Genomic DNA, 68011 nt, shown 5'->3' with positions numbered 1-68011 from the left:
CTTGATGTTTTTTAGTTTTAATTCTTATTTCACGAAAAATAAAGGTTCTTTTGTTAGTTGTGAGTTGTATCTGCGCTTTTGCTACTGGATAACTCACCGTTTTACATATATTCTCCAAAATTTGATTGTGTATGTCCTACTGGTCCGTGAAAGTAATGAAAAATAATAATATGTTTATTAGGTTATAACAATTACGCCAAGATTTATTATATTTATTAGATTCACAATGAGGTTTTGAATGAATGATTTGATTTACTATTAAGTTTTAGTTTTATCTAGAAATAGATCGTTAAGCCTATATTCGAAATAGGGAATATAATTAAATGTTAATGTCGTTGTAAACAAAACAATTGCAAAACTCAAAATTGAAGGTGATTTTAAAAGAAATAATACTCTTGGTATAAAGAAACAGGATCTTATAAACTAAGCACTCCGGTATTCAGTTTTAAATCCACGCAGTTTTAAATCCGATGCACGTTTCGTCACGGAAAATTTTCATTAGCGTTTTTATCCCACACGTCATTGTAAGCCAGTTAGAGTAATATTCCATCGTGAATATACATGAAGCTTTACGTACTTTCTGCAATTAACTTACAAAAAATTATGATTAACTTTATTACACCAATACTTTTAAAAGTTGTAATGTAATTGTAACTCATCACTTATTACAGTGAGATTCTTTGAAACAGTTTACTTTAGATTTTTATTTTTCATATCAAAAGCTCTTTTTGAAATACACATGCTGTAATATATATACACAGTAGATAGCAATATACACAGACAGAGCTAAATGATAAAAAATATAACAGTGTCCTAGGGACGAAGTCGTAAAATAAGGAATAACATAAAGTAAAGTAAAGTTGTATCTACAAAATGTGTTAAATGATACTGTTCGCAATATGTGAATTATATTGCCTTAAATAGTTTAAAAAAAGATGTTCTGTCTTTATAGCCTTCGTGAATCCTTGTTGATAACTCCAACAAAGACAAAAAGAAACGAGACTTTACCTAAATCCCGTAAAACATCAATCCTGTGATTTTATATTAATCGGGTCTAATGAATAATAAAAAGCCTTAATATCAAATTAATATTTACTAAAAGATAAGCTATGTTTGGGATTCCTCTACGAATCTGAATCAGGAATGAGGTGATTCGTCGACGAACGTAAGAAACCTAAATTGACGATAGACGAACGAAAAAAAACAGTGGGCAGGTCACACGCAGAACTGTTGACCGCTGAGGGCTTATGGTTGTGGTCGAAAGAGCACGGACCGGAAAGCACAGCGCAACCTTCTAAAGATTTTTGGAAGACGCTGGATGTAGCCCGTTTCCAACTGGTCATATTGGAAATCCACGGAGGAGGCCTATGTTTATGTGGAGGTCTGAAGGCTGAAATAATGATGATAAACTGAAACGAATCATAAAACAAATTTGCTTAGTATAAAAGTAATGTTTTATTCAATCTCGCTGATAAATATATTGAAATTGAATATCATCTCAATTTACATCTGCGTCTGTGTGCACTGAAACTATAGCGAAAACAGTGTATTGTCTGTGTATTTACATATGTAATGGGTGTACCATTACGTACGTATACTTTATCAAGATAAAAGAAACAAAAAATTTATTAAACAGGTAAACCCGTTTTAGGACATTTCAATTGTAATTTCATATTGTGCGTCTATTTCATTAAAGCGAATATTTGTTCCAAAAGATATTTTAAAAACAATCCTAATATTAAAAAAAGTAAATAGATTACTGTTTAAAAACAAATCATGACTGATGATCATTCAAGCAGTAGAAGTCCTTTATTGGACATAGGTCAGTCACAAAGATGGTTCGAAACGCCCTGCTTCCATAGTCTACCCACAAAATTCCGATTCAACTTCGTCTGTCCACCTTGTTGGTGGACGTAATACGCAGCGCTTGCCGCTCCGTGACGTCCACTCTATCTTCACACAGAAATTCAAATCAGACTTAACATTCAAGGAAATAGACAATCGCGTCGCCATTTTGTCATCCTAGAATGATATTAATGCAACTAATCTAATACTATTACATTCACGCTATTACATTCATGATTATGAACATATATTATTGATGAACATATATATATGGGAATCTACGGAACCATGTCTAGTCGATTCGTCGTTTTAGCCCATAGACGCTCACTGCATAGGTCCTATGTCCCCAAAGATAGCGAAATATATCATAAACGCCACTCTTGGCAGGTAGGTTGGCCATCGCCGGTTTATATTATGGTATACAGAGAATTTTTGATAAGAGACCCATTCTCTGGAAACTTTTTTTATGAGCAGTGATAATTCTCTACAATTAATTCACGTAGTGTTAATTATTAACTTATGTAAAGTTTCGTTTATAGGTTTAAATATAATTCAAGTATTATTAAAATTAGTAAATAAAGTAATACAACATTTAAACTGTAATTATAATTTTTTTAAAAGCCTCTTCCAACCGATGGACGGCTCTTTCCGGTGGCTTACTAAAACAAAATTTAATACAGTAAAGGTTTAAAAAAACGAGAAAATCTGAGATTTCAGAAGTAAAGAATAATGACTATGTCGTGTTACATTGTAGAATGTACAGCATGAATTGATAAAAATAGTCATGACTTTATTTAAGATGCATCAAAATTAACATACTCGCCTCATCATCTAACCGCCCTTGTGTCTAATATTTACTTGTTTGTTCAAATTATGAGCACGCTTTACCTTACTTTATATGATTCATTATACAACAACCAACCTTACATAATTCTTTATTTACAAGGGCACTGGCAATTATAAAAACCAAGTATACAGTTAAAGCAATATTTAAAAGCCTAAAATTTTGCTATTTAAAATCTTTAAAATATGAAAAATGTTATGTGAATCGTTTTTTACTACGTCGTGGTAGGAGTAAATACGTCCATGTCTTCTAGTCGTACCGTATCGTATTTAAAGGTTTCAATTATAGAGCTGTCGAAATCGTATCGCTCCTTCGGAAAGAGTGGATAGGCGGGGCCCGAAAAAAGTTCACTAGCGTAGACGCTATGGAACATGGTTAGGATGAATTTAAAAATCAAAATAAAAAAAAAACCTATCTCAGTCAACAGGTAGAATATCTAAACAGTGTTAGTTCAAAAATAAATTATAATATCGCAATATTTCATTGTAAATCTGATAAAAAGTATGATCAGACGGACGACGGCAGTTTTACTCGTGAGGAAAGGAAATATTTAACACTGTTTGCATCATACATTGCCAATACAAATAATATAAAAATTTCTTATATAATATAATATAACAAAATTATGTTTAATTTTAAAAATGAAATGAAAAAATATTATCTTAAAAAACAAATTTTTTGAAATAATTTAATAAATATGTATTAAACATGTAGATCCATTTTCATGTTAATTTACAGCTTTTATGCGTTCCTCTAAACATGTCCACGGGCCACAAGTATTTAATTAATAGTTGCTTTACCGATACCTACAGTAACAAATACTATAGGAATCGACAATACGTATTAAAGTAATATTACACAAGCACAAAGTAAGAGTAAAATAAACTCATTTTTATGTTCAGTATAAAATTATAAGGATATATTTTCCTGACTTATTTTATTACTCCTGAACCTTATCCGTCTCTACTTATCCACTTCTTCCGCTGAAAACGACCCTGCGCTGTCACGGCTTCTAAGGAAATTCGTTTAGACCGTCCGACCAATTGACGATTGGTCTTTTTTAAAAGAATTTGAAGTTTTAAAATTTGAAAACGTATGTGGCTTTGCAATTTCTATGAAAACGAAATCGTTTTCGTCGGGCTCGGTAGAAATTAATTTGTGTGGCATTTCTGCGGCGTTTTTTAACAAAGCAATGGCTTTCTTTTTGACATATGTGTCATAACAATAGCAACGCAGAATCAAAATTCCAAAATCTCTACTATGAATATCTATTGATACTTTTACCCAGCTGTCCTGCTGAGTCCGTAGAAGCTGGAAAAGCCAGAAAGGCTGACGGCGTTCAGCACCAATCCATTAAAGCCACTTCTGTCCACACCAGCTGAGTCATCTAATGAAATCTTCATCATTTATACTAACGTGATAATTTAATTGGTCCCAGAGCAAATAAAAAATACATGCGTTACATTATTTATACGATAGTCAACCCTCCTGTCAAGTATGGCTATTATGGTATATCCCCCCGAAGATATTTTGGAGGAAGCTCACGCTTCGCAGAGGGCGTCTATGGGTTGAAACAATGACGACGTCGATGCTTTAATATACTATCTGTGCAGAATTATTATTTCGAATCCCCTTTGCGTCCCTTGATGCGTATCCGTCACTTCTGAGGATCGTTATATTTTTTTTTATGTTTGAGGCGCACTGTTACGCCATATATTGCGAAATATTAAAATAAATAAACTGTTTTAGATTTAAGCGTTAAAATAAATAGTTTGAGATAAATGATTATGACCTGATCTATATTATGTTTTATATAAACGTATTCTTTACATACGAGATATTTTAACCAATTAATAATTTAGTTATTGCGGCGTACAAATTTAAGGTCCATGTAAAGAAGGCTGTAAATTTACAATTTACCAATTGGAGAGTGAAATGGTCCAGAGGTACTGGAGAACTGTTGAAGTACTGAAGTTTGTAAAAATGTGTAAGAATAGAAGGATCATAGCAATACCTATTCTTTTTCTTACAATTCCATTTTCTTACGAAGGTCGGTGACCATAAGGGCAGTTTTAATTTTTCACATCGCGGCTCTGAAGATAGAATGGGTATTCTTTCTCAACCACTGGCGTTAGTTTTTTTAACCAGGACATTCGTCTTTTACCAACTTGTTGCTTTTTGTTAATCTTTCTGTGTACGACAGTAAGATTCACGAATTTCTACAGTAGCTCGTATATTGAGTTTCTCATCATGTGGCCCAAATATGTTAGCTTTCTTGTTTTTTCTGTTTCTGCGGTTTCTACATACTCTTTAGCACTGCAATACCTGTGTCTTAATAAAATTAATTTTATTTTCGTTTACCTCTTCTGCAAAGTTGTTTTTACAGGAAAAAAGAGTTTGCCTTTTACACTTCCGTATTATACAACACCATTGTCTGACCGTTTATCCTTTGATCATAAGAACATGCAATGATTACGCGTCAATGAGCAATGCGAAAACTACTGATAGAATGCAGTATAAATGTCCCATAGCCGAGGCATTGTCGTCACAGCCCTTTCGAAGACTGGAGAGGTATCACGAAAAGAGGAAAGCGCATGTAAGTATTTATTTACGAAGTATACAATATTAATTTCTTGTTTCTGTATTATTAATTATAATTTCAAATATTTAATAAAACAAAAATACTTTTTCACTTAGCGGAGAATATTTTTTTTCTGTTATATATTAGCTATACATCTAGCAAAGTTACGTTAGAAAAATTTAAATAATTTATATTAATAAATCGGAGTTAAAGGCATAATAGTTTATGAGTAAAGGGACGATTTCGTTATCAAGTAATAAATCCTTACCGTCCAGACTCCAATCAAGATTTCTTTTATTATGTTACAATGTACAAAATACTTTTTTAAGATACTACTGCGGTGCACTGCCCTTTTTATGGCAGATATCTATAGGAATTGTAGTTACTAAATTAAAGTGCAGGGAGGTATCATTTTGAAGATATTAGGAGTAAGTTTTTAGAGGCGGCATAACATAAATAGTTGTATAGGATTTTCTATTATAAAACTTTTGGAGCGATTTGTTATAAGTAATACTATGTAAATATCGCTACGATATAAAGAAATCTTTAAAATAATTTATAATTTACACGTTCATAGGAAGACTGGCATTAAATTTTATTTAGTGGGGAATATAATGTATACACTCATATTAAATAGTTTCATCGCTATGGTAACGTCAGTACTAAACGGTCAGTATAACACATAATAAGTGATAGAAATAATATATTGTATGTAACAATATGTAAATGCAGGAGCCATGGTAAAATATATGATAGACGGTAATTTAGAAATAACTTTTAAGTGTTCATTTATTCCAAAGATTGAATTGAATTGAAAATTTGAAATTCCTTTTAATTATGGATTATTCAAATCATGTAAACATTTATGATACCTTTGTATACGAATACATTGTTAATTTAGTTTTTAAACGTCATCAGATTTCAATAATATTTTTATGGCAAAAGTTCCTTCTCAGTTTTTGTAGTTTAAGATAGTAAGTTCAAGGGCTATCACGAGAACTTCTACTTGGATCGATAGAAAAATATCTACCTGGATTAGGAGGCCGTGGAACTCTTAGGTAGGTTGCACTCAATGCCCTGGAGTGTCCAAAGTGAAACCCTCAAGTTATGAATTCTGCTTAGGCTATCACTCAAAACGCATTTAGCTATCTAATTCGCGGGCACCAAAAGGACTGTAGTTTAGTTCGATCTGGTTTATATTACTACAACATCGAAAAATGTTAGCAAAAGTGCACAAATTCTTCCTCAATCCTCGATGCAAGTCGCTTTCAACCCGTCCTTTTGAATCCGAAATTTATGAGGTAGGCCTAGCCTAGCCTAGTCTTACCGTAGGAGGTCCATTTTTTTGAATTGATTGATGATCATGAAGTGGCGTTATTTTAATCTTTACCTGGATTATTAAAAAAGCAACGCTCGAATTGTCAGCAATTAATACATATAATTAAAATAAAGCCATCCTATTTTAATATATAAGGGGATAACTTAAAAAACTATTACTAATTATTGAATTATTTTAATTTCGTTTGCGAATCCTTAATTACAGACTATTTAAAGTAATAAAGACGTTGATTGACTTGTCAAGATAAATTGTATCACTTCGTGAATGTCTGTAATTCACTAACATTCTAAGTATATTATTCTAAATGCTTATTTCTAGAAAATAACACAACTATTATTCACTAAAACTCACGATTATTATTATAAAAGGTAATTTAATTCAATATTGCTACAAATGGAATATTTTGTGGAGTATTTTACCTTTTTATTGTAGCTAGATTTAAATAAATTAATCTGTACAGCGTTATTACTTATTCTAAGAAATTTGCATAAGAATATACGTACGGTCCACATTTTTTTTTATTTTAATTTCCAGATATCATGATCTTTGTCTACCGGTTCCATAGTTTTGATCCTGTTCCTTTATTATATATTAGACAATGTTAGTGAAATTCATGATTTTTTTTATAATTATTAACCTTAAAAATGTTTAAAATAAGACTTGTATTAAAACTAATCTTGTTTTTAGTAACTACTGTTAAGATATTGTAATCGTTATCCTAGATTTTTCATTTCAATTATATTGTTTTTAAAACATGAACAGAATGCATGTCCCGTAAAATAGAAAATGATTTATTTAGCTGCACTTTTGTTCATTCTGAACATTGATATCAGAGGTCAGCAAAATAATTAATGTAATTTAATATTTTTGCAATACTCTGTTATAATCAAATTATTATAAACAAATAGATATTTGTTGTAATAACATTAAGTGAGGCACAGAACAATGCTACTGAGAATAAGTTTCTGTTATTTTTAAACTAAAAATTTTAAAACTATAGTAATGTGCTTTATCTATGAAAAGTAGAATTTACATTTAAGCTATTAACATGGATAATTGTATTCAATTTTATATTACTCAGATAATTTTTACGTTTGATTTACGAGCGAGCGCCTGTTTATACCACGAAGCAATGTTTTGTTCGCGATGTTGATGCGACTACTATAAGGAACTTATGACCAAATTATTATGGAAATAGACTCAGAAATCGTAATAGTGTCACGGTGACCTGACTTTAGTCGAAAGTCGCATTTCACATCTCTCGAAGGGCTCACAATCTCCAAATGAAGCATCGGGAAAACCAGTTGATTTTTAAGAGTAAAAAATTTATATGTGATCCATCTATTCGCATTGAGGCATAGCGGTAAAGTCTTTGACGTGACGTATGTATGAATATTAAAATGAGCTAGCATCTTGCTTGCATGTTGCATGCATTACATCCATGTAAATACGGTAATTTGTAGATTATGTATTTCCAAAACAGGCCAGAAGGGCAACACATCGTTTTAGACAGTGTGCTGTAATATGTGTATTACCAACACGTAAATATTATAAATTATTCGTAATCAATAAATACGACTGATAATATAAATAAAACTCGATTCAAGTTTCCATTGTGTCACTAACGTATCTGTGTGTTCTGGTATTTTTATAAAACACGAGGAATCGTGATGGCTTGCCTACAAGGAAGTCGACATTAGATTACACTCTAAAAATTTCTACAGAGGCTTCCCAGCGAATTTTTTTTTTATATCTTACAGAACAGGGACGAGAAGTTCCCTGCAAAACATTACCAGCCGTAAAACACAATGCTATCATTATTTCCGGTAGAACAATAAAACAATAGGCAATTACTAATTAACAAACCAAAGTGTAAAAAACAATGTCTGGCATATGGTGTAATAACCATTGTTTATCAATTTAATAAGTCTTTTAATTATTTATTTTTATAACATTATGAAAATCAACAAAGTCATGCTGATAAATGAGATTATCTTGTAAACAAATTCTTAATTTAATATCACAATACTCTAGGTATAAAAGACCTCAGGAGTACAAAGGTACTTTATCCTTATTGTAATATAATACTATTGTGTGTTCCATAAGGAATTACAGAATAGTCATGCGGTTTATCGCGCTATTACGGAATTCTTTTATTAGTCAAAGTTTCATTGCTATTTGCCTACTTGCGGGAATATTTCATAAAGGGTTCCATAGTCGCGCGGCTCCTTAGTATCCTGTTATGTTTTGGGGGTTGCTCGAAGTCCATCCTCTGTACAAAAAAAACTATTATTTTATCGTCGTACGGGACTTGCGAGTTAGCAAGCGGCCGATAAATTATTAATGTTCATATGACAGCTTCAATACAAAATAGTAGTGACGTTATATCGCAGTACAACCAATTTCATGGAAGGATTAATATAAATATTATGCATAATTTTTATACAGATTTTAATATACTTAAATAGTTGATTAATTTAATGATATTATTTGTTTTTTCATAAAAAGATTTTCGAACTAAGTATTGTTTACTTACTACTTCAATATGTGTATCAGCTACAAACCTAAAAGCATTACTAAGTCTAAATATGTTATAAAAAAACTATGAAACAGCACATTTTTAATAATGCTGTTAGCAAAGAGTTCTCAATAACGTCAGGTTTGGATCAACTTTAAATAATTCAATATTTGGTTTAAATATTAATAAAAACTTTATGCGATTGCAGATTCGAAAATGAAGTTATACGTCGTTATTGCATTTTTATGCATGGTAGCGGCGACGTGGGGCAAGCCGGCCGCCACTTACACAGACAAGTGGGACAACTTGAACGTAGAAGAGATCCTAGAGTCTCAACGTCTTCTTAAAGGTTACGTCGATTGTCTTATGGACAGAGGGCGGTGCACGCCAGATGCGAAGACTTTGAAGGAAACAATGCCGGATGCTTTGGAACACGATTGTTCTAAATGCACAGAGAAGCAAAAAGAAAAATCTGATAAGGTTATTAGGCATTTAGTCAACAAGAACCCTGATTACTGGAAAGAGCTCGCCACTAAATACGATCCTAACAACATCTACCAGCAGAAATACAAGGACAAAATTGAATCCGCGAAAAAGAACCCGTGAAGTCCTTATTTTGGGACACGTGTAGGGAGATGGTAAACCATAATAATTTTTTGTGTATTTCAATTGTAAATTTATATGTAATTATGGATTTTTACAATAAATAAATTTTATTTTAAAATTACTTATATTATTAACTGACAGCTCCCGGTGTATTTATTTTTTAAAATGTTACTTTTATTTTTATTTACGAATATTACGTGAAAATAGTTTTCACAAGGAATTATAAACATTATATATTTTAATATTCTTTTTATGATCTAGTTTTTGTTAAAGACAATCGACAAAATATACTAATATTAAAAAATACTTCAAACACAAACATATCACATTGGTTTTAAAGAATGCAAAAATGATAAATTAAATTTGGAAAATTATACAGTTACTGTTTTAAAAGTTATTTAAAGAGTTTTTATGGGTTTCGTCTCATTACTTAAAAAATATTTATTTCACAAAATTTTTAGGTAACGTCTATATTAAGCTTGCAACAGTTATTTTCCCAACTGCATCCTAGAATGCATCAAACATCATCTCAGGCGAATAAAACCGTATTTTCTTGCGATGATATTTAATATCAAGTGACATTAAGAAGTAAAGATTGTTTAAATACCCATGTACATTTTTTCTTAGCTATTATGCAACTATTTATATATTTTCTAAGCATACAATAAAGAATGTTGGGTAATCCGATATTTTTACAAATGTGTGTGTGTGAGTGTGTGTGGGGTGCTCAAGGAAGTACCACATTTTTATTGCGGATTGCGCGTTGATGTTGTGAAGACACCTAGCGTGAAAACATTTATGTTATTTTTTTGTTTTGTCTATTAGACATCCCAATGTAATTAACGGATTATACTGAATCATAATCTTCACTTGTAGTTTGCTTTATTTCGCAACAGGTTTCAAATTAGACTAGATGTCGCATAATCTTCATCGGCTGACGGAGCCGATAGACGCCCACTGCAAGGCAAGGGCCACTCTCAAAGACCGCCACAATGACCGGTCTTGCGATCCCCGCATCCAGCGACTACTCACGACCTCTATTTTGTCCTCAGTCCATCTTTACATAATAAATATAAAAGTATAATAAAACTTGAAGAAGGGAAAATGGGGGAAAGTTGAGAAAATCCATTTTTAATTTTAAAGAATAGAATTTTTAAAGTATATTTTGTAGCTAGCCAGAGTTCTTTATATACACTTTTTTGGCTTTTATTTTTTCTGCGGAGGCATTTTATATATAAGATTTTAATAATGTATGATGCTGTAATGGAATGAGGTGGCATGATAACCGGTTCGTATAATAAAATATTTGAATTAATTTGTCATTGTCTGAATAACTAGGACAAGAATCGTCACAGAGACGATATTTGCAATCCACCATGCGGAACCGGTTTTAATTGCAGATATCTCACAAATATTTATGATTTTTATTGGGTTTTGTGTAAAAAATATACCTCAATTTTAACCGCTGGTGTACAATTGCCCTCTATTACACAAGATCTTGTTTATACTCATTTAGAGAGCATGGAACACAAATATTATTCACACACCGTATTAAATTATTTATAATCATAACTTTAATTTCTTTTATTTCGACAGTACCATAAGCAAAAATTTTATAAAAAGCTTCGCTTAAATGGGTGGTGAAATATATAAATTATACTTCAGTCAATTATTAATATTACTTTTTAATTACTAATATCCATGTACTAAAGGCAATTATTTTCCTCAATAAATTCATTGAAAGCGTCACTCTCTATACATAAGAATTGATAAATAGGTGATAAAAATGTAAAATTATATAATATTATTTTTTAATTGGTAATATCTATTACATAATCATTATTCGTTTTCCTCGATAAATTTATTGAAAGCGTCTCTATACAAAAGAATTGTAAAATAGGTGATAAAAATGTAAAATTATTTAATATTATTTTTAAATTGATAATATCTATTACATAATCATTATTCGTTTTCCTCGATAAATTTGTTGAAAGCGTCTCTATACTTTTTGTTTTTATCATATTTTTCGACTAGCGCTGTCCAAGATTCCGGATGTTTGTTTATCACCGCTTTAATTACCTTTCTTATTAACTGTTTCTGTTTCGGCGTACATTTTCCACACGATGTTTCTAAGGCCTCCGGTATAATTTCTGGAAAATTTTAATTCTTTGAAAACATGGTATAAGTGATTACTGGTCCCAGACTTCCACGTCTCTGTTGTTAAACGCCATTTTCAATATAATTTCACCTTACCAAATACCCACAAAATTTTTGTTAATAACACTGGTATTATTGTGAGAAATCGGATCGCTATCATATAAATACATATCATAATAAAAACAAGTCCAAAATTACGATAGTTCCGTATCATCTGCCAATATATGAATGTTTCATATGTGTAATTATTGTCTATTAGATGAACACGGGAATTAAACACAAAAAATTAAAGGACAATGCCGATGATTTGGACAAACGTGATTAGGATGTTGGTTAACAAAAAATACATTAGGGTATGTGCAGAGGCCGCTTTTTCACTTAACACGCACGGATCTAATAAGCATGTCTGCGTCTATTTAATATATTAGTAATAATAGTTTGTTCAAAAATTTTAAATCTAGTGACAATCGCTAACACATTCGGGAGACACTTTCACATTCGGGCGACATTGTTAAGCAAAATTTTCAAATGCACAAATTTGATATTTTGGTTGAGATAATTTATAAGGCATTTAATTTCCTATCAAAACAACGCATAGTTAGCCTTTTAAAACTCATATACACATTAGTAAAATAAAAAGAAAATTACACATAGCAATGACAGTGAAAAGAAATAAATATAATTATATCTATAAAAAAAAAACCTCACTCTTAAAATCTTTGGCATCAGGCGTGCAAGGTCCTTGATCTAAGAAGCATTTTGTGTAGCTCAAAAGAATTCTGTCGTTTTCTAGTAAGGGTTCAACATCAAAGTCATCGTATCGTGAACTATAGAAATCAGCACGTACTAATATTAAAATTGTTGCAAAGATTGGAAGGTAAGACATAATTCTGTAATTAATATTAAAACCATTCCATCCACACCGCTGTGAAGATAATGATACATTTATTAGCTATGGCAACTGACAGACATATGATTTATTGATTTAATTAATAAAATTTATTATATATTACCTTGTTTTATTGGTAAAGGAAAGGATGAGATTTATGAAGTATTAGAGTTTTTCTTTGTATAATGGCATTCATGCCTAATTGAACATTTTAACCTCAAAATATCCGTCTTTATATTACACCGTCTTAATAACAGTCTTTTGCTTTCTTGTTGCAAATAGCCTGTAAAGAATTATAAAATCGTACACTGCTTATTTATAACAAATTTGGAATTATGTACAAACGTAATGGGTTGAGGAAAGATATTTTCAATTAATTCATGTTTCTTACCTGTTAAATTTACAATGATTCCAACAATCGAGTATATTTCCCGCCTTCTAAAAGCGAGAAAACTGATTTATTCTCTTATATACAGTGCATCGTCATAGCCATTAGATGAGTGCACAACAAACAACCAGTAATTGCAATGCTTGCATTTCGTGTCGCGTAAATCATGCTGTTACTTGATTCCCGCTATTATTAGGACAATGGTTAGATATATTTTACTCGGATGTTTCATTAAATATTAACTGATATAAAACATGTACTATAAAACTGACAAACAAATATGTTCAAATTATTAATCGTTTTTCAATTAAAAACTAACTCGCTACTTTCTACTTTGTCTTATTTTTAATTTACATTTTTTTATCTTATTATTTACAACAGGATTTTGATAATAGTTTTTAGTTACGGAAAGTTTTTTGTCACTATAGTCTGTGTTTTTCGTTTACAATCTAAATTTTAGACAATTTGACATTAATTTGTCATTTAACCGTATACATTTGTATTTTATATTATTTACTAAATAAAAATCAATAAATAAGATGCCGGTAGATTGTCAAAGATCGACATCGGGTGGGAAAGGAAATTTGGGTATGTTTTATGAAAGATCACCAAACATATGCGCTGCGGGTTTGCCTACTGCACAGCCGGATAACAAAGTATCCGAAGCCTTACAACATTATCTGCTGAAAGATGAGGTAGATGCACTTATTAGTGATGCCATCATGCCTCCTAAGGCTTCTAAACCCCTCCCACCTCTACGACATCCCATACCACCAGATATGCGTAATGCAGGAATTTTTGGATATGTCGCAAAAATCCTAAATCCGCCAATAAAAACCAAATTCCAAACTCTGGTCGACGATTTTAAGGAGACTACGTATTCCTCTTACTGGAAAAAACCACTCGGTAGAGTACAAGATCCGATACCAATGCTACCTGAAGGGCTTGATGTGTACAATACAACATTTGGAAGAAAGTTGCCCAAAGCGGAAAGGCTTTACGACGTAGTAATGCCCAAAGAACCAATAGTCGACAAGACTCCTCATTCTAAAAAAGCCGGAGTGCAATTAGATAGGAATTATTGTAAACCTGCGTACAATCCTGACTTAACTTACGGTTATAGAAGCCATGTGGATAAACGAGGGATCTATGCTAGATGCTGCTTAACCGATGATAAAATCGTAGATGGAAGTGGAAACCGTGCGGTTTTTAATACAATACAGTCCAGTTTCCAAGACTTTCATAAACCAAGAATTGGTAAAGTTTTAGCGCCTAATGATAACATAAGCAACGTTCCAGAAGGATACTCTTTCGGCAAGCTGAATAAACCTGATAACGTGGCAGAGTGTCTAAGCTTTTGTGAAATGAATCCTGAACGTGATTTTTTCCGAAAATGCTTATCGCATCTTAACAGTCTTCGAAAATGTTTGTCATCTCGATTTTTGCCTAATTTTTTTCATAATTTTTATTTGAATCTCAAGTATTTTGATACTGAAAAAACCGGATGGCTTCCAAAAGAAATCGTGTATAATTCTTGTAATACCAAACTGATTAGATTTGATCAAACTTTAATTGAGGCGTTATTGTCAAGGTGGAATGCCTTTGACGGATCAAATATTGAATATAAATTTTTCGTGCAAATCATTAATTACAGGGAGCCAATAACATATATACCATTTATACCAGATTTACCTGAAGAATGTATTGATTTTCGAACAACTTACAGTGAAATGGTAAAGTCTAGTCAGCAAAGCGAAGATTCACCAATGGCCGGCGTTCCGTCCAGAAGATATTTTGATTTGGACTTTCCTATCACGCCAGAGAATTATTGTAGAGCTGACAGAACTTGCCTTCCACAAGAATCGGATATAATGTCGTGTATTTCTCCAAGCATTTTTACATTACTGCACGTCAATCACCGTGACATGTATGCTAAGCGAGAACCGAACGTAGTCAAAAAAGTATTTCGAGCTGCAGGAGAGAGTTTTAGTGATGAAAAATTCGAAGAAATTTGGGAAGAAGCTAAAAAATCTCATTCTCAAGGTTGGGTTTGCTACGAGACATTTCGGCAAGCTTTGCAGAAAATTTCAAACAACGATAATAATACAACCGAAAAACCGAATGCTTAGTAGTGTAGAACTCTATTTTAATAATGTTAGACAGTTATTATGTATTTTGATCTATAACTTTATTAAATATGAAAAATTCTTTCGACTTACTAAGTATACTTATTCATGTTAAAAAGTAATACATGGCTATTTACATATTTTGTGGATGTAAAATTGGGATATAGAAAAAAAAAACATAACACAGATATTATGCGAATATTTATTTTATTTGTTATGGAAAAAGAAAAAAAAATCTTGCAAATAATCTAGAAACTCTTATTGATGTTTGCCTTGTGGATTGTATAAAGCTTTAAGTCCGTCCCACGTTTCTAGGTACGTATTCATCATTTTACTTATAACCTCTTTAGCGTACTCTTTTTCTTCGTCAGTTGGCACTGTTCTTTCCCCTGAAATCTGGTATTGTTTCTGAAATTAAAAAAAATTGTAAATAGGTATTGCTATTATAAGGCGGGAAGTAATTCAAAGAATATTTTGAACTTAATCACTATATTCATATGAGGATTCTTTTGCGAGATATTCAATTATTTGGTTACAATATTGGCCCAAGTATCGCATTAAAAAGTTCCTTTAAGGTAAATATACTAACCAATAATTGATCTTAAGTTAATATAGACGAGTTGTTAAAACGATTTTTTTTTCTGCCTTCACTTATAAATTATACTTTGTTCTTTACATTTCTTCATACTTTAGAATATATAAAGATAATACTTATGTTTTATTAAAACAAAATATTAATTTAAAATACTAAAGTTGTTTATTAAATTAAACATTTTTACGGAAGCCTATTTGTTTCAATATTATTTATTTTCAGTATTAGATATATTTTCCATTAATTACTCTCAGCAAAATTAGGCTTATGTAATAAATGAACAAACTTTTGTAGTCATGAAGCTACTTTTTATTTTAGAACACGCCAAATTACTGATCGAGCCAGTTTTAATTTTGAAAAGTCATTGTTTTTGTAGGATAATTAATTACAATAAATAAATTATGCATTTCTTCGTATCGTAAAAAGTTAACATTTGGAAACATCACTATTATTAACGTATTATTACAGTAGCTTTTTAACCATTAAGTAATGAGGATCAGAGATAAAGATATCCACAGCTGAACGAAAGCAACAGACAACCCAGTGGATTGGTAAGTTATAGAGACTGGGCAGGCCACGTAGACCGCACAAAAGATGGCCCTACATTTCTGGAGAGGAAACGACCGACCACGTTCGCCCACTATTTGGACAGACGATATTCTTAAGTTTGACGTAGGGCTCTGGCAGCAGACCGCTTCGTACTAGTCCTGTAGGAAATGGGTAACGCCTATGTTCAGTAGTGGACGTCTTATAGCTGAAATGATTATGATGATCACGAATGAGTGAAATATTTATCTACATATGTTTCTATACCTCCACGTTATTTTGAAAACTGTTACTATACAATTGATATTTTGCAGTAGGTACTTTTATAAGTATATATTGAATAAAAACATGAAATTACAATAGTTCAGATAACCTTCACCGCTCTGTTCGAAGTTGCAGGGTCCTATGTTCAGCAAGCACCTCATATAAATAATAGCTAAATGTTCGTTCAGGAGAATCTGGGTGATTTGCGAATTTGCTTCTCCTGCCACGTATTCATCTGCTTTTATTGCTGAAATAAACACACACAACAACAAAACAAACAACTTCATTTTGCCACGTTGAACAACATTATGATTACATATTAAATAGTTCGTGTCTTTATAAAGTTTAAACAGTGTACAGTCGCGTGAATCAGTATCAAAATAAATTAAAATATTTTTAACCGCAATACTTTTATCACATCATCGTATGGGTAATTATGTTTAGTGCTTTTAAATTTATTATTTTGTACAATTAAAAGCACATATATTAATACAGTGTCCTAAGAATAACCTTTCTTAGAATAATCACAAGGTATTAATTATATACAGTATGACTCCAACGGAGAGTCCACTTAAATCATAATGTTTAATTGTGCCTTTTAATGGATTCCAAGGGATATAGTTTGTGGAGTCCATCATGACTATATGATAAAACAAAAACAGAATTATGAATTAATTTAAAATAATGCCTATTCACTTCTTCCTTAAGATTCAAGATTGGACACCACAAACCAGCAAGTGCTGTGTAAGATATTCATCCAAAAGGTGTTGAACTCCTTAAAGTCGCCGAAAACCAATGGATAAAGGCCGCTTGCTACCGGTCTTTTTGCAAATCTATCCTTATAGTCCAGGAGAAGAGATCTTACGACTTAAATAATAACGATAATGATGTAATTTAAATAAATCAATTAATACTTTAATAAGTGTTAACGATTTATATGTCAGTTTATAACCTAACACATATACAAAAAATATACTTAAGGAAAGTCAATACATCATCAAGAAATCAAACTCCATCGTTGACTGCAAAATCAAGGGCTTCCATATCAACTAACTTACTACGTGGTTTATTTTACGATGCTGACTAGATATAATTCAGCTCGTATAAACAAAATTGCGCAATTGAAGTTCAGATGAAAAATTCTTGCAAGTCCTTAATACTATTCCTACCGACACTTAACGTATACCTATTCCTACCGCGGCTGGTCAAATGACCGGTCTTTCACAACTTATATTTTTCAATGTTGAATGCAGACCAATAGCCAGCTTACCAGTGTAAAAAATATATTTTCTTTTATTCAAGAGTACATAATCTACATTCTATTCTTTTTCGTCGCTTTTTTTACAAATGGGCTTCTCAACTGTACATTTTCCGCATACGTACTTTTTACATTTTAGACAGATTTTGTTCGTCTTATTATCTTTACAATACTTTATCTGACATGTTTTCCGTTCACGAGAACCTGTACTTGTACTTGCGATGGGTATTGGTTGATTATCTTTTCCGAACTCTTGTTGGTATTCGATGGCAAGTTCTTCTGCCAATTGAAATAGAAATTTAGTTAGTACTTAGTTTCTTCATATAACACCCATGCATTTATCCCGGCTAAATCCAAGATATTAAAAAATATTAGCAAAGGCCATCTCGGAGATTTAGGTTTAACGAATAATTTCTGGCCATTTGGTCGGTCACATCTACGCCAAACTTGGTGCTATTATATAATTGAATTGACTTCAGTGTTCGGGTGTCATTTTTTTCATTTGTACGGAGATGTGCATTGAACTTAGAATTAGAACTTTCTTTCTTGGTTTGGCTTTGTAAACTGTCAACATACAATTATTTGAGCGAGAGAATTTGGTTGATATTTAAGTTGATATAAAAATGTATCGAATTTACCAAATCATTATCATCGTCATTTCAGCCATAAGTCATCTACTGTTCGATATAGGATTCCAAATAAAATCGGTTTTAACCAAATCATATTTAGACTAAAAGAGAGTATAGTCGTAAACCCAATCAAAAGCATCTTTAATATTTATAATAATGTTTTAAGGTAATACGAGATACGAAATTTAATTCGGTCGAATTATATTTCATAACGAGTACTACCATTAACGACTCGTATAAATACGAATACTAGATTACGTTCTATGACATGTTAGATACTCGTAGTAAAATAAATAATATACAAAAATCCCTTCGTTAAATATCATTCTAATACACTACCACTTCCAATATTTTGTGTTTGTTTTTCATTCATTGTGTGATTATTGTTCCATAGACGAACGAAAATAACCAACATCGCTCAGGGAATCGGCAAGTTAAATTTGTCATGGGCAAGCTACATATCCCTTAGAACGGAAGACTGCTGAAGCCTTGAGGTTTTGGAGTGAAAACCACGGATCAGCAAGTGAAGCTTAGGACGTCCATCTACAAGGCGGAGAGACAACCACGTGAGAAGACGCTGGAGCAGAGGGCATATGACCGATCTTATTGGAAACCTATGGAAGAGGTCTATGTGTAACAATGGATATCCTATTGCTAAAATGATGATGATGATGATAGGATTTCAAAGGCATCAATCGATACGAGTACTTTCGAGAAACTGACGAAAAAAAATTTGCTAATACAATTTTTTAATCACGATATGACCACATCCTTAACGTTTTCATATACAATGACTATAAATGGGGAAACGTTTATGCATCATGCGTAGTATTACATAAACTGTAACATTTTATTTCCGAAGAACTTATGTATATACAGCAATAAAGTTTATTCACAACCTATAAAATGGTACAAATTTATGAAAAATTAGCGTACACTTACAACTGTTTCAATATAGTATAATCACTCTGCAATCACTTCCTCTATAATACTTGTTTAGCATGTCATGCAAGTCATCATCTATTAAATACATAAATAAATCGTCAAAACTAACAACATAGGGAAATCATTCATTTATGTATTTACTATTTCATATGAAATAGGGAATAGTTAAATTCTCGTCGCGGAATAATTTAGTTATTATAGTAGTCGTCGCAGAGCTATTAGTTATAGTTATTGCTGACAACTATTGCTATGCCTTGGTTAATAAGAAAAAATACAGCCGGAGGTCATCGAGCGATACAAGGGTCAACCCCTTAGATGGACAAACGTATAACAGATTATTTGTAATGCAAAGTACTTAAATACATATGTTGTAAAAATAATTATGATACATTTAAAATACGATATAACAGATGTATGTATATATCTCTTATATAGTAGTATATGTAACACCAGAGTGATAAATAGTAATTAGTTAGCCTTTTGATACTTTGCAAAGAATTAGCCTTTTTACCGACAAAGATAATTCGCCCCACAAGCGTAAAGCATGAGCAGTAAATTATTTATCACGGAGCCTACTTGCTTACTCGGGAATTTCTTATTCTAGATTTTCTGGCGATCATAAACACCGAGCGCAAGTAGCACTTGGAAAGTGAAAATGCGTTTTAAGAAAGAATGGGTAAAAAATGTAATAGAAATTACACTTTATAATACACATAAAATCTGAGTAATCCAGCGAAAAGTCACTAAAGTTTAACCCGAAACCCCTATCCGGTGAAATAGTCCCCTTCTGCTACCTCGAACTTAAGTAATTTTTAAATGCTACGTAGGAATCAATCTAATTGCGGTCCTACAAATCATGTTATGGATTTACTTTCTTGGATCCTAGATACACAGTAAATGATTGATTATGGAAATTATAATTTCTGCACTAAACAAATTTGAACAGTTGTCTTATCTATAGAAGTGTTATTGTTTATAAGTCGATATCGACAGTTTATTATTTATGGTGATTAAAAAGACGGTACAAGACCTGTTCGCAGAAGAAACGTCATTACTCTCTAATAACGAATCATGCAAATGTATGTATACATATATCAATGTATTTTACATATAAATTATATCCACCTACTTAAGTATGTGTTTATAAGTAATTATATGTAATTATAGCAAATATATGTGTTTTTTTATAAATAGTGTATAATCTATAACTTTTATATATCATTAGAACTGTTAGAGAATGTTAAAAGGTGTTTAGTCCGTCATTAGAATGACTATAAAGAGGGTAAATAAATAAATTAAAGAACACAAATGAAAGGGATAAGCCGACATTTCTTATTCCGATAACTATACTCAGATAACACTTAATCGAGTAAGGTACAAAAACTCGCTTTGTTATGCGTTAATAATCCTTATTTTTCGTGTGCCTTCTGAGGATACCGTTAAGTTGTTTTTTTTATTTTTAACGTTCAATATAATGTCCGGTTACAACAATCCAACAATAATATCACAAAGTTAAAATCTAAATGTACCTGGTCGAACCGCTTTGAGATTATTGATATAGTAATTGATAAACATTTAGTATGGACATTTCCTGGATTTTTAATTTTAGATAAAAAGTCTAAAACACCTAACAACAAAATGGCTACAAGTTTTCAAAGAAATCTGCAAAGATATATAACACTCAAACTTTAATTTACGGAATAAACTGATAAAGAATTATAAAAATTATCTTGAATAAATATACTAATGGGATTCTTCAGAATGATACCAATAATAGGAGTATTACAGTAAAAATTTTTTCATTCGTTTCAAGATTATAAGATTATATATGTTAGATTCACTTTTTCATTGCACCGGGAACTTTCTTCTTGGTGTTTCGTCTTGCCCACATTTCGACCCCCAAACATTTATATGGTAAATAAATGTGTATTTTAAGATATCCTACCAGTTAACCTTCAGAAAATTAGTTTTAAGCGAGAATGCCATGCTATTTTATATTATTGCTTAAAAAAAACACCTATGTGTCTGTTGAATACCAGTACTCATCTGAAGCGGCAGTGGCAGCCGACAACCGTTGTGGCCGAAAGGCAAGCGAATAGCAACAACGGACCTTATACCTCATTAGGTTGGCCGACGACATAAAGAAGATCGCAGGAAATCGCTGGATACGGACTGCACAAGACCTACCATTATGGCTATCTATTGGAGGAAGCCTATGTCTTGCATTAGTCGTCTGGCGGATGACATGAATGAATGAAATTATTAGTTAATTACAGACATTTAGTTTAAGAGTGTCTATCCCGATTTCTATTGAACAACTAGTCTACTTTTATTTAGAAAACTATATCTCCAGTAACTGTATTAACAGCACGATATATACCATAAACAAGAAACTGTGCCTATGAGCAGGAAATGTGTTACAGAAAAAATTATAATATCAAATTCAACTCATATAAATATGCAATTCGCAATTCTTTGATAAAAACTAAACAATAGTTTAAAAAGTACTAGATTTAAATAGTAAAAATTATTGTAATTGTGAAAATTATATTACTAAAGTGATTAATTTTACTCGCGTATGCGGACAAATAGTATAGAAACCGCCATACCGCGCCTTAGGTATGTGAGCGGTGGGATGAAGAGGGATATCAGCCGTTGCATTCCATTATACCGACGGCAACGTTTGCAGTGGCGGCGCTCAAGCTCTGTCTACTTCGACCTCCCCTTCGTCGCGCTATCCTATGATGCCGTACTGCGGTTTTGGTAACAATATAACAATAATTAACACATATGCGTATACACATGCGTACATGGTCTAAATAAAGTGGCTTAATAACTTTGTGAGATTTTAAAATTAAATTCAATACCTGGCAAAAACATTTTTAATTAAAATTTTGTTTATAGTTATATTGTTAGTGATTTATATGAAATTGAATCAGAAATGAGAAGATACGTAGTGAAACGAAAATGACCAACATAGCCTAGCGGATTGGCTAGTTAAATTGGCTTTAAGGTTCTGGTTTTGATACCACGACCGCCAAGCATAGTGTTGGAAGTTTCCTCATAAGGTGCAGACAACCTTGCTAAGGTCATCAAAAGACACGTTCACACATTCTAAATCTATGAAGAAGGTCTTAGTCCAAATTGGACGGCCATCTTCAAATTTCATCATCATCATCATTTATGATTTCGATAATAAAATTGAGACCCGAAGCCGATGCGATAATTTGTACAATAAAAAGTTTAGGGTTAAATAAAAGTAATAGTACGAACAAAACACGACGCCTTTATTTTTAGATGAGCCAAGTTATATCAGAAACAATTTTAGTTATAAGATTTTATTTAATCAAAAATTAAGCACCTAAAAACTCTTGGAATGATTTTTGATATTTTCCTTGGGGATCGTATAGCACCTTAAGTTCTTCCCATAGTTCTGCGTGTGATTTCTTCACTTTGTTCACAAGCAGTTTGCCATACTCTTTTTGTTTGTCAGTACACTTAGCGCAATTCGTTTCGAGAGCCTCCGGTATTTTATCTAAAATAAAAAAATAAATTAAATATTATTATATATTCATTTCGCAAAAAACACCTTATATATCTATTTATTTATAAATTATATGTGTACAAATTGTCAATCATATAGTTATGGATATGGTGACATTATTCACATTAAAGGTAACTTTCCTTAAGGAAATCGTACTAGCAGTTGACCTCAAGACAGTCTATCTGAATAACCTTGACGTGTCTTAAACATCAAATTATGACATGTTATGAAGAACGAGGTATTTCAAACTTCTAATTTTATTAATATTGATAATTGGTAGAGAGTTTCTGTGAATATATTTCTAAATAATTCATAATACCGATAAATACTTTTTTCTAATATTATCTGCTATACAAAGTAAAGTATAACTATTTTGTGAGCTTTAAAGCATTTATATCTATTTCCAATCATCATAAACGAAGCGATTACTCTGAATTTCTGTTGGAATATGATAGGCCAACTAAAACAAATCAAAACAAAAAAATCTGAATTCCGAATTAAAAATAATACCTTATTATCCTTACTATTACATAATTACATTAGTTATTATTTTTCTAACCATTGATTTTGGGTAGGATATACCCACACTTTAATTAAAAGCAAATGGGCTATACGTTCACCTGTTTAAAGCTTTTACATCCATAACCAATAAATCTGTATATCATGTTTTTACAAATTATAAGTTTGGGTACCCTATTTACGCCAATACTTAAACACAATAATTATAATAAACTCTTAAACGGTTTTTATAATTAAACTAATAGTTGTAGTTTTATTGTAACTGTGTTATACTGCTGCGACTGTGAAGATTCTAATTACAAACAAACACATAGATGGCGTCTTTTGTAAGGAAAAATACTAATTCATGCATACGTAAAACGGTTACTTGCAATACATTTAATATTTGCAAAATCGTTCATGTATGTTTCTGTATGTATATTAAATAATAAGGGATTTAGAAAAGAACATGCAAAGATATTATTTGCACTAATGTTATATTAACTTTTGCAGAATAACTATATTTTGGGTTGCAGCAGTTTGTTTCATCTTTTTAGGTTTTTTAACGATTTCTTATTCCGGCACTAATAGGGGGACGCTTTTCTTGTGTTTTCTTTAAAACAACACTTAAAATTAATAAGTAAAAAACATTGTGCGAGCCGGAAAAAAATAAGAGAATAGAGTAATGTACAGTAAGTTTACTGCAGTTATAATGTGCATAATGGATATTTTACGTAATCGGATCTGCTTTAAAAAAATTGTATACCATGAGAATGGATATTTGCAGACATTTTCCTGCGGACAGAGGGTAAACATTGTATTTCTCAAGTATGGTTTTTTTTTTTAATTTTGTAGATAATTAAAGAAAATTAAAAAAGTAAAAGTAAACGTAAAATCTCCATTTCGATAATTAATAAATATATATAGATTTTATGAAACTATACCCCAAAAATAGTGTACGAAACGAGTGGGAGACGGTTACTGATATGAAAGTAACAAGTGGTAAACAAAATAATTATACTACTAAAGATTTCAGATCTATTTTTCTCATTTTAATTAATTAGTTTACATACCCTTCAACTTTTTAACTTCTGGAGTACAAGGTCCTTTGTTCAGCAAGCATTTTATGTAAGCAACCAATAAACGATCGTTTTCAAGCAACTCGTCGATGTTTAAGTTAGCTTCTATTTCCTCATATCTATCAGCTGCTATTGCCAGCGCAACAACGCATAACAGCAATAAAATTAACTTCATCTTGATACTCGGACAAATGTAATATGATCAGATCCTAAATAGACCGTGTCTTTATATAAAGCTTAGAATGTACAGTCGCGTGCATCAAGTGTGTCAGCTAAATCGAAAACTTTGAACTTTATCTCAACACTTTAATGATCACAAAGGCGCAAAGTGTTCATGTTTTAATGTTTGTGACTGTATATGTGTATATCACATTCTAAGAACGGATAATAACAACTATATCATAATTACTATAAAATATTCTATTTAACATCCAGCATAGCTTAGCTATTAAATATAAACACAGTTAAGAATTAATTAAATTTGTCATAAAAAATAATCCAATAATTATTTACGACTTTTGTTTTAATGGCATAGTTTTTATTTTACGTAACCTAACGTATATAATTATATGTTTATATACACAAAAAACTTAATAAATTAAATAAAATCGTTACATAGTGATATAAATGCAATTGTCGTCTTTGCTGCAAATAGACATTCTTATTAGCTAACTACCTTATGTATCAGTTTACATTATTGTTTAACACATAGGTGCTGACTACATAGTATTCTTTTGGTTTTGCTTCCTGAAATATTGTTGAGGTTACAAATTATCAATAATTTTAGGGCTATTTAAGTACAGGCCAAAACATTTAGTTTGTCTACAATTTTCTCAAACTAAACCAAAAGAAAAAGTCAAAAATAATAACATCTTTCATCTAAAACTAATTACAACGGTTTAAATTCCTGTGACTAAGAAAGTGTACAATGCTTCTCTATTCAAACGGCTTGGATCATATTTATCGAGGAGTTCAAAAAATCGGGGCTCGCTTTTCGCTCGAATCCCAAGCAATAACTTTCGGACCACAACTTTTTGTTTCGGAGAACATCGTCCACATGCCGTGCTTATTGTTTCTGGTAGTACTCCTGTAAAATAATTAAACGATTCGTTTTAAAATTTTTAATAAATATGAATATTATTATTATATTATTTGATTCTACGGATAATGAACCTCTCCCTCATTACCTTTATCTTTCTCAAATTCTTATACGGAGATATATTATGAATTAAGGCTTGAAGAACATTATCACTTATATGTACCGTGTTAGCTGATAATAAGGACTTACATTAAAAAATGGTTCACGTGATGAGCGTAATTAAATACACACAATTTGTGTTCCGCGATATTTTAAACAAACTTACGATTGCATATGAAAGCGTCAACTTTGTCATAAAGATTACTTGTAAAAATCTGTACAATTGAAAAAGGAATGAAAATATTTAAATTTCTTTTTTACCTATTAAGAAAAAGATAAATAGCCAAAAACAAAGACCCATGTTTCCAGGCAACGATGTCTTTCAAAAGCCCGAAATGTTGTGTACATACTTATTTATTTCTAAATATGTTCTTATAAATATACATATTTGTATACATAAATAATGCTGTAATACAGATATGATTTCTTAGACTACGCTTGAAATCTTACATATTATATTTTGAATTTTTTAATATATCAAGGACTGTTGTTAAATATACTGTTTATAAATTATTCATGATTAATATATACAACCGTTAAATTATTAATCTTATAACACTTACGTTTAAAATTCTTGCCGTCTTTAGTGCAAGGTCCTTTTTCCATGACACATTTGTAGTACGCAAGCAGGATCCTTTCGTTTTGTATAATGGAGTCTGCGTTGAAGTTGTCATAGCGGTTAATGAACTGTTGTTGCCCATAGCAAGATACCACCACCGTCAGCGCGAACAGGCAGACAAACCACAGCCTCATTTTGACCTGAAAAAGATTAATCAATTATTCCAAATAGAAAAATCTTTATCCATCATTTTAGCTTATAAAAGTATCAATGAAAAGTTTAATAATGTCATCTAATAAGCTAAAAACGTACGTTATCTACAATGAAGCTAACAGTAATATCAAACACGGTCAACGCACGGCATGACAGTGCGCTTACTTTCACGTTGCTAGAACTGTACTTTCTAAATGGCGTAAAAGCGTTAGGTGCTCGCTATTCGATACAAGTAGTAACACTCACTTGGAAGAAAGTACGGGTAAGTCCTTCGGGTTTGACGGTCAAAGTCGGTATGGTTGTTTCTCCGCTCCTAACAGTAGGGTGCAAACATTTCTCTAAAAACCAGTCCTCGATGAGGAAGAGGTCGATGTAACGGACCGCATACAAAACGTATCACGTACCAAAATAAAAATGTATGCCGATGAACGAATTGATAATTCAACATGCTCTGTAAATAAATAACTATAATGAGTTATTTTATTTCATCTTAACTTTCAATACAAATATTTAATAATTTTTACAAAATTAAAAAGTCCGTTTCAGTGAGGATGTTCTTTTCCCTATCTAAAACGTGTATCCTTTTAAGAGTCAACGCCCTTAGCCAAGTTTTTTTTTTTCTTCTTCCCACACGTAACTTGTTGAAGGGTCATGTTTTTTTTATTTTTATTGACTTAAAAAGTGTGGATGTTGTCCAGTTTGATTACTTTTTTGTTCGTGAAGTATACGCAGTGATATTATATTTTCGTCCGATATGTGTCTCTTTAGTATTATTTGTGGGTCAGTTGACATAGAATTCTAGCTGCGCATGCATTACAGATTTTTTATTTCGATTGTAATATTTTCAAAATTAAACCATCGCCAGACAGTTATAGGCTGCGATCTTCGCTGTGTACGGTACTCCTTTGTAGAATCTTCGGTATTGGGAGTCCTGATGGACATTTAAATATTTAGGATATTTTTCGTTTGCTTATTAAAAAGATAATGGATAGAAGATAATTAAAATAGAGTTGGATAATAAAGAGAACGGAATGGGTGTTATTGCATTACATAAAGGAGGAATGGTCCCAAATATTGTTTTTGAAATCCCCCTTTGGTACCCTTGGTATTAGTCAAATGTTTTTTTGGGTACCGGGCTATTAATAAGTACATGGAAACCTCCTCTGTTAGTAAGAGAAAAAGATTTGGCCGTCCACGGGATAGAATCCTGTCCTAAAAAACAAAAAAGGTTTATCTCGAGAGATAAAAATAGCACCTAGAAAATTGTCACAACGGTCAAGACACACTGGTCGTTTCTTAACTAATAATTTGAAAGAAAATAGGATTGTAAATTCAAGACAACTACTTGAGCGGTACGTAAAGAGAGGTCGCAGAAAAATTTTGTTTACAGATGAGAATATTTTTATAATTAAGTTATATTTCAACAAACAAAATGACCATATTTATGCATACGAAAAGTTCTAAAGAAGCTTCCTAATTAGTCAACAGAGTACAACGTGGGCATTATCCGACTTAAGTGGTGGTTTATTTTATACCATTCTTAAGATGGAAGTTAAACCGCTTTCCAATTTCAATAATCAAGAATGGTTTTTTCAACACGACTCGGCGCTGGGTCATTAAGTTCGATCCAGCAAATCTTGGTTAGAAACGAACGTTTCGGACTTCAGCAGAATTGAAGAGCTGATTGATAGAGCTGATCTAAATCAACTGTATCAGGACATATATGTACACTTGTGGAAAACAAGGCTTACTTTAAATGCCATGGTAATTTTAAGTCTCTAATACAATCCACACGATTGGCGGTGAAGAATTTTCCCATAGAAAAAGTGCAAGCTGTTGATTTCTGGTCTCAATCTTCAAAGGACTGTGTTGTAGTCAACGGAGATCACTTCATACAAGCTTTATGTATTTTTATTGATTTTATATTAATGTGTTATTAAAATAACACATTGTGATAGTAATAAATGTCTCGGGCAATAAGAAAATCTTGTTTTTCTTTGTGCCAATATTTATAGTAAGACTGTATTATTTGTGGTAATTTAAGTAGTATTTATAGTAAGAATAAACATGAGTCACAAAATCTGTGTAACTAGAAGCCTTAGACCTAATTTTTTTTCTTTCTTTCCCCTAGTAGAGGTCCACTTAAAATGCATTGAATAAAAATTGTTTAATAAAAAATTTCATGTAAAATTCTATAATCACTATGCAATTTACAAACTAAAGATTTTATTAATCTAAAATTTAACTAAAATAGTTTTTTGTTACGTTAAAAATTACCAAGAATAGCTTTCATGAAATTGCACCCTTAAAACGCAGGGCGGAACACGTGAAGTGGGCAGCGGACTGCTTGTTTGGTATATTTGTGACAAAAATTAGATTACTATTCTTAGCATTGATGTTCTAATAATATTATCAGCATGAAGACTGCATAATAAATTTATATTTTAGGGATGACTTAATATTATGATAAAACGTAATAAGCATAACAATAATAAAAAAGTCATTAATCCTTACTAAGAAAATAAGCGTGATCAACAATTTTATAACCGGTCTAACCGTGGCCATGCAAAATTAAGTGCAGTCTTCACCATCAAAGAAAAAATATACATAGAATATCTAATTTGTTATAAATTAATAAATTTAAATTAGAAAAAGTTTTTGAGAAACAATCCTCTGTTTTTATATTTTTATTGAAATGGCATTTGAACGGCATTGAAACGTAGTCTCCGACTTTGAACCTGTCAAGCTCGCAGTCTCTCAAATGGCCATGGAGAATAATGCTCGGAATTTCTCGAGATTGAATTTGGAATGAGGAGATATGTACACATACAAGTAACCAACGTAACTCAGAGGATTAATAAAGTATAGTGGCAGTAAGCAGGCCACTTAGCCCAGAAAAGATAGCCGTTGGGTTTTAAATGTCTAAAGTAGAAATCTTCACGACATCACAAACTTCATAAACTTGTTCTCTACCCACAAGTTCATCGTAAGGTACTTAAGACGCAGGAGCTTCCAACCGGTCCTATTGGAAATCTATAACGGATGCCTACGTCCTTCGGGTAAAATGATGATAAGATTATAAATTTTAACCCTTCGTTACAGCCTCTTAATAGGATCAATCCCATTTATTATTATTTAAAGAGCAATATATTTGCATTCTATGACGCTCCTTTTTTAGTTTAGATTAGCAAGGATTACTGTTGTACATAATGCAAGAAGAATGTAACAATAGCGCCTAACGCTTCATAGATATAAGTCTATTTTGTTTTATTCCTTCTAATTATAGTATTTTAATTGTGGTGATTTATATGCATAGAAACGGACTGTATTTATTTGCAACATTTACTATGGTAATGTTGATGCAGCTAGAAGTGATTCAGCGCTTGTTTTTAACTTTATTTTTCCATTTGAAGGCAATATGAAACGAATAACAAATGCATTGAATCATAAATTGACGATTACGAAGGTCACCAGACACGATACCTCTAAACATATATGATGTCAGACATGTGATAATAGATTTGATAAAAAAATACGATGCCGCCACTGTATAGTTAAAAAAAACCTTGAAAAAAACTATGTACTTTTCGGCAATGATTACATTCCATTTATAAATAATGTTGTTTTATTATAAATGTGAAATATTTGTCGAGTTTTCGATACCAAAAAAAACTATTGAGTAACATTTTTTTTTAAATCTGGCCATTTTTTCGCAATGTAGATAATGCATGGATATATTTTATTTTATTATTATTAACACCAACATATCATGTATATTTTTATATATTCACTAAGGTTTCATTATACAAGACTATATTTTCATTAAAATTTACAAATATCAAGGATCTGAATTTTTTTAGGTGAACCATAGTTTCCGTAAGTTAGTAATATTTTTTTTTCTAATTATTGTGAAAAAACTTTTAAGATTTCTTAGTTCTCTTGAGAGGCAAAGCCCTAATTATGTGTTTATGTTCATCTTTATTTTTATCAGTTTTGCAACGGCACGGTTTCCAGAATTATGCTAATAAATAATAGACACGTATGGCTCTGAATTAGAGAAAGCGGTGGCGAACATGACGTTGTAAAGAACGCTCACTAGATACAAAGTGAAACCTTGTTGTTTGAACAAAAATTAATCATTCAAGGGCCAGGTTTATGAAAGTTTCCAGTGAAAATGTTGATGTGGTACCTCATTTAATGATCAGGGCGTGTGCCTGGTGATAAGTAATGCTTTGAACGAAATGGAGTAAGATCAAAGACAAGATAGCATTTCAAAACTATTGCACTCGACATCTTATAATAATTAGAAATTTTAATTTCAGGCTAAGTTTATGTAAAAAATATAATTAAACTAATATTTTTAGCTTAAAGAAGACTAAGGTATTTAAGGTTATTTTAGTAACAGGTACATATTTCATACAATTTAAAGAGAATGACAATTAGAAACATTTTTATTACTATATTATCGGTAGAGTTGCACCTCCGCACGCATGGCACTGAAAAGATGAGTTATACCGGTCCGCAGTTATCTTTAGGATTTGATTGGGCGAAAACATTTGTTATTGTTTATGTTTTTGTTATTGTTATTGTGCAGCTCCCAGCCTCTCTCATCTTCTACTAAGTCTTTTCATGCCGCCTAAGTGCCATGAATTATGCAAAATGGAGACTTGGACCTCAGCTAATAATATAATTACCTGCGTTTTTCTTCTATCATTTTGAATGGAGAACGTTTCCATTATAATATATGAAGTATGTAATAAAATAAAATACATAGTTAATACGAGTATAACCTAGTTCTTGATTTTATGTTAAGCTAGCTTTATTTCGGGTAATGTTGTATATCCATACATATAAGAATAGTTAAAAAGCTTCAGGCTTTATCTTATTTTGTAATAGTGGTAACTGCGGGGCTAGAGGTCGATTAAAAAAAGAAGATTGCAATTGTACAAGTAAATATAAAGTTTAGATAAAATTGAGCCTCATTCTGGAACAATTTTTAGTGCTGAAAATACAAATTAATACATATTAAGTGGCATGTCATGAACCTTTAACGAATCCTAATGATCCGCTACGTTTAGGTAGGTGCCTGAAAAAATTAAATAGCAAACTTTTACATATAAAAATATTCTGTTAATATCCTGTAAGAAGAGACTAATCGCAATTAATGTCGTTTATATGCTTTTAAATATTATCAACATTCTTCACAACACAATTAATTTGAAACTTGCTTTAGAACTTAAGTTTTTACGTATTTATGAAAACAAGATAATTTGTTAAAATCGAGGAAAAACATAAAACAATTTTTTTATGTTCTCAAAATTTTGAATCTTTCGATTATTAGTTAACTATAAATTTAACTATCTCGAACGGCATAAACTCGGTAACATGAATTAAGGAAAAGACCAATACGTTTAATTAGATTCCATCGATTTTCTGGTTACTCAAATCGCATTGGATATCTAAACTAGTAAAGGCAAACTTAAACCATCATCCGACAAACCTATAAAATCCCTTTTTTTCTTTCTTCATTAGCCTGAATTAGATCTTGTATGCATCACTACAAGCAATTTAGAGAAAGTATATATATACGTAAAATCAATAAACGTATAAACGTAAAATCTCCAACCATTTCGATAATTAATGTATATATATATATGTACATTCCTTTTCTCGAGTGAACTTATATATACTCTTTGGATATGGTTTACGTCAAAATAAATATTAAACTAAGGTCTAGTTTAACTAACTAACGCTTACCGTTGAGCAGCATTTATTGCAGTTTTCAATTTTGCTGATTCTATTTTGTGAGGCGCCAGTCAATTTTATGTACATTTATGAAGTATCAGTCATTGTTTTCTTAGAATTACCTAACTAAACTTTATTGTATTGTTTTTTACTTTTAGTATGGATTTCTTTAAAATTTATTTTCAAGTTTCCAGAGAATGGACACAGCAGCGTCTTGTGCGTAGCATAATACCACACTGCAATCCCCAACCCGCCTGCTGAGCGTGGAGATTATATACTACTCAAAACAAAATAGGGCCCACCATCATTTTGCCCCTTAATTTATGTGCATACGTGATTATTAAATTTTTACAATTAGTCGATGTTGAATTAGGGTTTTACACATTAAGTAAACACAAAATAACGTTTGAATTGTTTAATTTTATAGCAATACACTCAAATACACATTTTTAGAGAAAATGAGCACTAAGTAGACTGTCAATAAAAACTTTTATAGTCACTGTTTGTTTTTAATAAACTTGCCGGGAGTTTTTCTTTAGTATCGAGTAGGACCTCCTTTGCTCCGTAATCACTCTCTGAGCTTATCTGGAACACTCTCAATCAGATGAGTGAAGTTTTGGTCGGGTATTCGTTCCCAACAGAGTTTCAGCGCGTTTATGAGGTCCTGTTGGCTGTTAACGTGACTATGGGTCTCTTTAAGACTTTTTTTTCAATTGATCCCATAAATGCTCAATCGGGTTGAGATCGGGACTCATTGCTGGCCAAGGTAAAACCGAGATATTGGCATCAGAAAGTGCCCTCCGAGTGACCCTAGCTGTATGCGCACGAGCGTTGTCTTGCATAAACACAAAATTATCACCTACTCTTTGTGAATATGGGATGACATAAGGTCGGATTACTTGCTCTACGTAACTGGCTGCAGTGTCCGTCCCTTCGTTCAAGATCACCAGCTCTGTTTTGCCTAACAAGCTTATACCGCCCCATATCATCGAACTCGGGCCCCCAAAACGATCAGTACCGTGCATGCATGGTTCAGTAAAACGTTCTCCTTCTCTTCTCGACACACGTACACGTCTGTCATCGCTAAAAAAACTTAACTTTACACTCGTCTGAAAAGAGTACTGTCCTCCAATTGTCCATGGTCCAGTCCAAATGCTCACGCGCAAACCTCAAACGTGTTGCCCGGTGAGCCCTTGTTAATTTTAAACGAATAACACGCATCCTACAATGTTGCCCGTCCTCGTGGAGTCGATTCCGAATGGTTTGACCACTAACGCGTGTGCCAGTAGATTGCCTTAGCCGGGATTGCAAGGTTTGGGCGGTTGTCGTGCGGTCCCGGCGCGCAGTCAATCGAATGTACCGGTCTTCTTGAGCAGTTGTGGCTCGAATCCTTCCTGATCCAGATCTTCTAGCCACACTACCTGTCTCCTGGAACTGCTCCCATACGTTTCGAATAGCTCGCCGTGACACACCAAGGCGAGATGCAACCGATCTTTGCGATTCTCCCTCTTGAAGCAAAAGAACTGCCCTTGTCGAAGTTTCCACATCCATATGACGACGAAAATCTGGCATTGTAATCAGGAATAATGCCGAAACGAAAAAAACACAGCTAAACAAAGTGTGATCAAAGCATTGCGCTTAAAGCAAGACTGAGAACACAAACGATTGAAAATTTAAGAAATGGATAAATTTAAGCACTTTACTTTTTTGTCTACCCACTTGAAATCAACAAAAAAGTTAACTTTTAAAACATCATTATGAACTAATAAACATGTGTGCTAGAAGTAGTAGTGCTTCATTTTGTCAATGATTAGTATATGAGTTATTTATAAACACGATTAGAGACAAAGTTGCGGTGGGCCCTATTTTGTTTTGAGTAGTTTAGTATATCTCCCTATAGATATATTTGGGGCAGAGCTAGACTTTGCACTGCGCGTCTATGTGCTAAAACCACGACGACGCCCTGACTAATGTTTTCTAGTCGCAATTATAATAAACTTGCCCACTGTTCGTTTTCTAGATGTGGTGACCATTTCTTATGCTGTCTCTATATTAAAATTGAAAAACCAATTTATTTAAGGAAATTCTTTGTTTTTCCTTTTTTCTATTTTTTTTTTTTCAATTTTACCTTTTTCCTGGGAATAAAGGCAATTTTTTATTTTAACATTGAACTAATAACACATTTGCAAAACATAATAAGTTACGTTAAGCGAGTGTAATTTATCGCGCGAGAACATCATCGTAACACCGAATTTTAATATCATTAAATTATAAAGATAAAACATAGACCATTAATAAAAATTATTTTGCTATGCTATATTACACAATTTAAATAATATATAATAATTAAGTAGCAGACAAACTCTGCCATTGAGAGACGATGAAGTATTAAGTGCAATAATAAGTTAGTGCAAATAAGCGTCAGTGCATGATTCAAGAAGAGATACGAATGCGGTAGTAAGTGCATACCTATTGCGGAACTTCCGCAGTAGAGGCGGAAATTAAGGCCGGATACATCTCACATTACAGACGCGCTTGCTCACCAAGTTGATATACTACACCCAAGAACATGGTCACTGGTGTTTACTTATTTATTTCCTTCATCTTGATAATAACTTAATATTAAAATTTTTGAAAAACATTACAATTTTTCATACAAAATAAAAATATGTTCACTTATGAAATTGGTTTTCTGTTATTATTTGCTAATATAATAAAAAAGTACTCAGAGAAGAAACGATAACGCGTACTAGAAAAAGGTCTTTTTAATAATATTTGTAAAAGGCTTCTGTTTCGATATCGAAAAAATCGTTCCAACGATGTTTTGTGGCGAACATATCTCACCGCCTTGTCCCCAACATTTTTCTCGCACATTTCCGTCGACCCATCGATAAAATAGCTAAACCTTAACAACTAAATAATTACATCATATAACACTGCTTAAATGCATATATTTGATAAATATCTATTAGAACAAATAAAGCCAAACAACATACTTAAATCTATCGGCTTGAGACACTTTGTTCGACTGCCTTGTTTCTACACATATTAAATCTGTCACGTAAGTTTTGAAGGATGAGGAAGAACTGTCTAAGGTTTTTTCCTTGTTGTTATTCTTTAGTCACGCAAAAAAATATTATTTCTAGATTAAAAACAAAATGTAATTCTCAGTTATGAAAATTCCACAAGTAGTTTTTAGAATTAATTTAATTATTTACATTTTATTTACGTCCTGTGGATATTCCACAGGACGTAAACAGTACACAGATAAAATAGACAAAAGAATTAAGCACAAAGATCGCAGGGGCGATTTCTTCCAGAATAGAGGGGGCAATCATCAAGTGATATTTTGAACATCATGTACATATAACAGTTTACTTATAAAACATAAAAGTAAATTCATACTGATATAATACATAAATGATACATGTAGACTACGATGTATACATATGTTTAGTGATAGGCAGAAGTATACATATCTTGTACTAAATAAAATATTATTGTGAAAAGTGGTGAAGCTTTTAAACACTATAAGAGATTTAGCCTTTCTTAGTGACATAGACAACTCGTTCCGCAATCGTGTAGCCTGAACAGCAAATGTTTTGTCAAGGAACCTAGTTGCATGCTTGGCCATTCCTTACTCCAGATTTGCTGACCATGTAACTCCGCATGTCCGCACTCGATCATGTGACCATATGGCTCCGTGCAGGGTGCTGAGGAAGGTGAGATGTTTGTAAAGATGAGAAGGTGAGATTAAAAACTGTGTCTTCCGGCGAAGCATATAGGAAACCACTTGAATTTCAAACGAAATTTGGAGAAGTGATCATATTTTTGCAATTCATATAACTCTTAAACTATTATTTCTGGGCAACGTTTTCCAAAATTATTGGTAATTTCTAATAAATATACAAATATAAATAATGTCCCACCCCTCTCTCTTTGTGGCTTTCAAAATTTATTTTATGTATAAATCAGAAACTAAAATTACGTATTCAGGAACGTACCATAATTATTAAATGTAATTTATATTTTTGTTAAATCGGTGGTAATGACTATTACATTTAAACGTAATGCCGTACCTTTCGATCAATTACGTAGATACAATTCAATGGAATACACAAAGGAAATATTATACTCGTGGGGAAATAATGTGGTCGGTGACAATAATTTACTGATGTCGATATAATAGTATAGCAACGAATAATCTACGAGTATCGATAGCCCATATTACAATAATATAAGTGTATATTCAATATTTAGTCACATAAAGCTCCAATGATAAACATGTATTTACAGAATGTTTGCACCAACCTCTTAGACTGGCCTGCAAAAAGCCCGGCCATGATTCCAATTCAACACCCTTGGGACGTGCTTAGGTTATTTGAAACCTGATCTGGGAAATGATGACCTGAGACAAGGGCTGAAAGGTTCTCCAGTGTCGACCACGAGTCGTTAGACGCGTTATGGGTAGGACCTCTATTAGGTGGACAGACAGCATAGTCAGACTGACAATATATATAGTGATCTTTTTATAATGTTAAAATTGAATTGAAAAAGTGACAATTCAAAAATGCGTGTAAATATCTGCTTGAATAAAGATATTTTGAATTTGTATTCTGTGCAAAAAAATTACAATATGTACCTTGCAATCGGCAACAATGGCTTTAAGGATATAACAAGTATTTGAAAGCAGCGAGAAATCGCTAAATGCAGGCAACACAAGATCCAGCATTATGGAGATCTTTGGAGGAAGCCTATGTCTTGTAGTGAGCGTCCCAACCATCAAAGATGACAAGGGCTTCACCCTCATCCAAACTAGGCGCAAAAGGGCCAGGAAGGCCCTCGCCTCCGACGAGGTTTCAGCGGGGGAAGATTCCCCTCACACCCCTCCCACACCCTCCAAAAAATCCACGAGGGGCCTCGAGCCCCCAGGACAACCCCCGCCACCTCGCAAAAGGGCCCCGCGGTGCCAAAGCCGCCACCTCCAATTATTCTCTAGGACAAAAGTGCCTGGATCAAAATTACGCCCTGGCTCACCACGGCATATCGTGCCCAAAAGCGCGGTGAACCATTTTCGGACGCTCACGCATCACCTCCACTATGTAGCACTCTCGTTCCACACCTACGCTCGAATGTACTTGAACTCCCGACACAGAGGACCCTTCAGCATGCGTCCTCTGCCAAACGGCCGGCCACCCCGCTAACTATCGAGGCTGCGCTAAGGTGCTCAAGCGGCGGCCGGTAAACCATCCCTGCGGCGCACGCACCTCACAGAGTCGTCCCCATCAGACGCCCGGGGCCAACACCCCGCCCTCGTCCCTCTCCCCTGCCCCCGCCCGCCTCCGCGTGGGCCAAACATAGAAATGGGCTGAGGGGTAGCCACTACCCCGCACTGGTAGTGGCTACCCCTTAGCCCGCGGTAGTGCCTCCAGCGCTCCAATCTAAGGCCGCCCCAAAACCGCAGCCCAAACCAGCCGAGCCCTCCTCAAGGCTCGTAGACTTCACGGAGGACATAGCCTCCCTGACCGCGTTTCTTTTCACCAGCTACGTGATGTCTCACGCGCCGGGGCCAATTCGAATTTACGTTATAAATTCACGTCTTGGTCCTTTTCATTCTCGGAGCAACTTTTAATTCACGCCACAACCTTTATATCGCCTCGCACCCCAAAGAAGTGCGAGTTTTATATTAAAAAATTACCTGCGATCATTGAAGTTGAATTTATATCACCTTTCACCGGAACGAACGCAAACTTTGAACTACCGGTGCTCTCTGCTCTCGACCTGCTGCCGCCTGACCAGTCCTGGGAGATCGTGCGGCTGGCTACTACCACCATCAGGGGAGTACCGAGCTGCAATGTAAAAGACCGGGCCTTCTGCCCATTACCCATTTTAAATAAAAATATGTTTTCTTCTGTTGCCGAGTTGCTGTTTTTCTTTCACCTACCATCACAGCCTGAAAACGGTACACGGTTGACGTGATGGTGATGATGTGCCATTGTACATGTTCGCCTAACAGCTGCAAGGAAAGCATGACGATGCATTAAAAGGTTTAAAGTTTCATAAGTCAACTAATATTTTACAAAATCAAGTCATATAATTTAAGATTACTTTTTAAAATTATTATCACAATTTTTAGCAACATAACTTTTATTATTTAGAACAAACAAAGTTTATATGTCCGCGAGTGTAGGTTATTGAAAACATAAAGTTCCATTTCATTCATTTGGTAACAAGATACTATCAAAATTACATTTAAATAGCATCGGACAAAATTATTTATTAAACTGATACATAAAATTGAAAATAATTGACTTCATCCCTAAAAATGGAGTATAAATGCCAGTTTTTGGGCAATAAAGTACATAAACAATTCGACTTTACTAAAAAACATCTGACAGTGCTCGGGTAAAATATCTATATTAATCCTTAATTCATTTTATTTAAATTATAATCGATTTTTTAACAATACGGATTAATTACGGATTAACTACGATTAACTAACTATTAAATGATTACGGATTAAAGTGGGCGTTCTCAGGTTTTTATATAAACAGAGACGGTATATGTTTATGGTTACACATATTTGTTTCCTAAATGTTAAAGAAAACCAATAGAATTGGCCTTCTAATGTTAATGATTTCATTTATTAATTTTTATGAAAAATGGTTATTATTTTCTGTTATAATTCTCTCTTTTACTTTTAGTTGATTTGAAAAAATGCAGTTAGTTTATGTAACTATTTTGGCTTTTATTCCTGCCATATTTTCGTATGACGAAAAATACGACAAATTGGATGCTGATAAAATTGTTGCTGACAAGGCGTTGTTTACTTCTTACATCGATTGCTTCCTCGACCGTCAACCTTGCACAGCCGAATATGCAACGGAGTTTAAAGGTAAGTGTAAATAAATAAGGTACTTATTTCACAATCATAATTATTTCTACCCTAGAATGTCCACTGCTGGATATAAGCCTCCCCTATAGATTTCAAATCATCTGTCATCTTAGGTTCACGTCCTTCGCTGCGTTTGCCAAATTGTGGCCTCCACACTACATTTTCATCATTTGTGGCCATAAATTATTTCCTTTCTTAATTAATTTTGAATGAGAATGTTTAAGGTTATTTTAATATACCTTTAATAACGCCAATTTCAACTTAATACGCTGAACATATTATATTATAAGGATTCTTCCTACTGTATGGACCGTAGAAACAATCCTTACGCAAGAAATGTTTCACTTATTATACTATTGTTACACTTCTTGCAACCGCTTTCCTAGATGACTGTCATTTTCAAAAATCTTCTAAATTAACGTCTCGTTACGTTATAGCCTGAGTTTATCCTAATCTCTTGCTTTTATTTAAGACTACTTACATACATAACTGGTATATTCTTTGAATAGAAAAATTCCGGCTGATTATATTCAACCGTCGAGATGCTATTATCTCATTTTGGTCTTCTTTAATCATCGTCATTTTATGATGTCCACTACAAGACATAGATCCCACACTGATTTCAGACTCTTTATACAATATTGACAAGCCCATCTGTCCAACCTCTGGGTGAATATCCTATGTTAAGCTTGTTCTTCAGTGGTTTTAACTCCAGAACCTTAACCCCCGCGGCTATCTGTTCTGTGCGCTATGTGACCTTCCTACTGCCACTTCAACTTAGTATTCCGCTGCCCTATATCGACTACTTTTTTTTTTTTTTTTAAATGACCCCCGCTATTGGGGGCCTCTCGTACCCCTATCTGATTTTTAGGACAGGGACCTTTTTTACAAATATTTTTTTCGCAAAGTTTTTTATTTCCATAATCATCTGTCATTCATCTTATTATCTTTTATTCTTTTCTCTCTATCATGTTATATTTCTTTTCTTTTATGCCCTTTTACTCTACTCTTCTTTCTTTCATCCTCTTATTTTGTTTTACAAATCTTATTTACTAGGTATGTTATCACAGTTGTTTACTAATAGTTATTATTTATTTTACTTCAGTCTTTTTTGTTTTCTTTTACCTAATTTTGTTTTTTTGTATTGCTTGTGTTATTATTGTTTTGCAATACTTGAGGAATTCGTTCCTAGTTACACTTTCGCCTATCAGGGAGGCTATTGACTCCTCCCTGATTTGAACCCCAGACCGGCACTCGAAGCCGAACCGGAGTCCCCCGAATGCGGGACACCGGGCCACAAGGTGGATCACGGTTTGGTCCACGCCCGGTTCACAGAAGCACGAGGGGTCCTCCTTGAGCTTAAACCTATGAAGGTACTCAGAGAACCCCCCGTGCCCCGTGAAGAGCTGGGCCGAGACCGCGTCCACCTCGATGCTGCGGAGCACGCGGTAGGCTGAGACGGCGTCCGGGAAAAACATCCTCGTATCGACTACTTACAGGTTGAATACTTGTACGCAAGAGTTGATATTTTCATCTAAAATTTGCTGTAAGTTTGACACATTTCAACTATTTACGGCTTCCTCGAAAGCTGCTGAATTTAAACCAAAAAGATTCTTCTTTCTAGTTTTACTGGTAGAATGTTTGTGATATTCGCGTAAAATTAAAACAGTAACTATTTTAGAAGAAATAAAACCACCAAGATTATCCACAAGAACATTACGTGTACAATATAATTAAAATTGATCTATATGCTGCTCAGTCTTTGCATAATTGTAATACAATCATGATTGTATTTCTATATTGCAATGTACTTAGGAAAAATACTTAATTGCTTTACAAAAACATTATCAACGTTATGTGCTTGTCATGGTTGTAAGTTATGTGCTAAACGCTTGGTTCGATAGAGAACAGAAAATTAAAAAACATTAAGGATGTGAATATTTCAAAAAATATAATTATTTCTAACACGAGTTTCTTTTAAGAATTACATTGATAATGGCGACCTTTATCCAAAGAAATTACTGCAAATTATGCTAAACAGTACATTTTAGTATTTTTTATATAAGTCATAAAGTGTCATCCGACTAGACACTAACTGTAATGTTTTTGTTGTCACAATGAACATTCTTGATATAAGAAGACCAATGCCGTATTGCTATAGTAATAAAAAATGTATCTAAATTTCAGAACTGCTGCCAGAAGTTATTAGAGAAGCTTGCGCTAAGTGTAGCGAAAAACAAAAGAAAAGTTTAAGAAAAATCGTTAACGCTCTTTACGAGAAAAGACCGGACGATGCAATAAAGTTTCAAGAAAAGTATGATCCGAAACGAGAGTATGAAGCCGATTTTGCCGCTTTCGTAGCGGCTGAATAATCAAAAATATAACATCGTTCTTTTGGGCAGAAAAATTGAAATGTTCAATTTGTTATATAATATTATAAAGTTATGTTTAACTATAAGCAGTGCGATAAAATAACGACTTCTGGCAATACTAATATAACTTAATGAGCACATTATAGTAAGTTGCGTATTAAAAGAATTAGCAAAGAAACATTTGCGTTTTAATTACCTTTGAATACATTAATAATGCAAGAACAATATATTTGTAAGTGAATTCGATAAAAAAAAGTTATTACCCGATGCTACATATAGGGGAAAATGCAACACAATTAAGAATAACACGAAATTACGTATTTAAGATTATAATTTATTCCTTACTTACATCGTAGATCACTTCAAACCATATGGTTTAAATATTCATAATAATAACGTTAACATTATTTATATGTAATTTTCATTCTACTAAATTCGTGTAAAAAGTTAATCAAGTAAAAAAATACGAAAACATTATTTTAGTTTATATATACAACTGGTAAGAGACAGTTAAATAAGACAGCCATTAAGTAAAAACCCAGTAGTCATCGATTTAGCTCCAGTTCAGTTACGTATCTGACACAATTCGCACGGTACAGTTTTAAGCACCTTTAAATATTAGTCAGTATTATGCCCTAAATTACCTACATTTACCTGTTATTATTATAACTTTTGATTTAATCTATGATATAACTCCTAACTACCTACCCCTAACTATTGACTTTCTCAAATTTTTAACTATTTTGTAAATAATATATTTATATTATTTATATAAACTCTCTAAATAATATAAAACAAGCTGTCACTAATTATGATATATAACGCATAAAATTATTCTTATACTAAATAACTTTTTACACTTGTTCATAGGTGTTTCATGTGTATATTATCTTCAAAATTCATGACAAAACCTTAATACTTTATGTAATCATAGTAAAACGAAATGATTTTTGGAAAATATTACAAATACATTGAGAATTTTTTAAATCTTACTACAGTTAAAGTATCTTCTGGAAATACAAGCTGGACATAAAATTAAGCATAGACAAAAACTACTTACTAAAATATGAATCGACGGTGACAAGCCGAACAATTAATCACACCATTACTCTATGAGATTTTCACCTATGTTCTGACTCATCACTATATCTCTTGAAAACATAAGCCTTAGAGACTTGAAATTTAGCTAAAATTTTATGTTACGAGTTAGAGGTCAACTAAGAACGTATTTGACTAAATCTCACTTGCAAAATAATTAAGGGGTGGATAATAAGGCAACTAGATAACAACAACACAGATGAATCTTCGTTACTTTAAAACAAATAAACCTAAATGAAATTTTGTGTGAAAAATATTGCACTTTAAATGAAACCAATCAAACCGCTTGTGGCGTTCAAACGTTGCTATTCGATTCTAACGCTCATTTGCAAGATATCCGCTATTAATATTCCGCTAGCGCTTCCGAACTTTTTTATGCCAGATGGAAAATCCGTTTTGTGTTACATTTCTTGACTTAGTATTTTTTAAACTTTGTACAAAACCTTTATCATTAATTTCAAGTCCGTCTTTTGTAACAGCTCTTGGTTTTAGTGAATTCTTTCCCATAAAATATTATATTAGTAACTATGGTGGTGAAGCGAATTAATAATGTAGTCTAAAAATCAATTTTAAATTTAGAAATTTGCTGTTAAATCTTAGGTAAATTTTGAAAAATACTTAAGTCTTTTTGTTTAGTAATATTTCAATATTCAATACTTTAATGATATCTCAATTCGAACAAAGTTGCGAAACAATTGTGATTTTTATGAGGTCAAATGTTGGTAGCAAGTACTTCGGTTTTTGCGAATTTTTATTCATAATAAAAGTTTTCGAAAAATGTTAATGTTAATGTTAAATGTTATCATACAATATAAGAAATTTACAATAATAAAGTAATAGTAGTGTTTGCCGCTCAACTTACATTTTTAGATTTTAATCGAATTATTTCAATACTAGGAACAACGTACTAATGTGGATAAATCCATTGAATTTTAAAATTTTTATTCTACTTTGACATCCTAACGTCGATCAATATTAATAGTAACAATACTAAGTAGTATTTGAAAGAATTACTGCCTATTATCCACAATTTTAAAACATATTTAAATTTAATTCACATCTTTTGTACTTTTATTTATAAGTTTTCAATAAAGATTATTTCCTTAAAAAAAAGTAGTAACCAAAGAAAATTTAAAAAAATGGATAAATCAAGGGTATAATGTCCGCATTTATAGATAAAAAGTCTCACTAAGAACACATACAAGAAAACCTTCATATAATAGGCGGAAAGTAATGCTATACATACTTCATATGCACTTAACCTGATTTTATGATATCCGTTTAGTTTAAAACAAATATCAAAACCATAATAATCACAAAACAATTATATTTATATGGTAAATGATTAGTGTGTGATAATGTTTTGAAAGCAAAATATCCGATTAATTAAAACGGAAATATAATTCGTATCAACTTGCATTTATCTTCACAGCAATTTTCGACATCTTTGGTACAATTTCTAGGCAGTAGAGATCCGGAGTGGTTGCGTTGTAAGTTATATGACGGTTATACAACCGATGTCGGGCTTACGTCAGCGCTCCACGGAGCTGGCGCAAGCAACCCGCAGCGCCTGACACACAAACACACATGCAACCCGACTCACTTCCAACTTGCTCAACGCCGGCGAAATGCCACTCGCTCACCCAATTCGACTGAATACGCTGAACTTTATCTCTATTTACATTAAAACAAATTCACGTTTGAATAATTTATTATTCACATTATTACATTTCATTTTATAATAAATAAAATTTTATAATAAATAAAACATTCCCTAACGGATTTATCACTTCTTATTTTAAAGAGAGCTGGAAAGAATATTTCTATCAAAAAAGAACCATTTAGAACTTTTAATTGTAGTACTAAGCATTTATTATTAAATCTAATAAACTTCTTTTCAATTTGAAGATCCATAATACTGAAATCTAGCTAAAGCATAACAGTACATGAGTATTTAACGCAAATAGCAGTTTGAAAATTAAATATTGAGTAGTTTACTGATTATAAAATTATCATAATATTAATACAACTTATCTTATTCACTATCCTATATCTAGAGTAACTTAAAGTAAAGCAATTTAGCTACTCTGAATGAACTTATCGAAATTCACACGATGTTTACCAGATGGGTCGTTCTTTTGAACTAACTCCTCCCATAACTTAGGATGTTTTTGTTGAATCGCCTTAATTACTTTTTTAATGTTGACTTTCTGCTTCTCGGTACATTTCCCGCACGAGGTTTCTATAGCCTCAGGCAAGGCCTCTGCAATTAAAAGCGAAAAATTGTAATTAAAATTTATAAAACATAACAGCTACTGATACCTAGAGACTAGCAATACCATATCAATGCTGTCAAAGAATTACATAAAGCGATGTATATAAATAAATAAAAAGTCCAATAAATGGAATATTAGACCTATTTGCTTTGTTCAAGGCATACAGTACATTAGTGTTTGCGACACCGTATTTTTTCCGTGTAATAAAATCTACGGTTACTTTTAAACCTAATGTTCTTGTCTCCTCTTATCTATAGTAACCCTGGCCTCAAATTTTTTTATGTAAAACTATACAACCAGATTCCGCTTGAGTTAATATGGACAACGAAGTGGAACATTTACTGCGTAAACTATCGCTTGACGGTCGGAATTAAAATATTAACTACACAGAAATGTAAAATTTAAAGATATTTTTTTTACAAAAATCTATGTGTTTTACTTTAACAATTTAGTAACATTTTGCAACATTTTTTCTTAAATACAGAATAAATATATTTTAAATACACAAATTAAAATAAATGAATTTCAGATAATTGAAAAAGAAGAAAAAGGTGAAAGAGTCAGACCGGTTATATAATAAAAAAGGAATTTTGTGATAAAAAATTATTTGTGTTAGTTGCAGTAGAAGAAAAAGTAATAATAAATTACTCACTTTTAAAATCAGAACCTTCCGCCGTGCATCTGCCTTTTTCTAGGAAGCAATTAATGTAAGATTTGAGTAATCTGTCATTTTCAATGAGGGTGTCCACATCAAAATTGTCGTATTTTGGATTATATTTTTCTGCGGCGTAAACCGACAAGAAGACACAAGTTAATACGACCAATGTTTTCATTTTGAAGTTCACTCTGAAATTACACGAGACAAATTTATAATTACAAATTACTCTTATTAATATAAAACTATTACTATAAAATTTTAGATGCAAGCTATACTTTTTCCTACAGTGAATACGTCTTGTCCTGAATAATAAATGAATAAATCTGTTTAGTTAGTGAGATACCTTCGAGGACGATAGGCCCGTGACTAGAATCCAAATTAACTCTGTCGCATAGTATTATTCGCAATTTAACTTAAATACGGTGCCCGCAAGGTTGTTATGCTTATTAATTGCGAAATTACTTGTTAACTATCGGAATTCCTACACCATATGTCTTGGAAACTATTAATGAGTAATTTACTAAATTCGTTAATGAGTAATACAACAAAAATTTAATTGTGTATAAATCACTAAGTTATTCAGGACCACATTGTAGTGAGGCACAAAACACAATTCGATTGACGTAGACACAGATTGCAGTTGCTGACAACAGTTCGTTCACCCACCTTTTACTCTCTATAGTAGACCCAATGAACTAGCAACCATTGAAAGCGACAGTGCTTTTATATTGACGCCGATTAACCCACTACCTTTGATGTCATACGAACCAAATGTGCCAACTTTGCGACAATCGATTTTCACCCTTTCAGCTTTAAACATATGACTTTTATTCAAACCAATTATATTTTCACTAGGACCCTTTGTGACGTAGCCATTGTGTCTTATACCCGTCAGTTTGTTTAACATTACCAGGAAATTGTCTTGAGCAATGAGTACTACGAAAATGTCGAGGGAAAATACAACAAGAAATTATTTCGTCAACACACATGTGCGCAAAGTTTGTCAAAAGGTATATAGGTCATCTTTAATTATTTACATATTACATAGTTCTTTTCGTCATTTTGATTGTAAATAACAATACGCTGTACACAGAAAGTTACGAAACGTTATCGGAAACAAAATTGACTTAATCCTTGTCAGGCTAATGTAGGTTTAAATCACAGGTTATACAGACTGATTGGTTATAGGTGTGAAATCTTTGAAAAGAATACTGAAAAGCTTTATCTTGTTATATTATCATTACATTATTTATTATTTCTGAAAATATTGATTTTTGTGTCATGTACTAATTTATAATAAATTTATAATTTATAATAAAGTTTTTTTTTCCTTTATAACGATTATAAATTAAATTAAAATTAAAAAAATTATTCTATTTACCCATTACTTATATCTAAAAAATATCTATTCACTCCTATAACCAATCACCCTTTCATCATTATTTCATCATATCAGCCGATAGACCTATAATTCAGGGATGAGGTAAACCTTGTATACGAAATTACTTACACCTTACTAAGTGTATTAAAGTAAGTTATACTAAACTCCAATGTAAAATCATAATATCGTAACATTTTATTTAACATTCGATCGAAATTAAACTATGTTTTAAGTAATAATAGTAACTTACAAAGACTATATTATTTTAAGAGCGGGAATATATTTTCGAAACTTTTATTTGCCTTATGCAGAATCTAGTAAATTTTGAAAGCATAATTGATTCATTACATAACAGTTATTTTCGGTTACATGTGAATTATCCTTAACAAATCGGATGATCTTCACGTTTATATTTTTTTAAGTTTTATTACTTCGCACGCTTGTGTAATTTAACGCCTTTTCGTAAAATAAGAGCATTGACCCAGTCAAAGACGTCACCTTTTAGACTCAGGTAAATATCAAATGTAAAGATATAACTTAATACAATAAATAATTATAACTCAATTAGGACATAATCTCTTTTTGTAATTATCGATTAGTAACCTGTCAATGCCACACTTGGTTTAAGGCTGATGAAATTAGTTTCAAAAATCTTTAAATCTTTGAATAATGTTTTGTTTTTACGGTAATTCTATATAAAGAAGTTATAATGAAACATTATTAGTATCCTTACAAAGGCAAGCGTTTTATTAATATACTTATATAACTTATACCGAATTATAAATAAAACGAATTAAAAATCTCGACTTATTTATCAAAATATCCAATGTTTTATGTGTTCAAAATAAAAAAAATGACTCTTAATATTCCCAGTATGCTAATAATACTTTATGACTAAGTATTTGAGCAGCGGCAGAGAAATGAGATTTGCGATCATAGATCGCGGGTTCGATTTCCGGAATACAATGCTATATAGTTCACAACTTATGTATTAATTACATGTCATTGCCACTGCTCTCAAATAAGTTTCCTAACGATATGTACCATAATATCACATCGTGATCGCGAACTCGTCTGCTAAAAGTACTGGTTTTGGTATATCTTCCCATAGACATCTTTGAGGGAGGCATATGCGTTGCAGTGTGCGTCGATGGGCCGAAACAACGACTAAGAACTGGAAATTATTAAAAAAACAGTGTGTGTCTCAAATCGATTTTTTAAATCACATTTAGACAGCCCTTTGCGCTCTTTCCAAGCCAAAAACATGTAATATGTCTGCACCGCACAAGCTAGCATTTGTAAAAAATAAATCAAATCCAAAAATTAAACAGTCCTTTGTAGTTATTCAATGAACCGTTTAATTATAGCGTATGTTTTGGTTTTATAATATTATGCAAACTAGGTTATATAAGAGGAGACATCGGTTCAAAGTAAAACGAAATAAAAAAATATTAGTCTAAAGGAAAATCGATCACAAATATAAAAGTTTCATAGACAATCAAAAGTTTATATACGAATAATAAGGAGTGAGTATTAAAACTATATTCCTAGTAATGTAATAAGGACATCTTTTGATATTTATAGAATTATTATAAGACCGAAAGTTTATTGCGTATTTAAATGGTACATAATTTACTTGGAAAAAATGATATTAAGAACAAAGACAATGACACACGAGCAGTAAAAATATGCCAACAAAAATAATTATATAAAACAAAATATCTTTATTTTGGATCAATTTCATAAGTGCTCAATGCTCCCAAAACCTAAAAATAAATGAAAGTTCTTCATATTTCATCATAGTTTACTTGCGTGATGCATAACGTACTCGTTATAGTAAGGCTGTATCGATTGCATGGAGCCATTAACCACTTTTGTTATATATGCATGATTGTTACGATTTAAACATCGTGATATATATATAAAACCAATTTATTATCAACAATTTTTTTATGTATAAGATATACATAGGGGTGCATGTATAGCTCATTTGCTGTCAGTCTATATATGGTACACCCTATCCAAAAATCTAGCGCTACAGAAATAAAGTTTATATATTAGAGGGACCGAAAAGCAATGTCGTTACTGTCGACACATTATACAGAAAAAGCAATTGATTTTTACCGCTCCAGCATTGAAAATTTGTATATTAGATGGCAAAAGTTTTTGATAACGAAGGTGAATATATTGTTGATAAGAAATAAAAACTTGTTAAAAATTTAACTTTAGAATGTGACGTTACTTTCCGGTCTCCCTATATATTAATGTCATCAAAATTTTGATTAATATATGTTAAAATGAATTAATGTTTGCTATACATATATATCTGCAAAGTTTTTACTGCCAGAAGTTACTGGCCTGTTGCATAAAAACAGAAAAAAATTAACATATTAAAACGAGCTCACTTTATTATTTTTATTATTATATTTTTTTGTTATTTATATTATTTATAAGAGGTGATAGAAAATACGTGTAAAAACTTTAAAGCTTTTAGACCACTGAGTCTGTGAATAGAGTGAAAGAAACAGGACCTTCTGCCGAATATACATCACACAAATCGTGATAACGAATACACATCCAGGTTTTCAAACCCAAAATTGTAGATCGCCTTAAAAAACAAAATATTTCGCCTGATTTGCGTGAAATATACTTTATTAAAACTTGTACCGGTTCTAAACTATAAATTACTGGGCTTGAGTACGCGGACACAGTGGTGTGCAGAATTTGTATTAATACAAGAAAATATTCTGTACCGTCGTATTCTATCGGTCATCTATCCACCACGCTATAGTCATATCAGCTTATAATCGTTCACTGCAGGGCATAGTCCTCCTCTAAAGATATCTAGAGGGGTATATGCCATAATCGCCACGCTTGGCAGACCGGTTGCCGTTCACGCTGCTGCCCATCCTCTGGAAACTTGAGTAGTTACAATCCCATATAATTATTGCACAAAGTGTCAGTTGTGTAAGATTGTATCCGGGAATCGAACACGCGACCTACGATACGCAAATCTCCGACCTCTACCGCTGTAATACTCCTGCTTAATCACCAATGATCATGTGATCGCTTGGATCTTTTCCTAATTTTTGATATAAGATGATGATTATCGTGTTTACGTATTAATAGACGCAATAAAAATGTTAATATAATCAATAGAAACGATATAAAAACTATTGTTACCTATAATTAAACGATCCTTTGAAAAGATTCGCTGTACATAACCGGCATGTTTATGATGCCAACGTATACAATGCAATGTAATAATACTCGAATTTGTTGTGACCTTCAACTAAAATACATTAAGAATATACTGTTTATACTGCAAAAAAGTAATGTTCTATAAGTAATAAAACCAGTTTTATGTGATGATTCTATTCCATAAAATGGTTCTATTTATTTCATGTTCTTGTTTTGTTAAATTAATATTTATTTATTAATGTAAAAAGGTTTTATATATTTTCGTATTACGGCGAACTTAACGCCGAAAGCATTCTCTGCCAGTTAACAGTTTAGAGGGTGCAGAGATAAATTGATAAGGTAGGTGAAACTAGTTAATATCTTTGAGTTCACGGACTTCCGCTCCGTGAATTTTGCTCCGATGAAGCTGTAAATCACCCTCGGATTAACAGCATTAACAATCAAAAGAAAATAGGTAAGTTAATATCATAAAACACGAGTAACAGAAACAAAGTAAAATCTAAATGAGAAGGAAGAATATCGCATAAAAACATTTAAATATGGCTACCACGTTTGTAAATGGTACACACACATATATATATATATATATATATATATATATATATTTAATAAATAATGAAATCCAACTATCGTGATGATTCCGTTAGCTTGTCAAGCTACAGCTCTCGAACCTTCGCTTTAAATGCGCAACGTAAATTAATACAAGCCTTTTAAAGTGTTGTTTAAAAATCGTAACTTCTGCAGTATGAAGTGTTTTATATTCAGTGATTATTTTGGACTACGGACGTACAAGACAACATACCGTGACTAATAATGGTGTATCATATGTATGTACGTTCCATCGTGGCCATAAAATAATAAAACTCTTTTGGTTATGTTCGTGTGGTTACATTTTGATGAATCATAGCAATTGTATTTTTTTTTAATTAGACATGAAAACTTTAAAATTGCCTGACCAATAACAATTGGTAATATTAAAGTAATAATCAAAATTTATCGGAGGATTCTTACCGCCAATTGCAACTTATTATTATCATCATTGAGCTATATGACATTCACTGAACAGCATTAAACTTGTATTTGTTTATAATTTCATTTTTTATCTTATAATATTTGTAATCTTTTAACGTGGTTCGCTTTCATTAAATTTTGAACCTTCTTCATATAATAATAAAATTATAAATAAAGAAGAGATAGTTTTTTCTAAAAAGTTAATACTTTTGAATTGGATACGTAGATATTAGTTTTAGTTTTCTATCGCTTGCGTCTATGTTGACTTATTTCAATTTTTAAGTAAATTATTACCATTCTAGCTCGAAGGGCGTTCTAGCTAGTGAAGTAACGACTTTGATTATATAAGGCCGTACAATGCTCTGTACAGTATTGGTTTTTTTTTTATCAAAGCTAATAAGCGCTTATTGAATTTTAGATGAACCTAGCGTTTTCTGTATACTAGGGGTGGCCAAACTCATTGATAAACGGAGCCTTTTTTACATTTATGATTTTTCGCGAGCCGCATGTTACTATTCATTTGATTGAAAAAGAAATATTTTTATCAATAACATATAATTAAATGTGTATTGAATTTCAATTATCAAAAATTAATCACATATGTTTTACTTCTCTTGATTATAATTCGGTATATAACTGGTAACAACACTTCTCAATATTTGTTTTATAAGCTGATTAGTTAATATTGACTGAAGTTTATATTTTAAGATAGTGTTTTTTTTAAATAAAGTAACATGAAAATCAAAATGGCATTTATAAAGAGCCTTTAAATATCCTTCAGAGACTCGTTAGCCGCAGATTGGCCTTTCCTGCTATATACCAGATGGAACTACTATAGTTACACATACGCATATAATGATTACTTTAAACAATTTTTAAGCGGACTTAAACATACGTGACTTAGCTGATGAACTGAAATAAAACAGTTTTAATTTAAATACAATCTTTTAATTAAAAATCAACTATTTTTTATACAAGCACAATTTGGTTGAATCTGTAAAGGTTTTGGTAAAACTTTTTAAAATGCCTTTTAGTTGTCTATATAATAAATCTGTAGTAAAAGGTTTTGTTTTAACGTATTATACAAACACAATACATGTTACTTTCAATTTACAGAAATTGATAAGTAATATAACTTTGATTGACGTTTTACAGGACTAGGCATTTGCAATGGCGGCCCGAAGTGCAGCGTAGTATTTTGATTCAGGATCATGTTTCTGCTTGAGGATTTTCAAATCATCTGGAACCTTTTCTTCTGCTACTTCAAGAAATCTTCTGAAGATATGCTTCTGTGCTGCTGTGCATTTTGCACATGATTGTTGAAACGCCTCCGGCAAGTCCTCTGGTGATATAATAAACGCATATGAAAAAAAAACTCAATAAGATCTTAATATTAAAACTTGTCGTTATTGTTATATTTCTTTACGAAAATCATAACTAGGTAAAACTACTAATGGAAGTGATATTTACATTAAAAAAATTCCAGTAATCTGTGAAATATAGACCTTATCATTTTTAATTTTTTTTATATTAAGTCGTTTTATTATTGCTTTATGTAACAACTTCGAGTTTATATTTAAAAAAAAAAAACAATAAAACGCGTTAAGTCTTAGAAAAAGGAGCTATTATTTATAACAAATTATTACTCTTCATTGTAGACGTAATAGAAACAAAAACATAGCCATTATAACTAAGAAGAAGTATTATAGGCGGTTCTATCCCTTAGATCTATTTCTTACCATATCTATCCATTTACCATATCCATAGTAAAGAAACAGAAGAATAAGCAGTTAGTAGTCAACGTATACAGTATACAAGATAATTTTGAATATCATAAATATATAATGTGCTTAAATAGACAAATGCATACTTATTTACCCATCCTGTATATATCTATAAATACATATATTTATATATGCTAATAATAGTCAAAAAAACAATGACTTTAATTCCGAAAAAACAAATGAATGTTGCAACCATTCGAGTATACTTCCAGTTCTTTGCCAGGCCGTGGTCACCACTCTAAAACCTTAAGTCCCTCTCTGTGTGTTCTGCGCGCGATGTGGACTGCTCACTGCCTCATCAAATTGCCAATCCGCTGTGTTATGTCGGTTTCTTTCGCTCGTCTGCGGATCTTACTAATGCTCATTCGATCTCGTAGAGAAATTGCGATAATAGTCGTTTTAAGAAGAAGAGATCGTTTCATCATCATCATATCATCCAATAGAAGTCCACTGCAAAGCATAGGCATCTCCCAAAGATCGTCAAGATGGCCAGCCTTGCGCCGCCCGCATCCAGCGATTTCAAGCGATCTTAACTATATTGTTGTCCCACCTAGTGTTGGCCCCATCCACGCCGCGCTTATCTACTTTTAGTTTGAGAACGTTTACCACCATATTAATAAAAAAATTGAACCTCACTTTTAAAATCAGCTTGGACTTCGTCACAAGGCTTCTTGTCGTTAAAGCAATCGATGAATGATTTTAGTACATTCAAGTCCCCTACTACTGCTTCAATATCCAAGTCATCGTTATCAGGGCTATATGTTTCGGCTGCAGCCAAAGCAAGTAACGTACACAGCAACAGTACAAACTTCATTCTTCTGGCTCGGTAAAACTAAAAAAAAATTAAGAACAAAACCAACTAAAAACAAAACTTAACAAGGAGAAGTTTACGATATAAATGAATTCCTTTAAATTAAAGGTTATCATCGTTTGTTACTGTGAAATTTAAAACAAATATTATCATTATCAAATATTGTTAAACTTAAAACAGTAAATGTTTATAAAGATAAATAGGGTAAGCGACCTTAATTAATGTTTTTATTTAATAAACACAGATATGTGACTAGCGGTGCGTTTATAACAATGAGTAAAATGATATGTAATTATTTAATTCTGTTAAAATTATTAATTTGTGCATTTATCAATTACCTAATGGACACATTTTAAATTTATTCTTATGTAATATTCATTACAGTATAACTACTATCAAGTAATAGCTATATTAAGAACGAGGTTTTTAGAACTAAATTATGAATAAAAATAAATCTATTAATGATTCCAGGCATTAGACACGCCTTTGCAAAACCTAGTCATCAACTGGTTTCTAATAAACATCATACAACGGTTTGTAGAAGCATCGTTCTTTCAATCTGAACGGTTTATTTTTTAATTTTTTGTACAGTATAAAACCTAGACAGGTTTAGTATTTAAATTATGTATTATTCATGAGTATTTCGAATATCTAAAATTATTTTAAAATGCTATTCAACTTACGTGAAACTTGTATAAACCGCTGAAGTACTAAGGCCGAACCTTTTGAAATGTTTATTCGCTGTGCGCTCTCTTTTATATACCGGTCGTGATACTCAAATTAATTTTTACATATACATATATGAATACAGATCGTGATTTTTTTTTCTCGTATGGAGTAATTTTAATCATCAATATCTCTTCTCACATCTATAAATTTATGTAATACCGTATATTTATATAGTTTTATTTTATTTTTAAATTGTTTTAATTAAAAAATGATTTAGTTTACAGACGACTACTTAAAATTAAGAGCCTTACGATTTTTTTCATTTTTAAAAGGCACTTTTTTGCAGTTGATACATGAATTAGACCTTTTGAATGAGAATGAATTAGATGCCTGTTATTTATCTCTTTGCATCATTTTACTCCCTTTATGATTGATTAAAAGTAAAAGTAAAAATCTTGAAAGGTGTGAATATCTCTTTCGCTGTCAGTTAATGTATGGTACACCCTATCTAAAATTCAAGTCGTTCGTTAACAACCGTCTTCGACGTATTCTCGGTATATACTGGCCTGAAAAAGTCTCCAACGTATATCTCTAGAAATGCTGCGGTGAGATGCCGATCGACCAACAGAACAAACGCTGCAAGTGGGACTAGATAGGCCACACGCTCCGAAGGTACCCTGATCACATACCGAGGCAAACAATTGAATAAAATCCTCAAGGAAAGCCAGACGAAAGAAAGACGTGGTCGCCCAACAAACCTGGCGGCGGACGCACTGCAGAAGTGAAAGCAATTGGATTGACGGGATGGCGACGTATTGTGGTCCCCTTCTGCCCCATTTTGGGGATATAGGAATAAATGATGAATAATCTAGAACTCAATGGTTCTGGGATCATGAATACCGTAACGATAACATTTTCAAAATTTGGATCACTGTATATTCAAATTATATTATATTGTTTACCAGTTGACCCTGCAGATTTTGTACAGCCAGAAATTATTGGCCCATCGGAAATGGCGATTGGAAATATACGGAAAAGCTTTATAGTTTTTTACAGACAAAAATATATTTACATTCACCCCTTTAAGGCATTTACACCTATAAAAAATATTTCATTATAATTTTGTTACACGCAGTGTCAATTAAATAATATATAAAATATCGGACAAAAAAGCGCTAAAAAGAAATACGGATGTAATAAATGAATACATTTATTAATAGATACAAAAAACATTTACAATATTTTTTAAGTATTAGGACTTGGCCAAAGCTGCATCAAGGGCGTCAAATAGCTTTCCTTCGGGGTCAAACATCTTTTTGAACTCTGCGTACTCTCCGGGTAGTTTCTCGTTGAGTCCGGCGAGGAATAGCTTCAGTTTTTGTTTCTGTGTCGAGTTACATTTGGCGCAGGCCTCTCGGATAACTTCCGGCAGATTATCTGAAAAATAAAAATATAAATAGAATATCTAAATTAATATGTTTTATATCATATAATATTTATATAGTACAGCCATAGTTAATAAAGATTTTTGAGAACATAGCAAACATTACCGATTGGACAGTTAATAATTTACTTCAAGCTGTAGCTCGCAAATGTATATCAATTGAGAAATAAATAGGTGAAGGAAAACTTGGTAGCTAAACAGAAAAGACGTATTGATTTCTTATACTTTTATGATTTTTATTTGACTTAAATTTACATTCTAAGGTGTTTATGTATATAGTTATGTCTAATGTGTATAGGAATTTTAAGCTTAGTTAAATTGCCGCTATAAATAAATAGCGTTAAATTATTTTGATATAATATAACTTGGCAATATGCAATTTAAAATATCATATTATGTTATATCTAATAAATATAAACATCAGGATAAACATTTTAAACCAGAAAAACTCAGTTTTAAACTAACCTCAACTCAACAGAGTTAAAACTTCAATTTTAACCTTGGTGTAGCGTATCGTCAATACATTAACTCAGTGTCAGACTAGACAACATCGTATTATAAGATGTCTATGACTTAACAAAGAAACCTAATCAAAGCACTTTTTCGGGAGTAAAACTCATAAACATGAAAAGAAATTACAGAACTTCAGACAGATTTTCCTACGATTGGCCTCAATTATTAATAGACAGTGAAAGGGTCGTTGTTTTTATTTTTCATGAAAATATTTCTTTATTTATTTGACAGGACATTAAAAACGTTCGCGTTTTGTGTTTCAAATAAGCCGCAGACACTTCATAAAGAACTTTGTAATAATGAGGCTAAAGTTGAACAAACTTAAAACAAAATTACAACCAAAGGCGCGAATCCAAAGCCTCGATATTACGAGAACAGACTAGAAGGTTTTAGGCATTTATCGTTGAGCACTAACTCTAGCGTACTAAATTAACACAAATGTACACCGTTCAAAGAAAAGGACAAATTATTGTAAAGTTCAAGTGCCGCCGAGATTCAAAAACGTCCCGAGTCTTGCTTGCAATTGAAAAATAATAGAACCTTCATCAACAGATACAAAGATAATACAAATATTTAATATAACATTTTTGCTCTTTTATTACCTTTAAAATCTTGAGTTAACTTGTTGCAAGGTTTCTTGCCGGTGAAGCAGTCGAGAAATGATTGCAGTTGATCTTTATCTTGAACTATGGCCCCAACGTCCAGGTCATCGTGAGCCGTACTGTATGCATACGCGCTGGCCGCTAAGCTTAGAGTAGCCAAAATCACTACAGCCTTCATTTCGTATCCGATTTTCTGTAACAATGAAGAAAAAATTCGTTTTAAAATTTCTGTAAGTGTGATTGGTAATCTTTATTTGGATATAAATATGCAATAAGGTCAACGTATTATTTAAGGAATTATTTGCTTTCATTGCTTAGCAGAATTAGACGTATGATCCTGTTCTATCTTCTTAATGCTTTGAATAATGTTAGTTTAATTTGATGTTGTAATAAATTAGAAACAAAAGCATGGGTTTTCTAAACAAAAAAATCTAAAATGTGTTAATAAGTGACTAAAATGACGTTAAAAAATTAATGACCAATGAAGTTTTTGTAGTATTCTATTGTTCTCTTTAAAAAAAAAGTTACAACTGAATTATTTGCTTTTCAAATTCACGTAGAATACAATTGGAATTCTGATTAAATTCCTTAAAACTAGCAGACAAATCAATAATATTTTAAATCTGTGTTTAAATTTTAAGAATTAAATGAAATACCTGCAGTTACTTGGAAACTGAGAAGTCAAATGATGTATGAACTAACGTTACAAGTACTTTTATAGTCCTGTATCCAATGTATTTTTAGGTGCATGTATGCCAAATTAATAGGTGACGCGATTTTTTGCACTTCGTGTCTTGAAATTTCAATAGAGGCTTTTCTGCAAAGCAAACAAGTTGTAAAAGAAACTTGATGGATATAAAACATTTAGTCATGCAATATTAAATCATCACACGTAGAATACAAGTACATTATTATTAATGGCTGCACTTTTTTTGATAACACGACCTATGAACAGATAGAAGTAAAATAAATAAAATAATCAATATTAAAATTAACTCTAGTCGCTTTCATATCAGCTATGTGGATAAGAGGACATACACCGAACGATTGTTTACATTAACATTATATTTTCTAGCAACGTATTACCCGTGACTTTGTTTACGCTCGAACTTAAAACAGTTTCTTTTAATAATATAAAGATCTATTAGTTTTTAACTTCTTCTTTTCAGCCGATGGACGTGCACTGTAAGACATAGGCCTCCCCCAAAGATCGCCACGATGATCGGTCTTCTCGCATCCAGTGACTTCTCGTGGCCTTAACTGTGTTGGATGGTCTGCCAACGCCGCGTCTACCGGCTCTTGGTCGCAATTCTAAAATATTTCGGCCTCAGTTTTCAAATAAGAGTAATTTATTTCATCATCATCTCAGCCACAGTACGTCTACGACTGGACGTAAACCCTCGCTATAGATTTTTAACAGGTTAGCAGCTGTTTGTATCTAGTGTTTTCTCAATACTTTAACGAGTTGGTCTATCCATCCTGAAGACGCCATACACTACGCTTGCCAGTCCATGGTCTTCATTTCAGAACCTTAAAGCCGCAACGGCTGTCTGATCTGTGTGATATGTGGTCTACTCACTGTCATTTCAACTTGACTTATTGGTAATCCGCTTGCTACGTCGCTGATTTATTTTCTTACTATTAATTACATATGCTGGGGACAGGCCACCTGTTTTGTTGTAAATATATGTCTTATTGTTAGCTGTAAACATCGTATGGCAGAAATGACAATGATAACGATGAATTACTTACACAAGACAAAGACTGTCTAAGCAGTTCAAAATATGAATAACATGTCCTAATTAATATAAATGTAAAATATTATTTCTGGCTGAGATTATATAGTTAAATGCGCTAGCCATTGGTACGCAAACTCGTTGCGATACAGTGACGTGATTATAATATATTTAGTAAAAAGCCGATAATAATGCATTCAAACAATGAAGTAAACCGGCGCTTTTGTAAAAACAGGATAAATGTTATATAGGTTGATTCTCGGAAACTTGCATTTAAATTATGCGAGCTTTGAATTTAAATAAAATACTGGCGTTCATTTTTGTGAGAAAAGGTTGATTTATTCGCGTGCAGCCATGGTCTAATAATAGTTCTATTGTCAGTGAGAACACCATTAGACTTCCTAAACGTGGTTTTTTCTTTCTTATTTTTGTGCCATCCGCTTCGATGTACCGAATGGCCTACACAGTCAACGCGTGAAATTCTGCTCGGCCCGAAAAAAGACTTCTTTATGCGGGAAGTCTGCTAAGTCTATAGCGAAATGATAAAGAAGTCTATAATTTGTCTCCTCAAAGTGCTTTGACAAAGATGAAATAATTGCCAAGTGACTTTGCCCGCTGTAGCTCCCGTTGCGAGAAAATGACCATCGTTTCAGCTATAGAATGTCTCCAACTGGACATAAATCATAGTGTAATATTTTGGAACACAGAGAAAGCTGCTGCAAGTCCTCTGCGTACTTGCTTGTGAGCAGTGACAATTCTATATAATTAATGCACATAGTGTGAATTATATAAGATTGTATCCCAGGAATTGTACCCGAAATCTACGATCGCAATTCTTAGGTGTTGTCACTGGGCTGCCAGTGCTCGATGTACATCTCATCCATATATCTCTATTACAACCGTTGGCAGCGATATGCATCCAGCGTCTTTCTACCGCCTAGAGCTTCAATAAAAATCTAAATACAACTCAAGATATATATATTCTATAAACAAGAATATTAATAATCAAAATTGTTAAACTTTTTATCCTTTCTATCTCTAAATCATAACAAGTCGAATACGCAAATTAAAATAACAGAAATAAAATAATATAGTTTCTTAATGGCGGGTAAATTTTATTTATGTATAAAAGTTTAAAATTCGTTCTTAGAGGTAAATCGTCATGTACATAATGATTTGTCTCCAACCAAAACTGAACAAACACTAGTGTACTTATTAGCATACGATCTAAAATAAAATGCGTCAAGTCTGAAAAAATAACACAAAATATGCATGCACAAAAATTTTATTAATGGAATCAAACAAAAAATTATCAAAATGTTTTGATAAAATACAAAAAAATATCGTTTTAGAAAATATACCATAAACCCAGAAAGGTTATTATAATTTGTACGCTTTATTTTTTTTTTTTTGATGTTGCACAAACAACACCAAAAAATACCTATGTTGCTATCCAAAAAAATTTTTGTAACACTTTTCCTAAATAAATTATAAACGTTAAATAAATTCTTGGGTAATTATTAAAACTACAATTCTACTATAAATATATATTTATATTGGCGAATGCAGTTACAAGACAATGGGTTCATTTATCAACATTATTTTCCCGTATGACATCCACTGGTAAATATGGTAGATATGGATTCCCCATAGATTTCGAAATAGTACCAATCCTCAGTTCATTGGCATAAAGTTGTTACCTGCTATTTGATATTTTATAATAATTTAACAAACAAAAACAAAAGTCAGACATAAATTAGCATGCCCATTTCATCTGATTTTGTAGTCCTGTTGATATTATAAAAAGTTAAGAGTAATAATATAAAAAGTTGTATTTGCACTAAGCATGTCGCAAAAGAATCAAAACCGAGCATGAAACTACGCATGGTTAAACCGTACATGGATATCACAAGGAATACACGTTTTATTTATAAAAACCATAATCGTGTAAGTTTAAGTTTAACATTACTTGCGTCAAAATGAAACAGCACAAATGGATTGGGACCACAATAGGCAATTTCTCTTTCTAAAAATATTGCTCTTTCTTTTTTATCAGGCGCCCAAAGATGTAATAACTTTAAAAATAATATATCACGCTACTAATAAAAGTTAGGGATGTTATAGATGAATATTTAAGTAATAGTAAATATCTAAAAAAACATTTATGGTTTCATTCCTCTTTCTTGTGAAGTAGAATACACTACTCGAATCAAAAGATTGTGACCTCCACCCACTAATAGTGGGAAGTTTTTTGAGTACAAGCTTCTGGTGAGTTTCTACAACGTTTCAGATCAAATTTCTTGAACGTATTTAGTTCTTACGATCACTTGACACCACAATTGTTTCTTTCATTCGAATTTATCTAATATTGCCCCCAAAAAGTAGAAAAGTAATAAAATTCGCCTATTTTGCTAATAAAGTACCAAGAACCAACAGAGTGCACCAAATTAAATATTCTCATCGTAAATAAGAAGAAAATTATTTATTCGTTTTCTAGTTCACTTTAGGTAATATACTATAGGTTTTGCTAGTTTATTATTAGCATCTTTAACATGAATTTAAACTAAAATTGTTTTTCTAGAGACACTTCTACACTCAACTGCCTGCATTTTAAAAATACTTTTGTGCCAGTTATATAATAAATTAAATTGGTTATAATAAGCTAACTGTCTTCCTGTGTTTTATTTGACAATTGATGCCCATTCACTTAATCAATACAATTTCTATTGTAGCGAAACAAAACGTTTTACGAGTGTAAACAAAACTAAATGCAATCTGACATGTTTTTCAAGTATTTGTACTTATTTATAACGACATACATAAAACAATAATGTCCATTATTATTCATCTTCTATCTTTCGTTAATTGAATAATATAAATATAAATTAATATTTGGCATAATTTTATCGAAAATTACATAAGAACGTTATAGTTTTTATAATAGTTGAGGTGATCTCGTGACCTCTATCGTCGCTTTTTGCAGCTTTTTGATTATCTCATCTAATTACGGTTAACTGGCTTTATTATCGATGTTACAAAACATTCTCTCTTTTTACCATGCCCTTGGTATGGTGGTACACAAATATCTTTACGAGCCATTTCTGACTACTAGTACTTGACAATGTTCTTCTTACAAACAGATAAAAGATATAATCACAAAAAATCTATTATGACAAACACAAGATCACAAATATCAAACATTAAACGATGTGTTTTTTATATACAGGTTGTTCCGTTATAGGTGTTTAAGCTGTCAATAGGATAATGTATAGCAAATTTGCAGTCAATTAATATATGTTACACCCTATTCAAAGGTCAATCATTTCAGAGGTAAGAAATATCGTAATGATAATACAGTAACATTTTTTTTTGTAAATTCGGATTACTACGTATTAAAATTAATTATTAAATTAACTACGTATTAAAATCGCAGCGAAAGGTTATTGGCCAAGTTCCAATAGTCTTTCAAAGTGATCACTTTATACTGGCTGATTGGAAAAAGGTGTAAAAGCTGCAAGGCTTTTTGCTGACAAATGAGCTATCCTTTTAACCCTTGAAAGCTTTTACACCTACATATACCAATCACTTTGTATAAATATACTTTAAAACTTTAAAGAATTTTAATAATTTGAAATTGGCCGAAGTCTCGGGCTAGTGAAATAGAACTACTAGTCGACGATGGAAATAGCAGTTGCTACAACTCTTATCCACTTTAAACTATTATTAAAGACAAATTGAAAACTAAATTAGCTTTAGTGACCAGAAGCGAATGTTTTACAATCAAACTTTATTCGTTTCGTATCTAAAAATTTTGCTCACAAGGAGAAAGACATAATAAATAAATAAGATCTTATCATTTATATGCTGAAAATTATTAGAATAATTAAGTAATGAATCTAAGATACATCTTTAACTATAAAAAGTAAAATGCAAAAAACACTACATGGTATTCTAAATAATTTTATAACTTAACAGAATTAAAATATCGTTTACTTTTTTAAAAGACAAGAAAGAAAGTCGATTTCTATACTATCGTCTTTTCTTATGTAAATGTAAAGCGTAAACATTCTTATAAAAGGATTGTAAATAGATCTATTGTTTTTATAAACCTCTAACAAAATATTTTATATTTGCGTATATTATAATACGTGTTGATTTTAAGCTACGATAGTAATGATGGCTAAGGAAGAGTTCACAGTCTTCCTCACACTTACGTGTTTTGTGATGACATATTACGTCTTGCAGTTACCTGTTGGAAAGAGAGCTCATAGCAAAAGTTTGGAGACTTTTTTCATGTACACACACATTTTAATTATATACATATTAAAGCTGTGATTCCTTGACAACCTTAGCACGTATATAGCTTACTAGCTACATAAATAATTCTTTTGAACTCTTTTATATAATTTGAGTAAATTTCATGACAAGGAGACCAGAGTATTGTAAAATACTTCTAACAAGACTAATAAAGGTATAAAATTATAGATTTTTAATATTTTTTTATCACTTTTGTAATGAAACCTTGCCTTAATAAAGATTTACTTGTGATGTGTTCAGTCTTACTATAGAAAGTAAATTTATCATCCGAATATGCCTCCGAGATCCTATGCACATATACCGTGAAAAGGAACCTATTTTTTCCAATGGGCTATAAAAACATTATAATCTAGTCCGCGTTCGACAATCGAAAAAAGCGGCAAAATAGTTTCCGAAAATTCCGTCATTAAGGGCAAAACCGAATTTCCGCTGACCTAGTAGCTTTTGTTCAGAAAAATAAAACTTGTTTCTACTATCCCAAAACCAAGGCCAATAGAATAGTATATAAAGTAATAATAGTAGGGTTCGAGGCGGTATGGAGCAGAGAGCGCCTAGCTTAATTCCTCTTTTAAAGTAGCGAAGCTTGAGAGCTCCCGGGAGTGCCCTGGATTTTGCCGCTATATACTACTATTTCGCCTGATGAAGAGGCTACTGAGGTCTTAGATTTTAGTATACTCAAATAATAAAAATGCTTTACAAATATTAAATATCCAGAACATTACATGATATAAAAAAATTAAAAAATTTAAGAAAATTATATATTATATATTTATCCAAACAACATTAAAGTAACATTAAGTAAAGTAAATTAAAATGTTCAATGTAAATATACAATGAACACCTGTGATGTTTCGAGAGATTTATATAACTACACCCTATCTTCCTTTATTCTTTGTCATTAATCCGAAGCACTGAGAAAACGATCAAATTCTTCTTTGTATTGGCCTGTGGGGTCCTCTTTCTCTACCAACTCCTCCCATAAGTCGGGCAATTTCTCTTGGAAACCGTGAATAACAGTTCTGACGAGCTCTTTTTGCTTTGGTGTACATTTAGCGCAGCTGGTCTTTAAGGCATCGGGAATTGTCTCTAAAAGAATAATAAACGAATTAAAAAAATATGTTCACGTACAAATAGAATAAACATTTTCGCTTCGTGATTACTTGATTGTGATAATTATCACAACTATAATCAATTACATTAAGATTCACAGAGAAAAAAATTGGCACGTAAATGATTACAGTAATTAAACCTTCAATTATAATATACAAGTATAAAAATGAGTACGTGATATCCTTGTCATAAATTTAACCTTTTTAAGTGGTGGCGGAAGCGGAAATCGTTAATAATCCTTTCTGAGAAAAACATTTACTAAAATTTTGGTTACACTCTTTATTATAATTGGATTCGTGAATTATTTACGGTGTATTCGTTTTTAATAAAGTACTTCTTTAAAGTGCTTTTTGTAAAATCTTTGTCGCACAAATCGATCGGTATTTGTTATATTGGAAAATATAAACTAGACTAACGTTTAAATTTATGTATGTGCATGTACTAACGACATGACATATTTTATTAAACTAACTCAGTTTTATTTGGGTTCCTCCACCAAATGTTGTATGAAATATTGTACGCGTTATTACTATAAACAAATAACTTATTAAAAATGTGTTACTTAAATTTAAATTAAATATTTAAAAAATGCTATTTACGTAAATCGCAATATTTTTACTACCTAACTATTTCACCGACTAACAGCTTATTTACGACAAATTGTACTCTCTATTCTGATTAGGCATATTTAAAATTCAATTACAGATTGCTAAATTTTTTAACATAAATATGCGAAAAATATTTCTTGTATCTAAATTAAATTATGTATCTAGAGAACTGTGAATTGCAACATGTTTGAAATACATTTATTGACTCACTTTTGAAATCAGCTCCCTCTGGGGTGCACGGACCCTGACCTAAGAAACACTTTCCATAGTTTTTAAGCAATCTCAAATTTTCGACTAGCTCGTTAGCGTCGAAGTTGTCATACGCTGGGTTGTAAGTGTCAGCGGGCGCCGCCAGAGCCGCCGTGGCAAAAGTGCACAGTAAGATGAACGTTTTCATTCTGCGAAAGAAAAAACCCTTTTCTTAAAAACTTTTTACTAACATAGAAACCAAGTAGCTATTTAGTAGGTTTTCTTTAATCTTCTTATCTATCTTCTGATCTATAATCTACTTATTACGGAGAAGACCTTGAGTAATCCTGTAATAACATGTGAAATATATTCCTTTAAATATTTAGCCGACTTAGATGCGGAATACATAGTGTAACTTTTATTTATTAATATACCAATCAGTATATTAAAATTGCATCAAAAACTTAGTAGTAACTTATATCACTTAAAAACTTTATTATTTTTATTTTGCTATCTGTGCTACAAAGCTTTGGTATTTAAAAATATTAAAATACATATAGTATTTTTAATTAATTTACAAGCAGCACAAACCGTTTTTTTTTTAATAAAAAAAATTTAAATTTAACATAACAAATATTGATGCTAATATAATTAATGTATTTTTAATTAAATAAAAATTGCAAGAGGACTTCTAAAACTTAATATATTTACAAAAAACAATACTTATTAAAACAAAATAAAAATAAACAGAATCTGCCGATGAGATTTTTTGACTTACGTTGGAAGCTTCTTGTTTCCCAGCTCTGCCAATACTGCGCTTATGATATCACGCCAATCTTATATATGGACTACAAAGGAAAACGAGGCTGTATAAATTGGTCAGCAAACTAGATGTATAACTATGTGCAAACACTGCAGACAGCTGACGATACATTTGTAAACTTGCTAAAATACACGTTAACTGCCGCTTCCAGTATTTTTTCGAACTTTGAATTCAACTCGAACGTGATAATGACACGTATCAATAAATATAACATCCTTGTAATAGTTACATAGCCAATGTTGTGGACGTTAACTAATTTTACATTTTAATTATCAATTTAATATGTTAAAACTTAAGAAATATTCTTTTCTTTTTAACATTCTAATTTTGCGTCTATTTTACAACTTTTGCCGACGAATAAGAAACAAAATTGCCTTGTTAATACCAAGGTTTTTAAACATTAGTGTTGGAACAACATGTAATGGAAAATAACTAAATTATGTGACCAGATCAATTAATACTACAAAAGCACGTAAGGGTAAAACCAGAGAAAAACGGATTACACTTTTTAATTATCTTTGTTAATAACTATTTCTTATGTTTATTGTTCCCATCCACATATGACTCAAAGTTCTGGACGGAAAATATCTTGAATAATCTTAATTTAATGCACAAATTAACAACAAGGCAGCAACTCTCAACAATTATTTGAAACGCTAAAAGAAATTCCGTTGCAATATACTAAAATTTTATATTTATAGCGATTAATGACTGTAGCTTACAGTCATAGTCCGCGACTACAAAAACATTTTGATTTATTCCTTCATTTATAATATTATCAATTTACGATCAGTCGAAAGGTAAAAGCCAAATTCGATAAAAACATACAATAGCATTCTTTAACTTAAAATATTTAGCTACGGGGGTTCCAAACCCAAATATCATATGGTTAACACTGGACCCGTGTTGAACACTGTGGTCGTGAGCCCTGTGAAGGCCTGTGAACAATGAAATTATTACCAGTTATTAGTACCAAAGTAATTAAAAAGCGACAAGTATGTTTGCTAAAAATAAAACACGTATGCTGGTAAATTCGACCCATGGAACAATATCCTTCACAAGATGAGACCATACTATTTAAAGAGGGAGAACACTTCCTTGTTTATGTTAAATATTACATCATCATCATTTCAGCCGAAAGACATCAACCCCTGGACTAAGGCCGTCCCTATAGATTTAGATTAGGACCGATTGGAAGCAGCCAGCACCAAATCATCTTCCGCCGACCTTTCCTTCGGTCGTCTGTTCACTTGATGATAGATTATTTTTTTGTTTTTGAACGACGATTATATTTGAATTTGATTTATATATATTTGAACGAGTCTTCTTTGTTTTATTCAATCTCAGTTGATTATTAATGGGATATAGAAGAATTTAACTTATACCTCCAGTTATTTTGTTTTCTAAATTTTAATGTTTATTTTGGATATTAATATTTAGAAAGTAACATATTGCCCTTACGTATTGTATTAAACTTTAAAAACTTAGTAAAATAATAGTAATCTATATTTTGTGCAATTTTATTATTTTCATCTTGGTCGTTTATTTTATTACTGAAGGTCGCGCCCTTTCTGAAAAGCCTTGGTGGAAGTTTTAACGAGTTGGTTTCACAGGTTACTACGACGTGATTCCGTTATTGTGAGACCCGTCACCAACGTCAGAAAGACTGCCGATCTGGTTGGTGTTCGCCCTCTTGTTCTTTTCAGTCTACTTTTCCTACGAAAACCAAGGTATCACACCAGATATAGTTATATTCACACCAAAGAATAAATAAAAACATTTATCCCTAACAACCCAAGCATTTGAATTTTAACCGAAAGCGATGTTATGATTAAAATATAATCATATAATTATTAAAGTCTTGCATCGTACGAAGTAGAGAACTTGTTCGAGTGATCGTTGTTTATTTAACAGATTAAAATAATAAGAGGTGATCACTCATAAATATGTTTCATTTTTTTATTTTTCTGCTGGATTTCGACAGGCCAGTAACTTTTTACTGAACAAATGATGTAGAGATTACAGTATAAGCAGTATATAGTAATATTTTAGTGCATAGAAATTATGATAATTATTAAGACTCATTATTATTTAAATTCTTATTATATCAATATAAATAAATCCTAATTCAAATGACGATTTACAAAATT

The 68011-nt window shown here is 32.0% G+C and overlaps 9 protein-coding genes across 12 annotated transcripts; 3 read left to right on the top strand and 6 right to left on the bottom strand.

Moving 5' to 3' along the window:
• The first annotated feature begins 5227 nt into the window (after nt 1-5227).
• On the top strand, nt 5228-9842 carry LOC137921655 (allergen Tha p 1-like). Its single transcript, XM_068764459.1, has 2 exons — nt 5228-5285; nt 9336-9842. Exon 2 carries the CDS (start codon nt 9344-9346, stop codon nt 9731-9733), a length of 390 nt encoding a protein of 129 aa, XP_068620560.1. The 5' UTR covers nt 5228-5285; nt 9336-9343; the 3' UTR covers nt 9734-9842.
• A 1747-nt stretch (nt 9843-11589) lies between these two features.
• Nucleotides 11590-13063, bottom strand: LOC137921663 (ejaculatory bulb-specific protein 3-like). The gene is made up of 3 exons (XM_068764472.1): nt 12904-13063; nt 12599-12815; nt 11590-11883 (listed from the first exon to the last, which is right to left on the bottom strand). Exons 2-3 carry the CDS (start codon nt 12774-12776, stop codon nt 11696-11698), a joined length of 366 nt encoding a protein of 121 aa, XP_068620573.1. The 5' UTR covers nt 12777-12815; nt 12904-13063; the 3' UTR covers nt 11590-11695.
• A 643-nt stretch (nt 13064-13706) lies between these two features.
• Nucleotides 13707-15296, top strand: LOC137921672 (EF-hand domain-containing family member B-like). Its single transcript, XM_068764481.1, has one exon. It carries the CDS (start codon nt 13707-13709, stop codon nt 15294-15296), a length of 1590 nt encoding a protein of 529 aa, XP_068620582.1.
• Nucleotides 15297-15551: 255 nt separating this feature from the next.
• LOC137921671 (uncharacterized) lies at nt 15552-18955 on the bottom strand. The gene is made up of 4 exons (XM_068764480.1): nt 18922-18955; nt 18170-18232; nt 16790-16942; nt 15552-15682 (listed from the first exon to the last, which is right to left on the bottom strand). Exons 1-4 carry the CDS (start codon nt 18953-18955, stop codon nt 15552-15554), a joined length of 381 nt encoding a protein of 126 aa, XP_068620581.1.
• Nucleotides 18956-22794: 3839 nt separating this feature from the next.
• Nucleotides 22795-26901, bottom strand: LOC137921670 (uncharacterized). The gene is made up of 5 exons (XM_068764479.1): nt 26865-26901; nt 26410-26605; nt 25551-25735; nt 24643-24838; nt 22795-23062 (listed from the first exon to the last, which is right to left on the bottom strand). Exons 2-5 carry the CDS (start codon nt 26597-26599, stop codon nt 22881-22883), a joined length of 753 nt encoding a protein of 250 aa, XP_068620580.1. The 5' UTR covers nt 26600-26605; nt 26865-26901; the 3' UTR covers nt 22795-22880.
• Nucleotides 26902-39080: 12179 nt separating this feature from the next.
• LOC137921661 (ejaculatory bulb-specific protein 3-like) lies at nt 39081-41630 on the top strand. The gene is made up of 2 exons (XM_068764470.1): nt 39081-39258; nt 41446-41630. The coding sequence occupies exons 1-2, from the start codon at nt 39081-39083 to the stop codon at nt 41628-41630; spliced, it is 363 nt and encodes a 120-aa protein (XP_068620571.1).
• Nucleotides 41631-44074: 2444 nt separating this feature from the next.
• On the bottom strand, nt 44075-46346 carry LOC137921660 (allergen Tha p 1-like). 4 transcript variants are annotated; one of them, XM_068764467.1, is made up of 3 exons: nt 46006-46053; nt 45657-45850; nt 44075-44991 (listed from the first exon to the last, which is right to left on the bottom strand). In XM_068764467.1, exons 2-3 carry the CDS (start codon nt 45835-45837, stop codon nt 44807-44809), a joined length of 366 nt encoding a protein of 121 aa, XP_068620568.1. In that variant the 5' UTR covers nt 45838-45850; nt 46006-46053; the 3' UTR covers nt 44075-44806. The 4 variants fall into 4 exon arrangements, with proteins under 4 accessions (XP_068620568.1, XP_068620569.1, XP_068620567.1 ...); XM_068764468.1 differs by lacking the exon at nt 46006-46053 and adding an exon at nt 45948-45959; XM_068764466.1 differs by lacking the exon at nt 46006-46053 and adding an exon at nt 46329-46346 and having other exon boundaries at nt 44076-44991.
• Nucleotides 46347-52259: 5913 nt separating this feature from the next.
• On the bottom strand, nt 52260-54609 carry LOC137921352 (allergen Tha p 1-like). The gene is made up of 3 exons (XM_068764061.1): nt 54534-54609; nt 53676-53871; nt 52260-52597 (listed from the first exon to the last, which is right to left on the bottom strand). The coding sequence occupies exons 2-3, from the start codon at nt 53851-53853 to the stop codon at nt 52413-52415; spliced, it is 363 nt and encodes a 120-aa protein (XP_068620162.1). The 5' UTR covers nt 53854-53871; nt 54534-54609; the 3' UTR covers nt 52260-52412.
• A 1116-nt stretch (nt 54610-55725) lies between these two features.
• Nucleotides 55726-65898, bottom strand: LOC137921669 (uncharacterized). Its single transcript, XM_068764478.1, has 5 exons — nt 65817-65898; nt 65060-65247; nt 64033-64217; nt 57079-57271; nt 55726-55956 (listed from the first exon to the last, which is right to left on the bottom strand). Exons 2-5 carry the CDS (start codon nt 65244-65246, stop codon nt 55772-55774), a joined length of 750 nt encoding a protein of 249 aa, XP_068620579.1. The 5' UTR covers nt 65247; nt 65817-65898; the 3' UTR covers nt 55726-55771.
• Nucleotides 65899-68011: the final 2113 nt, after the last annotated feature.

Source organism: Battus philenor, unplaced genomic scaffold (assembly GCF_028537555.1).
Source record: "Battus philenor isolate CCGP_79_NKW_IND1 unplaced genomic scaffold, ilBatPhil1.0.hap1 SCAF_19, whole genome shotgun sequence".
Taxonomy (NCBI): Eukaryota; Metazoa; Arthropoda; class Insecta; order Lepidoptera; family Papilionidae; genus Battus; species Battus philenor.
Note: the sequence above shows the minus strand (reverse complement) of the source record. Positions and strands in the feature narration are given on the sequence as shown.

Bases quoted from the DNA above. Each gene is read 5' to 3' on its own strand.
- LOC137921660 (XM_068764466.1), bottom strand. From the start codon at position 45,837: ATGAAAACATTGGTCGTATTAACTTGTGTCTTCTTGTCGGTTTACGCC. The intron at 44,992-45,656 runs GTGAGTAATTTA...TTTTAATTGCAG, and splicing joins GGAAGGTTCTGATTTTAAAA to AGGCCTTGCCTGAGGCTATA.
- LOC137921352 (XM_068764061.1), bottom strand. From the start codon at position 53,853: ATGAAGTTTGTACTGTTGCTGTGTACGTTACTTGCTTTGGCTGCAGCC. The intron at 52,598-53,675 runs GTGAGGTTCAAT...TTATATCACCAG, and splicing joins AGTCCAAGCTGATTTTAAAA to AGGACTTGCCGGAGGCGTTT.
- LOC137921672 (XM_068764481.1), top strand. From the start codon at position 13,707: ATGCCGGTAGATTGTCAAAGATCGACATCGGGTGGGAAAGGAAATTTG.
- LOC137921655 (XM_068764459.1), top strand. From the start codon at position 9,344: ATGAAGTTATACGTCGTTATTGCATTTTTATGCATGGTAGCGGCGACG.
- LOC137921661 (XM_068764470.1), top strand. From the start codon at position 39,081: ATGCAGTTAGTTTATGTAACTATTTTGGCTTTTATTCCTGCCATATTT. The intron at 39,259-41,445 runs GTAAGTGTAAAT...TCTAAATTTCAG, and splicing joins ATATGCAACGGAGTTTAAAG to AACTGCTGCCAGAAGTTATT.
- LOC137921663 (XM_068764472.1), bottom strand. From the start codon at position 12,776: ATGTCTTACCTTCCAATCTTTGCAACAATTTTAATATTAGTACGTGCT. The intron at 11,884-12,598 runs GTGAGGTTTTTT...AAAATTTTCCAG, and splicing joins TGATGCCAAAGATTTTAAGA to AAATTATACCGGAGGCCTTA.
- LOC137921669 (XM_068764478.1), bottom strand. From the start codon at position 65,246: ATGAAAACGTTCATCTTACTGTGCACTTTTGCCACGGCGGCTCTGGCG. The intron at 57,272-64,032 runs TAATGACAAAGA...TCATTGTTACAG, and splicing joins GTTTTCTCAGTGCTTCGGAT to AAAATCGGATACGAAATGAA. The intron at 55,957-57,078 runs GTAATAAAAGAG...TTTATTTTTCAG, and splicing joins GTTAACTCAAGATTTTAAAG to ATAATCTGCCGGAAGTTATC.
- LOC137921671 (XM_068764480.1), bottom strand. From the start codon at position 18,955: ATGAATGAAAAACAAACACAAAATATTGGAAGTG. The intron at 16,943-18,169 runs GTACAAGTACAG...TGTTTATTTCAG, and splicing joins TCAACCAATACCCATCGCAA to CAATAAAAGCAGATGAATAC. The intron at 15,683-16,789 runs GTAATTTCATGT...ACCAGATTTCAG, and splicing joins TGAAGGTTATCTGAACTATT to GGGAAAGAACAGTGCCAACT.
- LOC137921670 (XM_068764479.1), bottom strand. From the start codon at position 26,599: ATGAGGCTGTGGTTTGTCTGCCTGTTCGCGCTGACGGTGGTGGTATCT. The intron at 25,736-26,409 runs GTAAGTGTTATA...ATTATTTTACAG, and splicing joins AGACGGCAAGAATTTTAAAC to GAGTACTACCAGAAACAATA. The intron at 23,063-24,642 runs GTATGTAAACTA...TTTTTATTTTAG, and splicing joins AGAAGTTAAAAAGTTGAAGG to ATAAAATACCGGAGGCTCTC.